Source organism: Eulemur rufifrons, chromosome 16 (genome assembly GCF_041146395.1).
Source record: "Eulemur rufifrons isolate Redbay chromosome 16, OSU_ERuf_1, whole genome shotgun sequence".
Taxonomy (NCBI): Eukaryota; Metazoa; Chordata; class Mammalia; order Primates; family Lemuridae; genus Eulemur; species Eulemur rufifrons.
Window position 1 is genome coordinate 3570106 of NC_090998.1, and position 70256 is coordinate 3640361.

At 47.9% G+C, this 70256-nt stretch overlaps 3 protein-coding genes across 4 annotated transcripts; 2 read left to right on the forward strand and 1 right to left on the reverse strand.

The window, feature by feature from the left end:
* Positions 1-24187: 24187 nt before the first annotated feature.
* FKBP4 (FKBP prolyl isomerase 4) lies at positions 24188-32439 on the forward strand. The gene is made up of 10 exons (XM_069490007.1): positions 24188-24442; positions 26517-26661; positions 27091-27233; positions 28065-28185; positions 28456-28612; positions 29248-29338; positions 29439-29522; positions 29797-29982; positions 30535-30774; positions 32107-32439. Exons 1-10 carry the CDS (start codon positions 24338-24340, stop codon positions 32212-32214), a joined length of 1380 nt encoding a protein of 459 aa, XP_069346108.1. The 5' UTR covers positions 24188-24337; the 3' UTR covers positions 32215-32439.
* Positions 32440-39261: 6822 nt separating this feature from the next.
* Positions 39262-50942, forward strand: ITFG2 (integrin alpha FG-GAP repeat containing 2). Of its 2 annotated transcripts, none has more exons than XM_069491849.1 (12): positions 39262-39457; positions 43961-44056; positions 44645-44686; positions 44859-45030; positions 46071-46210; positions 46658-46806; positions 47184-47281; positions 47468-47521; positions 47614-47705; positions 48494-48611; positions 49639-49812; positions 49888-50942. In XM_069491849.1, the coding sequence occupies exons 1-12, from the start codon at positions 39362-39364 to the stop codon at positions 49989-49991; spliced, it is 1335 nt and encodes a 444-aa protein (XP_069347950.1). In that variant the 5' UTR covers positions 39262-39361; the 3' UTR covers positions 49992-50942. The 2 variants fall into 2 exon arrangements, with proteins under 2 accessions (XP_069347950.1, XP_069347951.1); XM_069491850.1 differs by lacking the exon at positions 39262-39457 and adding an exon at positions 39592-39733.
* Positions 50943-52629: 1687 nt separating this feature from the next.
* Positions 52630-60319, reverse strand: NRIP2 (nuclear receptor interacting protein 2; the record flags this gene model as incomplete). Its single annotated transcript, XM_069490412.1, has 6 exons — positions 52630-52801; positions 53118-53170; positions 53428-53549; positions 53848-53930; positions 55553-55702; positions 59984-60319. Coding segments are annotated over 6 exons (837 nt in total), but the record flags the coding sequence as incomplete, so codon positions are not given.
* Between the last annotated feature and the right edge of the window lie 9937 nt (positions 60320-70256).

The following is a 70256-nucleotide window of genomic DNA, read 5'->3' on the forward strand; positions in this document are numbered from 1 at the left end:
ATGTGGTAGCAAGGCAAGGCATCTCTCTGGGTTCTCTTTTATAAGGGCAATAATCCCTTTCGTGAGGGCTCTGCCCTCACTACCTATGCTATCTCCAAAGGTCCCACCTCTTAATGCCATCTTAATGCCATCATCTTGGGGGTTAGGATTTTAACATGTGAACTTTGGGTGGTCACAAATATTCAATTTACTTTACTTTGTGTATTGGTCTGGGTTCTCCAAAGAAACAGAACCAATTGTGTGTGTGTGTGTGTGTGTGTAGTAAGATTTATTTTTTACAATTTACAAGAAATTGGTTCACACAATTATGGAGGCTGGCAAGTCCAAAATCTATAGGGTAGTCCATCAGACCTGGGGAAGAGGTGGTATGTTAGTTCAAGCCTGAAGGCCTTCTACAGGCAAAATTCTTTCTTGCTCAGGGAAGGTCAGTTTTGTTCTTTTTAGGCCTTCAGCTGATTGGATGAAACCCACCCACAAGCTGCTTTACTTACGGTCCACAGATTTAAATGTCCATCTCATCTAATACCACCTTCAGAGAAACATCCAGAATAATGTGGAGCAAATATCTCAACACCATGGTCCAGCCAAGTTGACACATAAAATTAACCACCACACCTGGGTAATAACTACAGCCATTTATTAAGCACTTTTTATATTCCAAGTATTCAGCACTAGTTCATTTAATTCTGCAAAGCCTATAAAGTAAGTTTTGTTTGTTTGTTTTAAATAAAGAGACGGAGTCTCGCTCTTGCTCAGGCTGGTCTCAAACTCCTGAGCTCAAAGGATCCACCTGCCTTGGCCTCCCAGAGTGCTAGGATTACAGGCGTGAACCAACACGCCCGGCCTAAAGTAAGTTTAAATATTCTCATTTAGGCCGGGCGCGGTGGCTGGCGCCTGTAATCCTAGCACTCTGGGAGGCCGAGGTGGGCGGATTGTTTGAGCTCAGGAGTTCGAGACCAGCCTGAGCAAGAGCGAGACCCCATCTCTACTAAAAATAGAAAGAAATTATATGGACAGCTAAAAATATATATAGAAAAAATTAGCCAAGCATGGTGGTGCATGCCTGTAGTCCCAGCTACTCGGGAGGCTGAGACAGGAGGATCGCTTGAGCTCAGGAGTTTGAGGTTGCTGTGAGCTAGGCTGACGCCACGGCACTCACTCTAGCCTGGGCAACAGAATGAGACTCTGTCTCAAAAAAAAAATAAATAAATAAATAAATAAATATTCTCATTTATAAGGAAACCAAGTCTCGGAAAGCTCTTATCCATAAGTGCATGAAATTTAGAAGCATTAGTTATCTCACTTGATTGTTCACAGTCACAGATTGAACTCCTTGTTCTACTCTTTCCCCCTTCTCACAACTACACTTGAATAATAAAAAATTTTTAAGAAAATTTAGAAGCAGTCAAAACCATTCTGATCATTGCCAACTTCAAAGATGTGAAATCGGTCCATTCTGGCCAAAGTGGAAAGTAGTTCTTTAGTCTTTCCACATCTTTCAAAGTTTTCAGAGCCAAGTCCCAATAGCCTAAATGTTCCATACTTTTGAAAAACAATCGTTGCCTTCTGACTTCCTGTGAGACAAACTGCTAAGCACTTTATATTCATTATCTCCTTTAATCCTTGCAGCAATGTTGAAAGGTTAAGCAAATCCCTGAGGATTTGGTTTGCCTGTGACAGAAACCTCAAGTAAACTCCCATCTCATGCGAACAAAGTCTGAAAGTAAGCTGACCATATTGGTAAGCAGCTCTACCAACATAAGTGATCTAGGTTCCTTCTTTCTTTTGGCTGTACCATCTTTAATATATCACTTCCTCCTGATGGTCCAAGATAGAGGTTTAGCTCCAGCCATCATGTTCACATTCTAACTGGGAAGACAAGACAAAAATGAATGAGCCCTTGCTCTTTAAGGATAATTCTTGGGGATGGGCACGGTTGTTCACACCTATAATCCCAGCAATTTGGGAGGCCAAGGTGGGAGGATCGCTTCAACACAGGAGTTTGAGACCAGCCTGAGCAAAAGAGCAAGACTCCATCTCTTATTTTTTAAAAAATAAATAAAAATAGAGGGGAAAAGTACTTCATAGAAGACATACATGCTACTTAAACTTATACTGCGTGGTCAGAACTTAGTTACATGGCCACACCTAACTTTAAGCAAGGATGGGAAAAATATTCTTTATTTTAGGCACCTGAATGCATGCTTTAGGAAAAAGGAAGAAGGATATTGGGGAACAATAAACACAGGAGGTATTATAAATATCTTTTTTTTTAAGAGACAAGATCCCACTCTATCAACCACACTGGAGTAATTTGGCATGATCATAGCTCACTATAAGCTCAAATTCCTGGGCTCAAGTGATCCTCCTGCTTCAGCCTCCCAAGAACCTGGGAATACAGGTGCACACCACACTTGGATAATTTTTTTTTAGAGATGAAGTCTCGACATGTTGCCCAGGATGGTCTTGAACTCCAGGTCTCAAGCAATTTTCCGGCCTCAGCCTCCCAAAGTGCTGGGATTACAGGCATGAGCCACTGCACCCAGCATAAATACCATTTTTTAGAAGAAATGTCAGGCACAAGAAAGTTAAGCACAGTGCTCTGAAGTAGCACAAAAGAACTAGTCGATAATAATTGTGTTGTGGCTGGCCAAAACAGCGGCTGAAGTCATCACAAAATGTTGGCAGAGTTCCTGCAAGTGTGTTTCCAAAACCATCCAGAAATGAGGCCGGTTGGGATTCCAAAGAAGAAGCACTAGACACCAGGGGACAAGTCCAGGGTATTTATTAGGGGAACTTACATAAAGAGTGGGCTGCAGCCCTCCCTGAAGTAGACAGGAGAGAGAGAGGTGTTCTACTATATGTCCACTGCCACGGGCTCCTGGTATGGAGTCTACAGGTGGCTTTAAGGAATTGGGCTCAGGGCCAGGGGCCAGTTTCTTTCAGTGTTTTGGGCAACAAACTCAACACCTTTATCCATGTCTGGGAATGTTCAAGGCCCTGGCTTGGGTTCAAGCCTGCTGGGAGAGCGTGCAGCCGGTCAGGTCACAGAGCGGTGAGGCACTCCATGATTCTCGGTCAGGATAGAGAAAAAGAGACACTGGGAGACCCTACAACTCTATGTGGTGGAGGGAACACCGATTCAAACCACGGTTTCAGGATGATTTTTGACTATAAATTAGAATGGACGCCAGCTATCCCAACAATAATGTCACTTGCTCTATGGCAAACTGATGTGCTTTCTCGTGTAAGAGAGAGAGGGCTGGAGTTCTGGGCACTCCACTGTGTATAACCCACAGCCCACCTTCTTATGCTCTCCCCTGCAACCTGAATATACCCACGGACGTGCGTCGAGCACATCAATGTCATCCAACACAAGTGGAGGTGGAAAAGGGGATTGAAAACTAAGTACCATGCTGTCCTGCTGCCCTACTCCTCCCTTGCGTCAGGTGAAAGCTTTCCTGAAAGTTGAAGGAGATGCATCCAGAGCTGTTCCTGTCACTCGGTCTTATCCCCAATCCCCAAGAACTGGGATGGAAACCATCTTGTTGTAGAATGAGAAAGTAAATTTTATTGATAAATATCCATGCTGATAGCCAACAGTCTCCTAGAACAATAGAGAACAAGAAACATAATGCATCTCCCAAGATCAAATCTGTCTTTTTAGGTTTAACTCCAAGCAACCCATCCCATTCGACCACGGGTGGGAGAGTCTACTATGGAGCAGTCTCACTGACTTCTGGACAAACAACTGGAAAAAGCTTTAGTCCCCAGCTCTAAATATTTACAATGACTCACAGCTTTTAGTCAGACCCACCTTATTTAAGTGGATTTTTAGATGTTGGTGCTTGTGCCTCAGTTGTATAAGTTGCCTATTATTAGTGGAGCACTTTTCACCTTCCTATTGAGCCACTTGTGCGACGCATTTAGAAGGCTTTGGAAACACTTGCCAATTTTCTTTTTCCAATTTCATTATCTCCTTCCTGTTTTATAAACTTGAAAAAGTGCTTCTGTCTTTCCTGGGCTTTCATGCCAGAGACTTTGACAAACTTGCTGCTCATTCTGCTCATGTTGGAAGTAGGGAAAGGGAGTTAGCATCCGTGTCAACTTCCTGGAGGACTGCACCGACCAAAGGCCGCGCAGGTTGCTCCGGGTCATTTGCCACACTTTCAAGAGCTGAAACCAGAAGCAGGTCAACTGAGACTGCGGATCCCTAAGGACTGTCTGTCAGCCCAAATCCCATTCTTTTCCACCCCATGTGCCAGGTCATTGTCATGTGATTCCACTTAGAATAATTTTTGTCACTATCAAAGCAATACTTGTTTCATTGTAGAAATATTTAAAATATTAATGAAAATTATTTTTTAAAAAAGGAAAAGAGGCCGGGCGCAGTGGCTCACACCTGTAATCCTAACACTCTGGGAGGCCGAGGCAGGCGGATCGTTTGAGCTCAGGAGTTCGAGACCAGCCTGAGCAAGAGCGAGATCCTGTCTCTACTAAAAAAATAGAAAGAAATTATCTGGATAACTAAAATATATACAGAAAAAATTAGCCGGGCATGGTGGCGCATGCCTGTAGTCCCAGCTACTCCGGAGGCTGAGGCAGAAGGATTGCTTGAGTCCAGGAGTTTGAGGTTGCTGTGAGCAAGGCTGATGCCACAGCACTCTAGCCCGGGCAACAGAGTGAGACTCTGTCTCAAAAAAAAAAAAGGAAAAGAAAAATCACTCAGCCCCAGAGACAACACTGCGAACACTTTGGCACCTATAATCGTAGTACTTTTTTAAACACCTTATATAGACAGAAGTTCTATTTACAAAAATAGCATTAACATTTTTTCTTCCCATAAAATATTCCTCTAGACAGCATAATATACAATCACATGATTCTATCATATCTTTTTTGATGAACCGCCATTAGCGAATAGATTGTTTATAATTTTTCACTGTTATAAATAATCATGAATTCAGTCAGCAACTACTTACTGAGAACTTCCTATCACCAGGCACTGTGCTAGGTGCTGGGGACACAGTGATGACCAAGAGAGACAGAGTCCCCACCCTCAAGAGGTTAACATTCTGGTAGGGGAAAGATAAGTCAACACAAATTCAGCCCAGAGAAGGAAGCTGAATGGACTAATGGGAGAGAATAACTGGGAAGGACCCCTCAGACAGGCCAGTCAGGAAACTCTCTCTGAGAAGGGGACATTTGAGATAAGACCCAATGCCTGAGAGTCAGCTGTGTGTGGCCCTGTGTAGGGCGACAGCAGAAGCGTTCCCAGTGGGGGAGGAGTCTCCTCATGCTGTAGAAAGTTGCAGTGTCGCTGCAGCTTCTGGGGAGGGGGCAGTGAGGCAGGCTGAGGGGGGAGAGGCAGGCAGAGGCCAGACCCCCCAGGGCCAGCCTGTGACCCTCAGAGCAGTGGGAAGCTACTGAAGGGTTTAAAGCAAAGGGGGCCATGATCAAGTGTCCATGTTTTAAAGACAGTCAGGCTGCTACGTGGAGAATACCACAGAGAAGAGGAAGAGGGTGCTGGGAGGTTGTTAAAGTGGTGAGGGTTACATTCGGATGGGAACACAGGGGATGGAGACAGAAAATTCCATAGCATGAAGAGGATAAAGACAACAGGAAGAATCTTGGCTCAACCAAACTTTTTACTTGTAGGCTTCAAACCCATCAGTCTACAGCATCATATTGATTTAATTTATACTTAGATCAGTAAAAAAGAGTTGGGCTTCAGCTCTAACAGAAAAGATGTAAGACATTTGAAAAAGCATTTCTTGATCACAGGGTTTCTTGGGTACTGTATATAGGTATAAGTGTAACTAGAATTACCTTCCTTGGAAAAAACTTTCCCTTGTCCAGGTGATTTAGGAAGTCTATATTGGAGGCAGGGTAGGAAGGGAAGGCAAGGTGAAATCTCTGGTGGACTGAGGAGTCTGGGACATGCAGCAGAAAGCTCAGTTGTGAAAACAAGGACAAAGGGCACAGAGGTACAAAATGTAAAGGGTCAGAAATGAAGTCAGCCTTAGAGCCCAAAGGGAACAGATACTGCTGTCTAGCTACTGGTGTTCTAGGGGTAGCATGGCTACTGTCTGAGAAGCAACTAATGAACTCATTTTTCCTTGACCACAGCTATAAGGATGCTCCCTATCAGCTGCTCTCAATACCATCCCCTGCCTTAGCCCAGAAGCCTGAATCAATGCAACAAAAATGTACTGTGAGACATCTATGTGCTGAGCAAAGCTCAGTGCTTCATGCACATTTTTATTCGATACTTGAAATGATGTTTAAGATCAGTGCTGTTATCCTTGCTATACAGATAAAGAAACAGAGGCATAGACGGAAGTTACTGAGAGAGCTAGTATTTGAAACTCATATGGCTGGTGCTGGAGCTCATGTTTTTTCATTATGGCACTGGCTTTGAGGAAAGAAAGGATCCTTCCAAATCATTTAGTTCAATATTTGATTCTCTAAGTAAAGAGCTGTGAACCAACCACAAAGGAAGTAAAGACTTGTCCATCTCCAGTTATCTGCTAGGCAGACCTTTAAAATATATATAAAGAGGCATATGTAAGAACCTTTGTGGTAGCATTGTTTGAATAACGAAAAATTGGGAGCAACTTAAAGGTTCATCTATATGGAAAATAATGAATAAACTATTGTATATCAACACTATGTGATAGTATGCAGTATTTAAGGGAATGCAGTAGATCTGTATGTACATTTTAGTAGGGGAAAAAAGCAATTTGCAGACACTGTTCATATTTATACATAATGTAGGCACAGATAAAGAACAGAGGATTCTACAGAAAACAAGTGGAAGGAAGGGAGAAAGGTGAGATGGGGCAGGGGATGTACATTGGACTTTACCCTTATTGGTAATGAGTCTATTTTTTTTTTTTTTGCAAAGAGACTATATTTGTGTGTTGCTTCTATAAATATAAATTAATGTTCAAAATAGTTTAATGCAATAAAGTAGAAGAAAAAAACTGCAAGATTTTTAGAGGCAGGGACTGTGTCTGTCTTGAACACCATTGCAATGTAAGCACCTACAGTACATAATAAGTGTTCATTCACTGGAAGGATAGGTCCCCAAAATATTAGCAGTGTTTTATCTAACAGGTAGGGCAACAGAAAATGTGTTTCTTCTTACTTTTATCCATTTTTCTACTTTTCTATATTACATTGATAATGTCAGGTCAAGTCTGGGACAGAAGGTGACCTGCTTCATCATGCCATGGGCCTGCTTGGCCTTTAGCAGAAGGTCAAGGAGGGCTCCCCTGCTGATCAGAGGAGGAATGACCACTTTACCTATAAAATTGACTGCAGCTGCCCTCAGGAAGGTCTGAGGGCTCCTTAGGAAGTCAAAGCTCTGGACAGTAACTCCCACAAGAGCTTGTTTTTGCCAGTGTGAATCTATGGAGCCAAAGAGAGTGGTGCTGACCAGGAGAGGGGGCCACTGCGGACTCTACTGAAGACCTTCTAGCAGGCACACCCAGCCACCCTGTGCACAGCAGCAGCAGTCCGTGTCCATGCAGCTTTGACTGCTCCACCCTGCACACTCAGATCCCCCAATGCCTCCCAGCCCAGCAACAGCACACACTCAGCAGCAAGTTCATAAAGAGAATTTTGCTCCTGGCTACCAACAGGGGAGGGGAGAACACAGCTGATGTGGAGCCAGGAGACCCGGGTTTGAATATCGGCCCTGACCCTTCCTGGCCTCACTGTTCTCTCTGTAGAATGGAGGGAAAACCTGCCCAGCCTCCCTCACATAATTGTAAGGCGTCAGTGGGGTAATGGCTGTAAAAGCACTTGGTAAAGTGCTCTGCCTATGTAAGGGATTCCTAATATCAGCATTACTCGTGTCACTTCCTAACCTACTTTCTCAGTCCTTAAAACGTTTACTTTTCACCCAGGATTCCTGTTTTTTACTGGAGGAACTACAGACCCTTAAGACCACAACTACTGACCTAAAGTCCTGATAACTTCTACCTACAGGCTTCCTGCCAATCCTACTGGAAGACCTCGTCCTCTGGCCATCCAGTAACCCAGCATGATGTCCCTAGCCTCTGAGGCAAGGATCGGGACGCCAGGAGGATCAAATACAGAGACCCAGGGCCTGGCCTCCCAGGTAAGGGTTCTCAGAGTTTGCTGATGGTAAAGAATGAGAATCAGGGAACTGAAGGAACATACCTGTCACCTGTCCCCTCTGCCACTGAGCCCACTGTTATGTCCCCAGGATGAACATTGAGACCTAGCTTCCTCAGAGACTCTCACTCACCAGGTACTTACATGTTTCCTCCAATACCTGGAGGTGTGGTGTGAGGGTGTGAGGGTGGTGTGTGGTGTGTGTTGTGTAGTGTGGTGTGAGGTGTGAGGGTGTTGTGTGGTGTGTGGTGTGGTGTGAGGTGTGAGGGTGGTGTGTAGTGTGGTGTGAGGTGTGAGGGTGGTGTGTGGTGTGTAGTATGGTGTGAGGTGTGAGGGTGGTGTGTGGTGTGTGGTGTGGTGTGAGGGTGTGAGGGCGGTGTGTGGTGTGGTGTGTGGTGTGGTGTGAGGGTGTGAGGGTGGTGTGTGGTGTGTGTTCTGTGGTGTGGTGTGAGGTGTGAGGGTGGTGCGTGGTGTGGTGTGAGGTGTGAGGGTGGTGTATGGTGTGGTGTGGTGTGAGGTGTGAGAGTGGTGTGTGGTGTGGTGTGAGGTGTGAGGGTGGTGTGTGGTGTGGTGTGGTGTGAGGTGTGAGGGTGGTGTGTGGTGTGGTGTGGTGTGAGGTGTGAGGGTGGTGTGTGGTGTGGTGTGAGGTGTGAGGGTGGTGTGGTGTGAGGTGTGAGGGTGGTGTGTGGTGTGTGGTGTGGTGTGAGGTGTGAGGGTGGTGTGTGGTGTGGCGTGGTGTGAGGTGTGAGGGCGGTGTGAGGTGTGGCGTGGTGTGAGGTGTGAGGGCGGTGTGTGGTGTGGCGTGGTGTGAGGTGTGAGGGTGGTGTGTGGTGTGGTGTGGTGTGAGGTGTGAGGGTGGTGTGTGGTGTGGTGTGGTGTGAGGTGTGAGGGTGGTGTGTGTTGTGTGGTGTGGTGTGAGGTGTGAGGGTGGTGTGTGGTGTGTGGTGTGGTGTGAGGTGTGAGGGTGGTGTGTGGTGTGTGGTGTGGTGTGAGGTGTGAGGGTGGTGTGTGGTGTGGTGTGATGTGAGGTGTCAGGGTGGTGTGTGGTGTGGTGTGAGGTATGAGGGTGGTGTGTGGTGTGTGGTGTAGTGTGAGGTGTGAGGGTGGTGTGGTGTGAGGTGTGAGGGTGGTGTGTGGTGTGGTGTGAGGTATGAGGATGGTGTGTGGTGTGTGGTGTAGTGTGAGGTGTGAGGGTGGTGTGTGGTGTGGCATGGTGTGAGGGTGGTGTGTGGTGTGTGGTGTGGTGTGAGGTGTGAAGATGGTGTGTGGTGTGGTGTGGTGTGAGGTGTGAGGGCAGTGTGTGGTGTGGCGTGGTGTGAGGTGTGAGGGCGGTGTGTGGTGTGGCGTGGTGTGAGGTGTGAGGGCGGTGTGTGGTGTGGCGTGGTGTGAGGTGTGAGGGCGGTGTGTGGTGTGGCGTGGTGTGAGGTCTGAGGGCGGTGTGTGGTGTGACGTGGTGTGAGGTCTGAGGGCGGTGTGAGGTGTGGCGTGATGTGAGGTGTGAGGGCGGTGTGTGGTGTGGCGTGGTGTGAGGTGTGAGGGTGGTGTGAGGTGTGAGGGTGGTGTGAGGTGTGGCGTGGTGTGAGGTGTGAGGGTGGTGTGAGGTGTGGCGTGGTGTGAGGTGTGAGAGTGGTGTGTGGTGTGGCGTGGTGTGAGGTGTGAGGGTGGTGTGAGGTGTGGCGTGGTGTGAGGTGTGAGGGTGGTGTGAGGTGTGGCGTGGTGTGAGGTGTGAGGGTGGTGTGAGGTGTGGCGTGGTGTGAGGTGTGAGGGTGGTGTGAGGTGTGGCGTGGTGTGAGGTGTGAGGGTGGTGTGAGGTGTGGCGTGGTGTGAGGGTGGTGTGAGGTGTGGCGTGGTGTGAGGTGTGAGGGTGGTGTGTGGTGTGGCGTGGTGTGAGGTGTGAGGGTGGTGTGAGGTGTGGCGTGGTGTGAGGTGTGAGGGTGGTGTGCCGGAAGGCGTGGGTGAGGGATGACCAGTCAGCCAGTGACCTTGGCCTGCTGTCAGGGCCCCTCCACAGGCCTATGGGTGAAGAGAAGGGAATCCCTCAAACCCTACTCCTACGACTGTCCAGGCCAGGGCTGAGTGGCACAAAGAGAGGGTGAGAGTGCTCAGGGCCAGCCCAGAGGAGGATGCCAAAGAGGTGGCTGTAGAGTGTACAGCCACGGCTGGGCTCATCAAGAGAGAGCTGAAGGGAAGGGGCTCTGCTCTGGCACAAAGGGGGCATAAATCAGGCCTAGGGTTGGCAGGACGGAGACAACCAGCAGTGGTGACCACCGTGGTGACCACCTGAATGCTGAGCAGCAAAGGGACCAGAAAAGCATAGATCATGTCTTTTAGGGCCCCGGCTCTAGTCCTAAGGTGCTAAATTTGCTAACTTGACACAGCATGTGGCCCAGGGCAGAGGTGGCTGAGACCCTCTCCTGTGCCCTCTCCTGCCATGAAGCACAAAGTGCACATGAGGCAGTGGTTTCCTGGCCCTGCCAGGCCGGCTTCCTTCCACCCACATCTCGTTCCGCGTGTCCAGAGTGCACAGACTGCACTGTGCTTACTTAATGTAAAGACAACACGATTTGTGTCTCTGAGTACTTCTCTTTAGACCCCTAGAGCTAAAGAGTCAGTTCATGAAGGCACAGCCCTAGGGAAACCAAGTTCATAGCTTCAGGTCTACCCCAGGCCGTATCTACAGCTCACAGACCTCTGCCCTCATCCCACCCCGTCTCTTCAAAGACCAGACCTGTCATCTCGACTTCACATTCAACCCTCCTTTCCATTCCCACAGCTGCCACCTTAGTTCAGACCACCATCAGCTCTCCTGCTATCTGGTTCCGACACAGCTTACCTGGCCACCAACCTCAGGCCTGCCCTTCCTGCACCCCTACCGCACGGGTAGAACAGGGCACTTGTACAAGTCAGACCTGACTGTGGTATTCTCCTCAGTAAACACTTTCACGGCTCCCCACTTCCTTCCGGGTTCTAGTCCAGACTCCTCAGCATGGCAGTTGAGGACAGCCGCCCATGACCCTCCAACTCCGGAGACTCTCCTGCTGCCGCTCCCCAGCGCCCTGTGTTCCAGCCTGAGCCTGCTGTGCAGTGTCGCGCTCACCCTGCCTCCCCTGTCTGGGGTGCCCTGCCTGGCCTCCTACACTGGGGGAAGCCTATCAGCTTTCAAGACTCGGCTCAGGAATCTTCTCCTATGGGGCTTTTTTCGATGCCCCCTTCTCCCCAGCCCTCCTTGAGATACCACAGACCCTGAAGAGCCTCTGCCTCAGCACCTCACCCCACCATGTGGCACTTTTCCTGTTTCCATGGCTGTCTCACCCTTTTAGACCCAGGGCTCCTCCAGAGCAGGACACATATCTTAGTCAGCTTTGCATCCGCGTGCCTGGCACAGAGCCCGGCTCATAATGACCACCCAGTAACCACCAACACAGCACCTGGAACCCCAGACAGCTCTGAGGCCACCCCTGGGGTGGGGAAATGACGTGCTGCCCTCTCCTGGCCATACGAGGCATTTCGGAGTCCTCCCTTCCCCCACTGCAGAAACAAGTGGAGGAGGAAGGAGAAACAGGAGCTGATGGAGCATGGGGGAGGCTGACAAGCTGTGTAAGGAGAGAGATTGAAGCTGGATCAATACTTCAACAGGAGGGCATATCCTTAGACTGGCTCTGTTTTCCCCCACTAAACTCAAAGCTCTTCGGATTACGTCTTGTTTCTCGATATATCCTGCTGCCATTGTTGTTACTCTCACTGCTGCTTTTACTTATTTCAGTAGGCAATCACTAATTTTTTCCTCCATTGCTGTAAAGCATCTGTTTTGCTCTTGTGGGCAAAAAGACTTTGAATTTAACCACTAGCTTCTTCTGATTTTAACTCAGCTTGCTATTGGCAGGAGCTTTCTCTGACACTCTGGGTTTCTCAGCTTTCTGCCAAAATAGAAATACAGTTGTCCCTCAGTATCAGGGGGGATTGGTCCCAAGACCTTCCCCTGAGAGTGCCAAAATCCACGAATGCTCAATCTGTGATATAAAATTGCATAGTATTTGCATACAACCTATGCACTTCTTCCTGTACACTTTAAATCATCTTTAGATTACTTACAATACTTAATACAGTGTAAATGCTATGTAAATAGTTGTTATACTGTATTGTTTAGGGAATAATGACAAGAAAAAAGTGTGTACATGTTCAGTGCAGATGCAATTTTTTAAAAATATTTTTGATCCGCGGCTGGTTGAACCCACAGATGCAGAACCCATGTATAGGGAGAGAGCCTGGACCACTTAGGCTCGCCCCACCCCACTCCCGCCGCCTGCTTCCCCTGGGCATGTGGCATCGTGCGCCCCCTCCTGGCGACGAGAAGCATTACCCCAGGTCCTCTTGGAGATGCAGGTCTAATTGTCTCTTTGCTGATATCTGGAAAGTTGTCTAACACCTCACATAGGAAATGAACTTGGGGAAAGAGATTTGATCTATAGATAGAGACGTGTGAGTGAGGTTCACAGAGATAGTTAAAGACTTGGAGCAGCTACGACAGCCACCTGCAGAGAAAAATCACCTATTATTCACCTTTGGATCCTTAATCTCTATCACACGGGGCATCCAGTAAACGTCTGCTGAGCAAATGAACAGAGCAAAAGGGATTATCTTCCAATAGTGAAGAAAATTAGAGCCGCTTGAAGGTTGGGCCCCAAATTTAGGATTCCACCCCACTGGACAGGAAATACCTTTTCCAATTAATAAATGATGTCTCCTGAGTTTCCAAAGAAGCTCTACCTCCCTGTTTCTTAGTTCCAATCGTTTCATTCTTTTTCAGAACAATTTACTGAATAAGGATCAGAAATGCACCATAAACACTGTTGTCATTGTCAAACAATCGCTGTCTTCCAGTGGTTTATATTTGTTGACATATGGAACAAATGAAGAAAGATTGCATCCTGTCCTCAAGAAATCTGTAATCTCACTAGAATACAAGGCATCTGTCTTACACTTGCTTCTCTAGGTCCACTAAAGAACCACGTAAGACCATGTGTAATGATTTGCTGAATCGACAATCACTTAGCACTGAAAATGTGTAGCACAGAAGTATTTTCAGTTAGGTGGAGCTATCAGGGCAGGCTTCCTAAAGAAGGCTGGAAAGAGAAGGGGAAATTCATTCTCCTATGGTCTGGAGGCATCCTGGTTCCCCAGGCACAGAGTCTCAGTTGGATCCCCAGGTAGAGAGACAGGATGTGATGCCATCAGCCACCCAGCCCACATTTTCACTATTGAGAGCTGTGCCACCAGGGCAGGAGCCATACACCTTTCCAGCTCTCGGACAACAGGAGCTTTGGTTCTTACACAAAATGCCCCACTCCACCAAACTCCATGCATTTTCAGGGTTCAGAACACAGTAGCGAAGTGCTGGTAGCCCAGAGTAAAGTTCTGACCAGGCTGACAGCGCCGTCTCTGAATGTCATCTCAGATGAGGCCAGCACCAGTCTGAAGGAGGTTGAGGGATGGGACATGCTGGGCATTCCAACGAATCAGAAGGTGCCCTGGGGGCCTCCCAGATGCCCCGCCCTTCATTAATAGAATTGGCTTGGTCAATGGAACTGTGCAACATTGTTCTAGAATAACAATAAACAGCATGGCAGGTTTACCTTCCCATCAGAGCTGTGTGAGAGGGGCTGGGGACAGCTGTCTTCCCCAGGGCTTGCTTCTGCCCAGTCCAGCCGCCCCCATATTTTTGATGAACCACCCAAGCGCTCCAACAGCTAAGTGGTTTCTTACCTCATGATCAGATTTCTCTGCTTCTAAAATCGAGTAAACTCCACCTACTAAATCTCATCTCCTGCTCTTCCAACACACTCTATGTCATTTAAGACTCATCAGGCCAGGCGCGGTGGCTCACGCCTGTAATCCTAGCACTCTGGGAGGCCGAGGTGGGCGGATCGTTTGAGCTCAGGAGTTCGAGACCAGCCTGAGCAAGAGCGAGACCCCATCTCTACTAAAAATAGAAAGAAATTATATGGACAGCTAAAAATATATATAGAAAAAATTAGCCGGGCATGGTGGCGCATGCCTGTAGTCCCAGCTACTCGGGAGGCTGAGACAGGAGGATCGCTTGAGCTCAGGAGTTTGAGGTTGCTGTGAGCTAGGCTGACGCCACGGCACTCACTCTAGTCTGGGCAACAGAGTGAGACTCTGTCTCAAAAAAAAAAAAAAAAAAAAAAAAAAGACTCATCTACTCAGTGGGCTGCAGAGGTGCTTGTCCACTGTGGGGTGGCTTCCTCACTCTGTTCCCACCACCTGAAATACCCTGCTCCCTTCTACTCAGAATCATATGGGGTTTTTCTGAGGCTTTGGATTTAGAGATTAAAAAAAAAAACAAAACAAGAACCATATGGGAGAAACAAAAGCTAGCTCAAGTCACTCACTGAACAGTGAGTGCCAATGCTACAACAATTACTGCAAACACGTGAACACGAGTTGATTATGTTACACTTACGGAGGTGTGGAGTCCAAAATCAGCCTCAGTGGGCTAAAATCAAGGCATCAGCAGGGCCGCAATCCTTCTGGAAGCTCCAGGGAGACTTTGTTTTCTTACCTTTTCCAGCTTCTAGAGGCTGCTGGAAGTCCACTGACCTTGCTTCCACTGTCACATCTCTGACTCTGGTCCCCCTACTTGCCTCTCACAAGGACTCTTGTGATTATATAAGACCCACCCAGATCAACCAGAATAATCTCCCCAGCTCAAGATCCTTGGTTTAATCATATTTGCAAATTCCCTTTTGCCATGTAAGGTAAGACATCCACAGGGTCTGGGGATTAGGATGTGAACATCTTTGGGGGGCCATTATTCAGCCTGCCTCATACATATATATGATTTTTATATATATGAAAATTTGATTTTTATGGGTAAAAGTTTCAACCAGACATTTCACCAGAGAAGATACATAAAAATGGTAAAAAAAAAAAAAAATACATGAAGAAATGCTCAACATCATTACTCATTAGGAAAATGCAAATTGAAATCACAATGATATGATATTACATACCCCCTAGAGTGGTTAAAATCAAAAGACTAGTGAGTGTTGGCAAGGATGCAGAGCAAATGTAACTCTCATGTGTTGCTCGTGGAAATTCCAAACGGTGCAGCTACCCTGGAAAACAGTTTAGGAACTGCTTATAAGGTCAAACATGGACTTATCATGTGACTCAGCATCCTTGTCCTTGGTATTTATCCAAGTTAAATGAAAACATATTCCACAAAACAATCCGTACAAGAATATTCCAGCAGCTTCATTCTGCTTGCCACAAACTGGCAACAACTCAAATGTCCTCCAGTTGATAAATGGATAAACAAACTGCAGTATATCCATGCTGTGAAGTACTATTCAGCAAGAAAAAAGAACTTACTGATGCACATGACAACAACGGGGATGAATCTCAAAAGCACTATGCTAAGTGAAGTCAGACACAAAAGATACGTGCTGTATAATTCTTCAATGCGAAATTCCAGAAAAGGCAAAACTATAGATGAAAGAAAGCAAGTCTGTGGATGCAAGGGGCCAGGCAGGAATACTGGCATGGATTCACTGTAAAGGGGCATATGTGACCTTTTGGGGATGGTGGAAATGTTCTGTGTCTTGACATATTTATCAAAACTCATTGAACTGGCCAGGCATAGTGGCTCACACCTGTAATCCTAGCACTTTGGGAGGCCGAGGTGGGAGGGAGCTTAAGGGCAGGAGTTCAAGACTAGGCTGAGCAACATAGCAAGATCCTGTCTCTACAAAAAATTTTTAAAAATTAGCCAGGCGTGGTGGTGCACCTATAGTTCCAGCTACTTGGGAGGTTGAGGCAGGAGGATTGCTTGAGCCCAAGAGTTTGAGGTTGCAATGAGCTATGATGATGCCACTGTACTCTACCCTAGGTGACAGGGTGACACCTGTCTCAAAAAAAACTCCTTGAACTGTGCACCTAAAATTGGTAAATTTTAAACACGTGTGAATTACACCTCAATACAGTGGATACTAAAAATTAATTGTCCATGAATATATACAAATAAAAAATAAATGGAAAAAATTAATAGCATGGTTGCACAACAATGTGAATATACTCAATGCTACTGAACTAGCAGCCTAAAAATGGTTAAAATGATAAATTTTATGTTATGTATATTTTGTCACCATTAAAATAAATAACTCCCTCAAAATCAATTGCATTCTATATACTGGCAATAAATAATTAGAAAATAAACTTTTGGGTCAGGCACGGTGGCTCATACCTGTAATCCCAGAACTCTGGGAGGCTAAGACGGGAGGATCACTTGAGATCAGGAGTTGGAGACCAGCCTGAGCAAGAGGGAGACCCTGTCTCTACTAAAAATAGAAAAAATTGGCCAGGCAACTAAAAATAGAAGCCAGGCGTGGTGGCATGCACCTGTAGTCCCAGCTACTTGGGAGGCTGAGGCAGGAGGATCACTTGAGCCCAGGAGTTTGAGGCTGCTGTGAGCTAGGCTGATGCTATGGCACTCTAGCCCGGGGGACAGAGAGAGACTCTGTCTCAAAAAAAAAAAAAAAAAAAAGAAAGAAAGAAAATAAACTTTTGAAAGGAGCACTTATAATAGTACCAAAGCCAAAAAATACCTAGGAATAAATCTAATAAAAGATGTGCAAGGCCTCCACACTACACACTACTCCACCATACACCATTGCTGAGAAAAAAATTACAGAATACCAAAATAAATGGAGGAATATATCACATTTATAGATCAGAAGATTCAGTATTTCAAGATGTTAAACCTCCCTAATTCAATGGAATCCCAATCAAAATCCCAGCTTTTTTTATATACATTGTCAAGATTACTCTACAGTATATATGGAAAAACAAAGAACATAGAACAGCCAAGGAAATCTTGAAAAACAACAACACTAGAAGATTCAACCACCAGATACCAAACTTATTTTAAAACCACAGCAACTAAGATATTGAAGTATTTTTCACAAGGACAGATTACGACCAATGGAACAAAGTAGAGTCCAAAAGAGACATAAATATATGGTCACACCTGGTAGATTACAAAATAGCCACTACAGTTCAGAGGGGAAATGTGGTCTTTCCATAAATGGTGCTGGATCAACTGTACATCCAACTGTAACTCCCTACCTCCATTGTAAAATGAATTTGAGATGGATCATATACGTAAATGCAAAAGATGAAACAAAAAAAATTTTTTAATAATTTAAAAAAAGGCCAGGTACAGTGGCTCACACCTGTAATCCCAGCACTCTGGGAGGCCAAGGCAGGAGAATCACTCGAGGCCCAGAGTACAAGACCAGCCTGAGCAACATAATGATACCTTATCTCTACAAAAACTTTATTTAAATTAGCCAGGCATGATGGTATGCACCTGTAGTCCTAGTTATGCAGGAGGCTGAGGCAGGAGGATCACTTGAGCCCAGGAGTTTGGGGTTGCAGTGTGCTATGATGATACCACTGCACTCCAGCCTGGGTGACAGAGCAAGACCCTGTCTCAAGAAAAAAAAAAAAAAAAAAGGAGATTACCTTCATGACAAGGGGATAGGCAAACATTTTTAAGACAGGACACACATAAAAAAAATCACCAACCATAGAAATAAATAAATATAATAAAAATTTGATGAATTGGACTTCTTTAAAATTAAAAATATCTGTCCATCAAAAATACTGTTATGTGAGTGAAAAGGCATGCCACAGATCAGAATAAGATTATTACTCTATTAATTTATATTATTAATATATAACTGTCAAAGCAAACCTTATCTATAATATATAAAGAAATTGAGGCTGGGCGAGGTGGCTCACGCCTGTAATCCTAGCACTCCGGGAGGCCGAGGCGAGTGGATTGCTCAAGGTCAGGAGTTCGAGACCAGCCTGACCAACAGCGAGACCCTGTCTCTACTAAAAATAGAAAGAAATTATCTGGCCAACTAAAATACATATAGAAAAAATTAGCCAGGCATGGTGGCACATGCCTGTAGTCCCAGCTACCCGGGAGGCTGAGGCAGTAGGATCGCTTAAGCCCACTCTAGCACTCACTCTAGCCTAGGCAACAAAGCGAGACTCTGTCTCAAAAAAAAAAAAAAAAAGAAAAAGAAATCGACAGATTAATAACAAAAGATAGACAGTAAAATATTTTCAAATGGCCCAAAGATTTTCATTAACTATGAAGAAAATACAAATTACATAGCACTACATTCCCAGATGGGCTAAAATTACAAGGACTGACAATAACCACAGTTTGGCAAGAATGTGGAGCAATTGGCACTCTCACACACACTTGGTGGGAGTATAACTTGATAACCACAACTTTGGGAAATTGGCAGTATCTACTAAAGCTAAATGTAAGAAAAACCTATGACCCAGCAAGTCCATTTCTTAGGTATATATCAAACTTAAACAAGCATTTATGTTTATCAAAAGTCTTGTACAAGAATGTTCATAGAAGCTTTATTCATAACAGCCAAAAACTGGAAACCACCCCAATAACATCAACAATAGAATGGATAATGTGTGGTATATTCAGGCTGTGGAACATTATAAAGCAGTTAAAGGTAATGAACTACTCCTATATACAACAAAATGGATGAGTTTCACAGACATAACATGGAATGAAAGAAACCAGTCACAAAGGGGTATACATTGTATGATTCCTCTTGAATGATGTTGAAAACAGACAAAACTAATCTATTATGATAGAGGTCGGAACAGTTACTCCCGGAAATAATCATTGACTGGGAGGGGATGTGAGGAAGACTGTCAGGTGCTGGAATTTTCTGTATCTTGATCAGGGTGGTTCAAATTATTATTGCCAGAATAACCCTCTATGCCACACTGGTCAGCCTGGGTATGTGCAAGCTCCTTAAGGGAAGGTTACTTCTGTCACAGACTGTGCACCCAACAGCCTCTAGTGCTGACCCAGGAACCTAGTGGGTTCTCACTAAATCTACACCAACTGGCCATTTATAGGAAGTGAAAATTAGTGGGGGCAAGCCTTGAGGACAGGGGCTGAGGGATGTTCTCCAATGTTCTCTCTTTCCCTTCCCGTAAGAAAGAAAGACAGGATGGTTTGGGTGCCAAGGAATTGATCGACGGAGCCTCTGGCAAACCACGAGCCCCTTCCAAAAAAAAAAAAAAGATACCCCACTTCCCCAAAAGTGTATGAGTCTATCCAGGAATAGATCTGTTCTATCCAAAAATCTATGCGAGAATCCCCACCTCTGGCAGGGTTTCCAGCAACCTTTCTCCCCATGGGGAGGTGAACCCAAGGAAATACCAGAATAGTTCCCCAGAGCAGGCAACTTGTAGAAAGAAGGGCTACGTAACCCATCTATGCCGCCCATGTGAAGGGTTAAACTCAGAGATGCTCTGAGTACATATTTTGGCTAAATGCTGAAGGGATAAATATTAAAGTCAATATTTGATTAGAGTAAAGCTGACTATTACCAACATAGAATGAACTTCTAGGATATGACAAATCCAAACTCTCATAAATTTTTATTATTAATACTATTATAACTAAAATGTTTTAAAGTGTTAGTAGATCGATCATAGAAGTTTGACATTACACTGAAGGAACAATAATTTCTTAATTTCTCAGAAATGACAACTGCTGGGCAGCTCCTATGGTCACTACAGCACACATTTACGATATTAAATGCATGTTTAGCCAGGTGCAGTGGCTCAAGCCTGTAATCCCAGCTACGTGAGGTAGGGAGGCAGGGGCTGAGGCCAAAGGATCACTCAAGCCCAGGAGTTTGAGACCTGCCTGGGCAACATAGCAAGACCCTGTCTAAAAACAATAAAGTAAATAAATAAATACATACATGTTTACATTCAGCTGAGGACAATGAAAGGGAACACTTTATTTTTCCCAAATGACAATCCATGTCCTAGTTATGCTAATTATTAATAGATACGATGATAACCTAGACAAACACATGATTCTTGATCACACACGTTCGAAGAAGGTATAAATAATGCTGAAATAGAAATTTGGCTATTTGACTCTCTGAAGAATGAGGCCAAAGCCAAATTTCAGTGCACCCATAGATACAATAGGATGAAGACTGGCTGCTTTTTATCTCCCCTAAGAGCAAAACAAAAATACATATATATGTCTGAAGCAAGAAATCAGATTTTATAAAACAGAAGGAAAAAAACCTTTCTTTCATCAGGACAATCAACAAATATCCCATCCCCCTCCCCTCAAGGAACTCAGATAATGGAAGGGGCCAAGGAAGTGTTAAAACCAAGTCTTTACCTTCAAGGGGCTCCCAGTCTTCTTGGAATGACAGAATATCATCATGCAAAGCTACTGTTTAAACAGTCAAGTTCATAATCAAGCGTTAAAGAGCAAAAGGCACAGATGTGATTTAACATCAGAAAAGAGGCACTCCTCTGGAATTGGTGGAGCAAAGCCCTCTCTAGCACAGTGGTGCTCGATCTCAAGGCTCCAGGTCTTCAACTGCGCATTCCAGTAATAAACAGGTTGATGAAGAGATGTTGCACACACACTAACATATACCTACTTCCTATCTGTCATGCACTGCTCTAAGTACTTCACACATTGTAACTACTTAATCCTCAAAGAAAACCCTTATGCATTAGGTACTATCATGACTGCCATTTTAGAGATGAAGAAACCTTGCCCAAAGACTGACAATGACCTCAGCTGACCTACGAGCTGAGATTTGAACCTACATAAACCCAATCAACAGCCTGTGCTGGCATTTGAACCCAAGTGAATCCAATCCAGAGCCTGTGAGCTTAAACTTTACACTATCCAGGTCTCCACCATGTACAGACTTCACATAGAGGCCTACTATTTTAAAATTGTATGAAAATGGAGCTGTCATCACTAAAATAAATAAATGTTTTATTAAATGTGGAGTAGCTCTTTTGGTCAGCATTATTTGTGTTTTCTCAATCAATAGACACCAGAAGTACCAGGAAATTATGTAACATTTTCTGGCATTACATTTTCAACACAAATTATATTGGTAATGTTCTAACTCTTAGGTTGGGTGGTAGGTTCTCAAATTTCATTGTGTTGGTATGCTGTATAACATGTGTATGCATACATGTATTTACACATATTTATACATACACACTTATCTCACATTCTTTTGAATTATATAATTTTTAAATGTTAAGTGCACTGGTAGCCTAAGAAACTCAAAACATAAACTGTAAAAACAAAAGGTTTTCATGTGCAAAGGATGGGCCCAGAGTTGGGGAGATAAGCCAGGTAAACTCAGAGAGGCTCATTCTGGCAATAACAAAGCTTCTAGACCCAGCATGAGTCACCTCCAGAGTAAGGTGGATGATAAAAAGTGGGCTCTCTTCCTCTTACAAAAAGGGGAAATTTGGGAAGAATTTTTGAGTGACACCTGTTAGATATGTTTAATAACAATACTAATTTAGGCCAGGTTCAGTGGTTCATTTCTGTAATCCCAGCATTTTGAGAGGCCAAGAAGAGAGAATCTCTTGAGGCCAGGAGTTCAAGACCAGCCTGGAGAACATAGCAAGACACTGTCTCTACAAAAAAAAAAATTTTTTTTTTTTTTTAATTAGATGGGCGTGGAGGTATGTGCCTATGGTCCTAGCTACGCTGGAGGCTAAGGTGGGAGGATCACTTGAGCCCAGGAGTTCAAGGTTGCGGTGAGCTATGAGTTATGATCATGCATGCCACTGTACTCCAGCCTGGGTGACAGAGCGAGACCCTGTCTCAAAAAAAAAAAAAAAAAAAAAACCAATTTAAATGGGTTGGGGAAGGGGTGAGAAGATGGAGGAATGAGAATAAAACACCTGTGCACTTTCTACAGTGAGTATGTGTGAGTTTTACCATCAGAAAAATATAATGTAAACAACCAGGAAAAATTCTAGAAACAATAAGGTCCTCCTCCAGCATTCAAGACCCCAATGCCTGTGGCCCCGTCATTTACTGCTTCACTGAGGAGAGAGAGAGCTTTCTCTCTGGGAACCTTAGCTTCAGGCTCTTCCACCGTATTGCCCTCTCTCACAGACCTGTTGCTCTTAGCACTTTGTCCCCATCTCCACCACAGTGCTTATCACATCAGAATGACCATTATTTACTAACCACTGGCTTAGAGGCTAGCATGGTGCTTGATACCATACATTCATGCCCTCTCTTTTAACCATCAAATCACCCTCACTTTCACATATTACTAGCCCCATTTTATAGACAACAAATTGAGACTTAAACATTAAGTAACCTGCCCCAAATTAAACAGCTAGCACATGGGCAACCCAACCCTTTCCTTACACCAAAGCTCATGCTCTTTCCACTACGTGCTTATGTATTTATACAATGGCAGGCACATCTTAAAGTGCTCAATCAGTATGCGCTGAACATAATTAAAGGAGTTGGACCAACACTGTCTACTTCCAATGAAGAAAAAGACGCAGAAGAGCATTACTCTAAAGGTGAACTCTTTTATCCCGACTTGTTTTGCCAAACACGTGGCCCTAGTATTAAAAGAAACTACTACACATGGAGAATCAGTAGGTGCATAAGCCAACCACAGGAGAAAACTGCCATTCCGCAAGCCAGCACCCCCCACCCTGGTTTCTTGGACTTTGGGTGACCCTCGGCACTATCACTTCTGTAAAAAAGTAGATTTAACCCTACAGAAGCAAACCCCCTCCCCTACATCCTCTGACGGTATCTCCAGCCACCTAATGAGACATTTCTTAGTTGTGGCTAAACTCATTTAGACTGCAAATTGCTGGAGAGAACGGTTTTATTTCTTCCACATCACCTTCTAGTCAAGTTTCCTCAGAAGGAACGACAATAAATAATCCCGTTGTGATACTGAAATTTCATCTCCAGTAGCTCTTTCAATTACCTACCTAGATGAGGTCGTTTGCGTCCAACAGCACAGTGCCCGGCACTTAGTGAGAGCTCCCAAGAAAATGTTATTACGGGAATAAAAATTCATTCAGCCGATAACTATTTGAGACCAAACTGGTGGTAAGCGCCGAACAAATCAGACCCAGCCTAGAAGGCTCTTTTGGTCAACCAGCCATTGTTAAGGAAACTGGCCACAAACTGGGACCCACCACATACGCTCCCTACTCGCCGGCGGTCCAATAAACACTTGGGAACCAAAGACTGAGAAGAAAATATTCCTTCTTGTGGACCTTTAATAAAACGGAACGCTTTACTTCGTGAGTTGAAACCATTATTGTCTGTCAGCATTAACCGAAACAGCAGTTTTATTATCGACGGGGAAGGTCCCCTTAATATGTACCCCTTTTAAAGAGTCCTTAGTTCGGCGGGTCATTTCTTGCAAATCGGCTGCTCCGAGCATTTTAAGGAGCTGAAGGCGGAACATCTGGCCGTAGCTGGGTCTCCCCGGCTCCGGGGAAACTGAAGTTGCTTCGCCCTACTCTGTGCACCGGGTAGCCGCTGTCCACTCTCTCCCGCGCCTGAATTCCCTTGTCCTCTTGCTCCCAGGTCGCGAGGGCAGCACGCGAGCGCAGCCGGGAGGCCGCGCCGCCACAGCTCACGGCCGGTCCCGCGCCGCGCACATCCGGCAGCCCGCTCCCGGGAACCCGCCGCGGGCCGCAACCGACGCGGCCGGTGTGAGCGGCCGGCAGGCCCGCTTCGGGAGTGATGTCGTGTACCCAGAAGTATCTGGAAGAATCCAGGCGGAGCGGGAAACGGGCGGGGGAGCGCCCGGGCAGTGCGCTGGGGGGATCCCCAGAGGCTGAGGGTCCCGGGAGAAGGGGGAGGGGGCAGGCAGCCAGCCGGAGGAATGAACCGGGGGGGGGGGCGGGAATCGTAAAAGCGCCTTTAGCACTAACAGCCCGAACCGGCTTTGCAGCCGCAGTCCTCTAGAAACTTCTCCACCCCCCCTCCCCCTGTCCCCGCTCCTGCTCCAGCTCCTGCTGGCCCCGCCCTCGCGGCGGGTGGGACCAATCGCTCCCCCTCGCAGCGCATTCCCCACCCACTCCCGCGCCCGCGCCTACCCCGCCGCGGCTGCGAGTGCCGGTAGGAGAGGCGGTCGAGCCTTCGCCCGCCCCGCAGTCGGCGGTCGCTGCGCCAGCGCCCGCTCGCCCGGCAAGCAGGCAGGCAGGCCCGGCGACCGACAGCGCTTGGCTCGCGCCCGGTGTCCAGCTCCCGCAGTAAACGGCGCGCCGAGCGGCGATGACCGCTGAGGAGATGAAGGCGGCCGAGAGTGGGGCGCAGTCGGCGCCGCTGCCCCTCGAGGGAGTGGACCTCAGCCCCAAGCAAGATGAAGGCGTGCTAAAGGTGAGGGACGGCGGCGGGGCGCGGCCGAGCCCCGGGCGCCCAGCGCGACCGTCCTTACGCCGAGCTTGGGAGCCCCCAGCCCGGGCACGCGTCGGGACCGCCGGCTCTGCAGCCTCTGGACCACTCCCCGGGTGGGCCGTGCACCGGCGGCTGGTGCATCGCCTTCCTGGACCAGGCTGCGCTTTTGGGGGTGAGGAGGGGGCGCCCTCGATGCGCAGGCCGCGGCTGGGCCCTCTCCCGGCCCCTCAGAAGCCTGTTTTCCGGGCGCCGGCCCGCAGCTCCTGGGTGCGGGCGGGGGGCCGAGACTGCGGCGCCAACTCCAGCGTGCGCGGTGCTGCGGAGAGGGGCGGGGCGGCCATCGCGGCGCACGCGAGCCCGCGAGCCGCGGCTGGGTACGGGCTGGCGGTCCGGGTGTGAGGGCCTGCTCCGACGTCGCCCCGCTCACCTCCACCGACCTCGCGACCCGGGCCGAGCTGCCGGCTCCTTCCCTGCCAGCAGGAGCCGGGAAGTCCCCGGGCCACCTTGTTGGCGGTGGCGCGAGATCTCGCCCACCCTGGCAGTTAAATATTAGCCAGGGGGTGGAGCGGCTCCCAAGAGTGATTTCCTGGCCCAGAGGGCTTTGTGCGGCTCGGCGCCTGGGCCTGGCCGCGAGGAGGGTTCTGGCGTGCCCCGCTCTCTCGGCGCCCCGTTTCGGACGCCAGAACCCCGCCGGGCCGCCGGTTCGGCCGGGCCCATTCCTTCTGCTCGGGAAGAACCGGGGAGTGGTGCATGCTGGGACCTGTAGTTCCCCTCCGCCTCGCCCCCACTTCGCCCTCCAGAGTTGGGGCTTGGGGTGTGGGGCGAGGAGGAGGTGCTTTGCTTTGGAGCCTGCTGCTGAGTAACTGCTTGACTGCAAATAGTCCGAGGAGCGAGGGGGAGGGCATCTTGACCTGGGTCAGGACTACCAGCCACAGGTCAGAGCAGGTTCTGCCGAGAGTCCAGGATGGCGAAATCCTTAGCCCGCATTTCATGCCCTCACCCCATCCATTGTTTCTTCTCATCCTGGCTTCCCACTGCTCAACTCCACGCGTGTGCCACCGACCTCAGGAAGCCTTTATCTGGTCTAGAAGTGCATCTGGCTTTGCCCCAGATACTTGGGACCTCGTGCGCCTGCTGTAGCAGCTCTCCTGTAGGCATGTGGCTTCCCCCCTCTCTCCATCATCCTGCTGCTTTTATATTACACAAGGTTGTTATTGCAGGAAGAGTCCTTTCCTCTTATATTCTTCACCCCTTCCCTTTGACTTTTCTACTTCTTAAGATCCCTTTCCACTCTTTCGTGGAAGTTTTCCCTCAAGTTAACCACAAACTTACCAGGTAGCCCGTGGTGTCACCTTTTGTAAATGCTAAAGAAGAGAAGCCTGAAAGTTCCTGGAAAATACTCTAGCCTTGAACTTCATTATCCTACCAGTAAGGACTACTCATGTCCCAAGTCAGAGTTCAGGGGCCGATGGAGAGCCTCTGGGCTTATCTAGAACATGATTTTTTCTTATACCTGTTTGAACTGTTCTATTCTCTTCGTTACTCATATTCCTCTCGTTCTCCTTTCTCCAAACCATACCCGGATCAGATGACCACCGGCATTTACGAAAAACAAGGAAATGCAGCATAAATACTTCCCCCTTTGCTGATGATAATAATAACCTTTTATTCGGCCTTTTAGCGGTTTAATCTTCCAACAACTTTAGGAGATAGGAATTATCATCGCTGCTTTACAGTTAAGATCCAGAGAGTTTTAAAAAGCATCTCCATACAGTAAAAACTTTTTAACTCGGGTCTCTCAGGTCTTTTGTCTCATTTTTCATACCAAGTCTTGCTGCACCTCAAGGGTGCAGGGCGGTTAGTCCACTCCTAGCCAAGCTACTAGTAACAGAATCATTTGAGGGTTGGTACCTTGAATCTGCTTAAAAGTAGGCAGGGGCAGGGAAGGGTGGAAGCGGAAGAGCCCTTTATGTTCCCTTCAGAGGCTTGTGGGCAGTTTTGGTGCCCCTTTCTGCCCTCATCCCTGGGGTACTCACTCTCTCCCGCTTCATCCCAGGTCATCAAGCGAGAGGGCACAGGCACAGAGACGCCCATGATTGGGGACCGAGTCTTTGTCCACTACACTGGCTGGCTGTTAGATGGCACAAAGTTTGACTCCAGTCTGGATCGCAAGGACAAATTCTCCTTTGACCTGGGAAAAGGTAGGCATGGTTAGTGGGCTGGTAGGATAGGCTTCAAGCTGTCACAAGCAGAAACCGTATTCTCAGAACCAAGCTCAGTGACGAGTGGTTTATCATAGTCTGTTACTCTTTCTGTTACTCTTTTTTTCTTCTACTACTCTGTAACTATATTGATTTCTATCTCCCTTTCTTACCACCTCTCAACACCTCACTCCTCCTTCAGGGGTGGGCTGCATTGCTTCTTAAACTCCTTTGTAGGGTCAAATGATCTGTTAGAGTTCTGAGACCAGACAGGACTTAATGCAACCAGACTTCTTACCTCCTGGTTCCCTTTCTAATGGGTGTCCAGCTTCCCCATGGTGTGGTACAGTAACACTCTCTGGGGACACTGTTTGAGCCCAGAGTCAGGCCGTTGATAAGGGGGTCCTGTTTGCCTCTCTGTACCTGCAGGTGAGGTCATCAAGGCTTGGGACATTGCCATAGCAACCATGAAGGTGGGGGAAGTGTGCCACATCACCTGCAAACCAGAATACGCCTACGGTTCAGCAGGCAGCCCTCCAAAGATCCCCCCCAATGCCACGCTTATGTTTGAGGTGAGTGTCCGGCCACAGAGATCCAGGCAAAGAGCCAGGCTTTATCTCAGCCTGGTGTCTGGCTGCCCTCCAGCCTCTCCCGCCTCTTGGAGACAATGTAGCCAAGGCTGAGGGCCTGGCCTTAGGGGAGGAGGAGAAGTGGAGAGGACAGCTAGCCATGCTGCTGCCAGATAGGAGCGGGTAGCCATGAACCCCTCTCCAGACTCAAAGTGGAGAGTAAAGAGTTGAGGCATCTTTATCTTGAGAGCAGAACCTGGAGGAGATGAGTTTGTCATTTTAACTGAAAGAGGTCAGAAACTATGTACAGTTATAAATGACAGTACAGAATATTGGTGGTCCAAAGATGAGAGGAGAGAGAGATGCCTCCCCTGGGGGTCAAGGGGTGAGGAAGGGCCTCACTGAGGAGGTGGAACTTGATACTGTTCAGTCCGAAGATGGCTGAGCCCATCAGTGGACATTTGAAGAATGTCCAGAAGACTACTGAGAGATGGTAGTCATTTCTAATGCCCACCATATTGGGCTTCTAAAGTAGGCTGAATTAGGATTATTTGGAACATGTTTTTATTAAGTGGTGCAGGTAGCAAATATTTGCTTTCCTGAGATTAACTTAAATTCACATGACCTGCCCACCTCTACTGAAGCTGGGACTAGCACAGCTCGCAAGAACTTAGCATAAGTGCCACTCTGTCCAACTCTTCATGTGACTGCCCTCGAAGTCAGATCTAGTCTGGCAGTTACTAAGGACTCTCTGGACAAGTTACTAGGTTTGTATTTCACTATTGATGAGTTAGTATGGGAAGAAATTGTGTTGTTTTACCTCTTGTCCCACAGGTGGAGTTGTTTGAGTTCAAGGGAGAGGACCTGACAGAAGATGAAGATGGTGGAATCATCCGCAGAATACAGACTCGGGGTGAAGGCTATGCCAGGCCCAACGAGGGTGCTGTCGTGGAGGGTGAGACAGTGTAGACTGGGGTTTCATCTTGATTCTGCTATTTAGGCCCTGGGGGACTTTGGGCAAGTCACTTCCCTTCTCTGAGCCTGTGTTCTCATCCATAAAATGAAGGGTTGGACTATACCCTGTTTACATCTCTCCAGGTCTGAGAATAAGATAGCGGCATCTTGGGGGCAAGAAGTGATGGGGGAATAGAGGGAGGCTGATGGCATCCTTCCTCAGTCACCTGCCCTCTCATGCCCCTGGTACCTTGCCTCTCTTTAATGCCAGTTGCACTGGAAGGGTACTACAAGGACCAGCTCTTTGACCAGCGTGAACTCCACTTTGAGGTCGGCGAGGGGGAGAGTCTGGATCTGCCTTGTGGGCTGGAGAGGGTCATTCAGCGCATGGAGAAAGGAGAACATTCCATTGTGTACCTCAAGCCCAGGTAAGGGCTGGGCACTTTGTAGAGCAGGCAAGCAAACCACGTTCAGAGATCTGAATGTCCACAGTAGGTTGTATAACTGGTTATTTGTATCCTTTCCCCTCCATGTGCTCACTGCGACTCTAGGCACACCAAACACACACCATTATGATCTCTTCAGTGTAATTAGAAATGTGACCACAGTCGTCTACATCTCCTTGGATCGAAGCCTCATCTTTTCAGTCATAGTTGCTACAGATTCCCTTCTCTGCCAACATCAAGATTTTCATCTCCCATAACTCATTCAGTCATTGCCATCATTTATTAGAACACATCCACTATATGCCAGACAAGCTGCTGAAAATTCCTAGGGATTCAGAGACATTGTTCCTGCCTTCTAGTTCAGTTCATTGTTCAGTGAGGTCCCATTTAAATCAGTAATCATACCACTGCATAGCTATGAGTTATTGGAAGGATATAGAAGAGGTTAAGGGACCGCCTAATTGTGTGAAGAAGTCAGGGAAAATTTTGCCAAACTGGAAACATTTGAATAAGGTCTAAAGGGAGGAAGGTACTTTCCAGGAAGTGGACAGGAAGCCTTTTCAGCCTGGAACAGGGTAAGGGCTGTTGAGATGACCCAAAGTTTTTTACCCCTTTAGCTATGCTTTTGGCAGTGTTGGGAAGGAAAAGTTCCAAATCCCACCATTTGCTGAGCTGAAATACAAATTACACCTCAAGAATTTTGAGAAGGTGAGTTTATTCGAGGTCTTCCCTATCCTGAAGTCAGATTCCACCCTATAGGTGACTCTGGGGTAGCTGACAACTTTGTTTCTCCCCTGGGGTGTGGCAGGCCAAGGAGTCTTGGGAGATGAGTTCAGAGGAGAAGCTGGAACAGAGCACCATAGTGAAAGAGCGGGGCACTGTGTACTTCAAGGTGAGCCAACAGTCATTGTCCTAAGGACACAGACACTCCCAGGGAGGGCTGCTCTGAGCCCACCCTTCCCTCTGATGACTGAGATTATTTTCTGCCAAGAAGTGGACAGGTTGGCACCTGCAGTCTTCACCTAGTGTATCTGAGCTCACTGGTCTTGCCAGTGAGGGTTGTGGAGGCTGGAATCTGGTGCCCATAGGTCACTGATGTCTGCAGGCTATGATAGCCTGTTGCCACTGAACCTGTGCTTGCTGCCTGAGCCTCCCTCCTATTCTAGGAAGGCAAGTACAAGCAAGCTTTGCTACAGTACAAGAAGATTGTGTCCTGGCTGGAATACGAGTCAAGTTTTTCCACTGAGGAGGCACAGAAGGCACAAGCCCTCCGACTGGCCTCCCACCTCAACCTGGCCATGTGTCATCTGAAACTGCAGGCCTTCTCGGCTGCCATTGAAAGCTGTAACAAGGTGAGGCCCCCCATAGAGGGCATGGAGGCAACATTTCCAGGCAAGGTTGGGTGAGTTGCCAGCATGTCTGAAACTTACCCTTGGTGACTAGGGTAGGGAAGTAAGTGGATGGATGGGTGGAAGCCAAGGTTATGGGCCCAGAGGCACAGATGTGAGTAGCAAGCACCTTGGCTTGAGTGGTGGAAGGCAGTTAGCACAGAATTGGAGGAAGCACTGAGTGGGAAGAACTACTTAAGAGTTTTCTCCCACTGTGGTTCTTAGCCTGTCTGTCTTACCTGCCTGCTTTATTCTAAAGAGAACAGAAATGTCAGAGGTCCTTTTCTTTCATCCAAAGACCTGCTGTCCTCCCTCTTTGCCTCTTGAACTAAATGAGCTTCCTTTATAGACCTTGGTCCTTTCCATTTAATGCCCTGGGCCATGTTTTTTCCGGATTGGAGCTAGCCATTTCTGTTCCTCCTCCTCCTGCTGAGGGGCACCTTTGGAAATCGGCCTTATCCAGATGAACTGCAGGACCTGAGCTCTCAGTGTGTTGTCTCCTCTCTGCGTCCGTAGGCGTTGGAACTGGACAGCAACAATGAAAAGGGCCTCTTCCGCCGGGGAGAGGCCCACCTGGCCGTGAATGACTATGACCTGGCACGGGCTGACTTCCAGAAGGTCCTGCAGCTCTACCCCAGCAACAAAGCCGCCAAAGCCCAGCTGGCAGTGTGCCAGCAGCGGATCCGCAAGCAGCTTGCCCGGGAGAAGAAGCTCTACGCCAACATGTTTGAGAGGCTGGCTGAGGAGGAGAGCAAGGTGAGGATCAGGATTGGGAACAGTTGGAATGGCATCCCACTGCTCAGCCCAGCTGGTGTGGGCTCTTTGTGGCTACGGTTGTCTGTGCCAACCCTAGAAACCGGAAGTTGCCCTCTTGTCTGGAGCAATAAGGAAGCATGTATGTTCTCTAAGTAATAACCTCTGCTGATAGGGCCAGGGTTCTTGTGTGATCAGGACTGGGAACCCCTCCATAAGTGTTTAAATCAGTAATATTAAATTCAAATTGCACAAAGGATAGGTAGTAAAAAGTCTGCCTCCCCCTGGAAGCAACTGATCCTTCCAGTTCTTGTATTATTTGGTATGTTACATGCACAAGCAGACACATTCATGTTGCTTTCTCCCTTTCCCCTAACAAGAAGCAATATACTCAATTACTTCCCATATTGTATCTTTTTCAAATAATACTAGTTGGAAGCTCATTTTACATCAGTTTCAAAGAGCTTTCACATTCTCTCTTAGGCTTACATGGTATTCCATTGTGTGGATATAGTGTGTCTTATTTAACCATTCCCCTATTCTGAGTCTTTCAGTGTTCTAACACAGCACTGTCCAGTAGAAACATAATGCAAACCACATGTGTAATTATAATTTTTAGTAGCTATGTTTTAAAAAGGCTAAAGTAAACAGAATTAGTTTTTAATATTATTTTGGTTAGGCCAGGCAAGATGTCTTACGCCTGTAATCCTAACACTCTGGGAGGCCGAGGCGGGCAGATCGTTCGAGCTCAGGAGTTTGAGACCAGCCTGAGAAGGAGCGAGACCCCATCTCTACTAAAAAAAAATACAAAGAAATTAGCTGGACAACTAAAAATACATATATAAAAAATTAGCCAGGCATGGTGGCACATGCCTGTAGTCCCAGCTACTCGGGAGGCTGAGGCAGGAGGATCGCTTGAGCCCAGGAATTTGAGGTTGCTGTGAGCTAGGCGGATGCCACGGCACTCTAGCCCGGGCAACAGAGTGAGACTCTGTCTCAAAAAAAAAAAAGAAAAAAATAAATATATATTATTACATCATATAATTTTTTAAAATTGCATTTTATGTATTTTTTAGACTAAGTCTTCAAAATCCAATTGTGTATTTTACACTTAAAACACATCTATTTGAACTAGTCACATATAGTAGTGGCTACCATACCACATAACCGTAGTTCTAAATAATATTTTAGTGAATGACCTTGTAAATTCATAATTTGAAAATATACAGGTATATCTTTTAGGACAAATCCAGGAGAATTGGTGTGTCCGTGTAATTCAGGTAGAAATTGTGTGCTTTTTTACTCGGGAATTCAGCTCCTCCTCCTCCCTTGCAGGCCAAGGCAGAAATAGCTGCAGGAGACCATCCCACTGACACAGAGATGAAGGACGTGCAGAAGAACAACATGGCAGGGAGCCAGTCTCAGGTGGAGACAGAAGCATAGCCTCTCCCCAGCCCTTCTGTGGCTGCCTGCCTCCCCTGCTGCCTCCCCTGCTCCACCCTGTTAGTTTTGTAAAAACTGAAGAATTTTGAGTGAATTAGACCTTTATTTTTCTATCTGGATGGTGGTTTTGAGGGGAAGGGGGAAAAGGAGTGGGCTGGGGGGATTGAGGTAGGGGATAATTTTAGGGTGTCACCCCCTCTTCCCCACCCATTACACATGAACATACATACATCCACACATACTCATCAGAACGTTAATTTATTTTGCTCCCTCTGTTAGGTCCATTTTTCCAATGGTAGAAGGGGGCGAGTGGTAGGGATGGGGTCTGATGTGAAACCAGGGTGGAGAGGGAGACTCCTGGGCAGCTGTTCCCTCATCCTTTTCCCCTTCTAGTCCAGTTCCAAACATGTGGCCTCCCATGTGGGTGCTAGGGGCATGGGATAAACCACTGCTATGCCCATTACTTCTCTCTGTCCCTTTCCTCACCCCAGATGGTATGGCCAATGGTATCTTCTGGTGTCATGGTGACCACCCCCTTTACCCGCTTCCAGTATTTCCCCTGCCTTCTCAGCCAGGTTGTGTCCCCACCTCCCTCAGCTTCTCTGCACGTTGCTGAAGGTCCAGGCTCACCTCAAGTTCTGTGCTTGAGCAATAAAGTGGAAACAATAAAACCTGGGTGTCAGGCAGCCCTTTCTGTTCAGCTTTGGTGGGTAGGTGTGGCTGGGTACATTATAGGTATTAGCAAAAATTAAGTGGTCACTCACTGTCCCCAGTTTAACTTAAATACAGTATGTCATGTAGACACCATGGTTGGGCAGAAAGCAGCCCACTACACAGGGCCTCTGGAGCTGGGACTTGTGCTTGTGGCCTCATTGTAGGTTTCCAGCACTCTCTTGCCCTACCAGCCTGGTGGTTTCTAGTATCTCTGGTTTTCTTCCCTAACACTTAGGAAGAGAAAAGTATCAACATCTAGAAGAGTGGGATTGTGTGTTTGTTTTTAAGTTAGATTTGTCTCCTTGTGCCTACGTCTGATCCACAGAGGCTTCTTTGTGCATTCTTAGTTTCTTAACAAGGTAAAACTCCCCAAGTCACTGACCACCTCCTATCAGATACCATTTACATTGATTAAAGGTAAGAGTGAAGCACTAGGCTGGGCATGGTGGCTCACGCCTGTAACCCTAGCACTCTGGGAGGCCGAGGCGGAAGGATCACTTGAGGTCAGGAGTTTGAGACCAGCCTGAGCAAAAGCAAGATCCCTGTCTCTACTAAAATAGAAAAAATGAGCCAGGCATCGTGACACATGCCTGTAGTCCCAGCTACTCGGGAGGCTGAGGCAGAAGGATCACTGAAGCCCAGGAGTTCGAGGTTGCAATGAGCTACAGTGATCCCACTGCACTCTATCTTGGGCGACAGAGCAAGACTGTGTCTGAAAAAAAAGTGAAGCACAGTGGTCACGCCCAGCTTCCTTTTTACCCTTAACAGGAAAAAGCTTGTGCTTTTTTCTAAATGTGCTTTGACCCTTGACTCCTTCATCATTCCGGGACCCTAGGGGAAGCCAGGTGGCCCAAGTCAGTCATGCCCAGCCTCCACCAGGTCCTGGCTGCTGGCTAGAACCCATGTTTATGCCCTTACCCCTCTTCTACTGTCTGGGTTCTCCAGACCTTTCTGAACAGTGATGGGGTAGTCTGCCTACCCACATACTTGTACAGTCCTTCCAGAAGAAATTCCTCTATAACTTTTTTGTGCGAAAAAGTTTCACCAAGTCATATAGCATTAGCTGGTGCCGGAGCCAGGACTAAAATGTGGGTATTCAGGTCTCCCAACATCACTGCTTGCTCTCGTGCTGTTCTTGCCTCACAGTCCTGTGTCTGGAGTTTGTGTCTGGGTCCTTTTGGTATTTTGAAATTTGACTGTTGCCCCTCCAGCCAACAATAACAGCTAACCCTCATTAAACACTTACCATGTGAGCCTAGCACTATACCAGGAGCCTCATGAGTTAATCCTCACAGCCATCCTACAAAGGAGGTATTAACCCCATTTTACAGATGTGGAAACCAAGGTTCAGAAGTTAAATGGAAAGGTCTACTGAAGGTGAGTTCTCTGAACTAATCCAAACTCTGCCATGAGGTTCATGTGACTGTGTGCAAGCCTTGAGCCTCTTTACTCATCTGCAGAAATAGTGAGATGAACAAATAGTGGCTCATGCCTGTAATCACAGCACTTCGGGTGGCTGAGGCAGGAAGGTGGCTTGAAGCCAAGAGTGAGACCAGCCTGAGCAATATAGCAAGACCCAATCTCTACAAAATATTTTTAAAAATTAGCCAAGTGTGGTGGTGTACACACGTAATCCTAGCTACTCAAGAGGCTGAAGCAGGTGGATCATTTGAACCCAGGAGTTCAAGGCTGTAGTGTGCCATGATCATACCACTGCACTCCAGCCTAGGTGACAGAGCAAGACCCTGTCTCTTGATATATATATAATTAAAAAAAAAAAAAAAAAGGCACTCTGAAGGTCTCCTCCAGATCTGAATGCTTCTGTAGGATTCCAAGAATTTAAAACTTAACTGTACTTCTGTAGAACATTAGAGATGGATAAATCTTGGTTCATGTAACTCCAAAACTATCTTGTAGGATGTTTTGTTAAAATGGCTAAAAACAATCCTATCACATACTTAAGTTTGCTGTGGGTCAGTGCTCAAGTTCATTTCCCAATCAGTTGCACCTTCCACACCAACACTTAAATCTTTATATGCAGAGAATGTGCTTGAATAAGGAAAATTAGTAGCAACCAGTGCTGTTAGCTGTTAACTGCAGATTTGCAAGTGGTCTCTCTGGGGGAAAAAAATGGAGTTTATCTTGTCCTAGTGCTGGTCCAACATTATGTTCTATAAATTTTTATATCCTAAGTTCTCTCCATCCTACCAACACCCCCTCCCCAACATCACCTTGCACTCCACCCTGCTGTCCTGCAAAAGACTCCTATCTTGCATCCTCTCCTGCCCCACCTGCAGTTCATTCTGCACTGCATTCAAATCTTGTCCATCCAACTACTTAAATCACTTTCAGTGGCTTCTCATGTCATTTAGGCTAAAGATCAGAATCCATGGACAAAACTCTGCAAGGCTTGACCAGGCCTGCCCCAAAAACTCCAATGCACTTGGTATTCACCTTCACCAGCTACACCTCCCTGAGAGTAAAAGCTGGAGGAGAATTGTGTATCCCATTTCAATTGGACAAGAAATATGTGAAAGACACTCCAGGCAGGACTAGCAAAAAGTAGTGCCTTTTTAGAAAATTCTTACTGGAAAATAAACAGTGGAACGTTTCATGCCTTATTCCTCTTACGTCTTGATGGCTAATTTCCCTTTCGAAATGCAGAACACCTCAGACTGTTATAACTCAAGTTGCAATGACAATGAACTAAGGGCAGTACTGAATGAAGCCAACGTAAGAGTCAACATTCTAAGAAAAAAGAAAACTCATCTTTCTGGAAGTTGTCATTGCTGACTTAAGGCTATACTTCCCCAGTTGCTTGCCAACCCCCGATAAAGTGGATGTACCAACTATCCCCACTTATGAAATCAACATTAATTTGGCTTGTATTAAACATCATTATACCAGTTTGAGAGGCAAAGAAAGAATGAAAGGTTGTTAGGAGGGATGATCAAGAAAGCAATGTCTTCATGCACTTCTTGGGTCCTTTGGCTAGAGCAGAGTATTGGCCATACCCCATCCCTCACCCCCATTCATTCCTTGGAATCTTCACTATTCCACTCTTAGATGTGCATCAGATATAAAATGGTTCTTTTTGTATTTTTTTAGTGAAATTCCCATTTAATATTGTTTTAGAGGTGGGGTCTTGCTCTGTCCCCAAGTGTCTGGCAACCCCAGGCTGAAGTGCTGTGGCCCAGTCATAGCTCACTGCAGCCTCAAACTCCTAGGCTGAAGCAGTTCTGCCTCAACCTCCCAAGTAGCTGGGATTACAGGTACCCAGCTTAAAATTCACATTTTTAAGTAAAACAAAACCAGGCCGGGCATGGTGGTTGACACCCTGTAATCCCAGCACTTTGGGAGGCTGAGGCAGGAGTATCACTTGAGGCCAGCAGTTCAAGACCAGCCTGGGCAACACAGTGAGACCCCATCTGTAGAAAAGAATTCTAAAAGATTAACCAATTTAAAGCAAATAATTCAGTATCGTTTAGTCCACTCACAATGTTGTACCACCACCATTTCTATCTAGTTCCAAAACACCTTCCTCATCCTTTGTGTTTCCAGCCCACTTCCTCACATTTAAGCTTGAGTGACAGAACTTCTCGTCCTTCAGTAGAGTCTTGAACAGACAACCCTGGCAGGTTCTAGGATCAAAGCTTTCCGGAGTTGGAGGTCCTTTCTGATCAGGCCAAACTTGTGGACAGGGATGAGACTCAAAGTGGAGCTCTGAATAACAGCATTTCACTCAGAGCAGAGCTGTCCACACTTGTTCTGCCCAATTTCTAGGTCAAGTAAGTTTGAGAAACAGCTTTCTGTACTTCATGACTTTTAATAAACTAATATGCTAAGATGTACTGGGAATGACAGAGGGAAGGGGAATGGTGATATAAGTCAAACTGAGCCCATTAGGAAGGCCTGGGCCCTGCCCCCGAGTGATGATACTCTAGGCTTCATGTGCTTAAAGAGTTTTGAAGGCCCTGTATCTTACCTGGCCACTGTGGGTAGACACAACTAAGGTAGGGGTACTCTGTCCACTGTTGCAGGATAAAGTGGAAAGAATCTCCCTAGAAATGCTTCTCAGTTTAACCACCCCCCATGCTCCGCCAATCCCCCGTCATAGAAGCTTCTACTGGAGCTATTGTTTGTCTGGTTTGTAAATAATACGCCACCCACACAACCATAGTCATGTCACCTAACCAGGAACGTGGCCTGGTTGGGCAGTTCTGGGGCATAAGCCAAAAACCAGCTGAAAGAGTGCTCAGCTTAGCCAAGATGGAGTCTAGACGGTGCCAGTAGAGACCTACCAGCCATCCCACTAGAAAGGGCCAAGAGCAGGAGTGCTCTTTGTGGAGCCAGGAATCTGTCCACATGGCTCTGTAATGCCTGGTCATGCCTTTTACTTACCGTGAATGTCAGGCATAGGCATGGAAAGATATGATTTGTGTGCTGTTTCTTAGAGACCTATCTCCCTCCCTTTCTAACTTTATTTAGATTCTGTTGACAAAAGCCCAAAGGAATAGTATAGAAGTTGTGATCATGATGACATGACGTCCACGCAAACATACTCTTACAAACACCCTCTGGCACAGAAAGATCCAGAACAAGAAGCCCAAACAATGAGAAAGGTAAAACTAAGGCGTTGTGGAGTACTGGGTCTGGGTATGATTTTAGAGAACTGGGTCAGGCCAGGGCACTTGGTGATAAAAGCAGGGGGATCCTCATCTATTTTGTCCTGAGTTATTTATTTCTCTTACAATTTCACTCAGATAGCTGAAAAAAGAGAAAGCGAAGAAATAAAAACATAATTCAAAACTACTTAACTTTAGAGGTAAACATTTTAAAATTGGTTTTTGTTTTTCTACACTTTAAAACCTAATATGAAGCTTAGGATTTGAGCTAGGCTGAGAGAATATTTAATAGACTTGTGGCAGAACACAGGGTGAGGTAGCATGCAGCCCCTCAATAAATGAGATAATGTATTCAAAGGGTGACCCAGTGCCTTTGAACGGACCTGGCCATGCCCACAGCACACCACTAGAAACAGGAACTTGTAAGCAGTTCAGCCTCAGGCCTCAGTATTTGTTTAGACTGAACTGAGCTGTTCATCTTCTCACCATCTCTGGCTGTCAGATCCACTGGGACCTCTGCAACAAAATCTGCCATTTCCCCTCCCCCAAGCAAACAGTTCTTGCCCTTCAGTCTTCTCCCACTATTTGAGACATAGAAAGTAGGACCAACAACCCCAGATAGATAACCTTTTTTTTTTTTTTTTGAAAGATCATGTGTAAATCAGCCTTGCCTTGCAGAGTTAAACCTAAAAAACAACGAGCACCTACAGTATTTCAAAACTAATACTCATATTGCCCTGACTCATGAGGAACCACAAAGAAAGGCAGGAGTGGATTCAACATGGAAAGTATCCCCAAGAAACCAGGCATGAGAGTAATGGTCCCATCTATGCTACACAGTAAGGTGAGAGAGAGGGGCAAGAACTTTGAACTGGGGGGGCGCCACAAGGCAGAGCTGATTCAGATCTTGGCAGCCCTCACTTCCAGCTTGAGGGCTTTCCTAGGAATTAAAACTATGGCAGTAAATGACAGAAAGGCCCTGGGGTTTGGGATCAAACAATTCTGGTTTGAGCAGCCTCCTTACCCAAACTTTCTGCCATTTTACTTAATCTTGCTGAACCTGTTTTCCCCATCCAAAAAAAAAAAAAAGGGATAAGAATACAAGCTCACATGGTAGTCATGCTAATTACGTGAAATAATATGTGAAGTGTGCTTTGTAGAAGGTGATTTTCAAACTACTGACCACAAGGCATATACACCATAAAATTTTTTTTTTAACATTATAAGCCAGTATACACATATAAACAATTGAAGCAAGGGTTTCACAAAAACAATACTTCCCTTACTACTCAGAAGCCACTTGGTATTTTCTATTTAATTTTTTTTTTTAATGCTGGTTGCAATTCACATTATTCTCACGACTCCTAATACGTAGTTTAAAAAAAAAAAAAAACACTGTTGGAAACCATACAATTGTCAGTTATTGCGATTATTAATATGACTCTCATGGACAGTCTGAAGGCGAGGAAATCTTCATCGCCAGGGCAACAAAGGAACGGGTCAAGGTTATCAGGTCGAGCCCTAGAGAGCCCTGTTGCCAAGGCTCACGGTCACGTCAGGGTTGGTCAACCCTTGAGCTTCATCCCTCTAGCGAAAAGGACTGGCCCGTGGCGCTGTCAGTCACATCAGTCCTGGGGTAAGCCCGCCTCTAGCCTCGGAAGACCCGCCTCCTCTCTAAGGTTACGCGAGGAAGGTTCAGGCGGTGACGTAACTTTCCGTTTTAGGTGGCCTTCCGCTCCGGTGGCTGTCAGGAGGGGGCTCGGGGAACATTAAGTAGCGTCCCCGATCCCTCGGCCTTTGGAAGAGCCATGAGATCAGTTAGCTACGTGCAGCGCGTGGCACTGGAGTTTAGCGGGAGCCTCTTCCCGCATGCAATCTGCCTCGGGGACGTCGACAACGACAGGGTGAGTGCATGCGCACTAAGAGAGACGCAGGCTCGACCTGCGCAGGGCCGGGCCGGGCCGGAAGCCGCCCGAGCGTGCCGCGTAAGCAGGCGCATGCGCGCTAGCGCTAGTGTGGCAGGCTGGGAGAAAAACTGCAGATGGCTTCAGTGTCTGCTCATCGTCACCGGATTGGTTGGTCTGGTGTCCTGGAAGTATTTTTTTTTTTTTTTTTTTTTTAGCGTTACAGATAGTTGATCCCTCTGTCTAATTCAGTAACTTGTTCACTGTGGGAACCTGGTAAGCTCTAAGCCGCCTTCAGTGGCTTCGCTTCTTAAATCACTTTACGTTTCAAAGACAATATTTTTTTCAGTCGTAAATTGGAAATAATAACACCGCTGTGCCTATGGCTCCGCCTCTCGGAAGACTTCTCTGACCCTTTTTCTACCCTCACAGAATTAGACAGCCTCCGTGCTTAACACAGGCTGAAAACGCACCTCTGCTGCGGGTAAACTTGGCTCGGTGCGCGGTAGTAGGTTGATGTATTTCTCTGACTCGCCTCCCGTCTTGGGGCGCCTCGGGCCGAGGCCACACTCGACCCCACCATCCCTGTCTTAACAATGTAAGGTTTCTACAGTGCCTGCTCCATAGTAGATATCTGGCAACTTTAAAGTGCTACACCTTTGTTGAATTACAAAAACAATGTCCACCAACCTTTTCTTTCCTTAGAAGTCGTTCCTTTTCTCGTTGTTTAAATAAGTTAATGCAGATCAACGAGGTAAAACAATGCCTGGCACACACTTAATGCTCAGTAACTGTTAGCATTGTAGTTGTTAGTGTTTGCTTCCATTTTTAGAATCTTTATTGAACTGCTCGTTATGTGCCCAGGACTCTTGCTACATTCTGGGAATTAAAAAATGGTCAGGTGGGTGATAGTCACAAGAATGACAAAATATAATGAGGCGCGTTGATTAAAATATGTAGAGGATTCTCTGGTGGACCATTAAAGGAGATGGTGTCAAATGCTCTTTTTTCCAGACTTTATCTTTCATTCATTATCCATTTCCTAATTTTTAATGCAAAGCACTGTATTGCTCTCCTCGCCTCTGCACTATTTCTCTACTCTGCCTCCCTACTTTTCATCCTCTCCTCCTGGACTGTTCTGTGCTCTTTTCCCCCCACAAAATATAAGGACTAAAGCATCCTCATTTCCCACTCTCCCTAATGCTGTGATGGAGAGGTATTTTATGAGGCCTCTTTTGGGTCTACCTCCTCTAGGGAGGTAAGAGTTATTCTCATAAATTTGTATTATGCTTTCTGGGCTTTCATATTTCTTCATATGCCAAGCAGTACAATTTTATTAGAAAACCAAGGAGGCATTTTTTTGTTTGTTTTTGAGACAGAGTCTCACTCTGTTGCCCAGGCTAGAGTGAGTGCCGTGGCATCAGCCTAGCTCACAGCAACCTCAAACTCCTGAGCTCAAGCGATCCTCCTGTCTCAGCCTCCCAAGTAGCTGGGACTACAGGCATGCACCACCATGCCCGGCTAATTTTTTCTATATATATTTTTAGCTGTCCATATAATTTCTTTCTATTTTTAGTAGAGATGGGGTCTCACTCTTGCTCAGGCTGGTCTCGAACTCCTGAGCTCAAACGATCCGCCCACCTCGGCCTCCCAGAGTGCTAGGATTACAGGCGTGAGCCACCGCGCCCGGCCACAAGGAGGCATTTTTAAACAGTAAATTAACAAAGTGACTTTAGATGTACATTATTTTCTATTTTATGTGATTGCCCTCTTCAATTAAAAGAGAAAAATACAGCTGGGTGTGGTGGCTCATCTCTGTAATCCTAGCACTTTGGGAGGTTAAGGCAGGAGGATCGTTTGAGTCCGGAAATTTAGATCAGCCTGGGCAACATACGAGACGACATCTCTACAAAAAAATTAAAAATTGGCCAGGTGGGTGGCACGTCCCTGTAGTCCCAGCTACTAGAGAGGCTGAGGCAGGAGGATGCTTGAGCCCAGGAGTTTGAAGTTTTAGTGAGCTATGATGATGCCACTGTACTCTAGCCCAGACAGGAAAGTGAGCGATGTCTCCAAAAAAAAGAGAAAATACTTTTTTTCATAGCTTTATAGACTAGCTTTTTTGAATTTGTACTTCTCTAAGTGAATTGCACAGTTACACACCCAGTTCTGCAATATTAGGTATATTATACTACTTTTTTTTTTCACCTAAGTTGTAAGCTCCATTATTTTAAATTCCATAAAGATTGGAATTTTTTTAATCTGTTTTTTCACTGCTATATTCCCAATACTTAGTACAGTGCCTGGCACATAGCAAGCACTCAATAAATGGTTTTTGAATAAATGAGGACTATTATAAAAAGCAAATGTGTTTCAAAGCTTTGCCTGTTATTAGTAAATATAATTGAAGATGGGCAAGTAAGTGTGATAGTTGGTGAGTGATCAGGTGTGGTACACTTGGCCCACATGAGCATGGGTAGGAATTTTGTTAGTAGTTCCCTAGGCCAACATTTGGAGATTTGGGAACAGGAAAAACACTGATTTCAGCCTAATAAACCCTTGGCTTAAAGTTCTTTGAAACCGATTTATTAAGATTTCCCATTAAGAGAAGAAGTTAGAAATAAGTTCAGCTGAACTAAGCACAAGAGGAAAAAAAAAAACCCAAAATGAAGCTAGAAATAAGACATATACGCTCTAGGACTGCCTACTGAGACCTGGCTGCACCTGGGAAGAGAAAGCCTGTGGAAGGCTGAAGCAGATCATGGAAACATCTCGCCTCCTTTCTCCTGTAGCATTTCTCACTGATGGTGTACTCTTCAGCTGGGGTTCTTTAGTGTCGCCGAATGACTTCCACAGGCCAAGGCCATGCTCAGCCACAGACAGTTAGAACTGGTAGCAAGCAAATGGGCTGCCCTGGAAATGTCCTCCAGGAGGCCTGCTGCCACCTTACCTTCCGCCTGGCTGTGCCGATCTACCTGCTCACTGTACTTATACACTGTTTTATGGCTTTATTCCTGTGTCTGTGCACCTGTTAAAGTGTGAGGTTCTTCTCAGCAGGGAGCCTGTGGCATTTATCTTTATACTAACTGATTGTCCAGTTTTACCTGAAAACTCCTGGGCTGGCTGGACATTCTCTTTCATTCTGACTTTTGTTTCTTAGAAAAATCTTTTTTGTTATTTGTTCATTAACCAAACATTTATCTTGGGCCTACTATGTACTATGGCATTCATTGAATGAATGTATTAAAAAAAAATTGAATTGAATGAAAGATGCTAAGTTCCCCAGCCTTGGAGGAGTTTAACTAGAAGCTAAAAAATCAGCTGGTATTAGTCCTATATGCCAATTACCGCCCTAAATGCTTTCCTCCGTCAGCTTGATTTTTACAACCACCTTCTGAGGCAGATGCTCTCATCATTCTCATTTTATAGATGAAAAAATTTAGGCAGAGAGAGCTGAATTCAAATCCAGGCAGTTGCATTCTGAACCTCTACACCATGCAGCCTCTCCCCTGGGTGTCTGCAGAGTTCTTTCGGGTGCCACAATTGAAACGTCAGGTGTAGAGGGTTTGATGTGAATAAACTTGTTCTATGCTTCTATAATCTAATATTCTCACCAGAAACTCCCCTATTAAAAAAGAAATCAAAGATTCAAATAAATCATTATTAATAAATCCCAATTTGTTTCTGATGTTTCTTTACTATTGATCTGTTATCTGTTTCCTTTAGAATTAAATCTCTTGAGAGTCTAATATTAGTTCAGTCTATTTGGGGGGGCAGGAAGGGGAGGTGCCTGGCTGTACCTCCAAGAGGAAATCAGGAAGCTGTTTGCAGAAATAGGGTTTGAAGCCACCTGGTTATCATCTTTGGCCCCTGAAAAGAGTAGCTGCCCAAACACAAATGGTGGAGAAAGGGCTCTATGCAGGGAGCATCCCTCCTGAGACGCTAGCCACCGCCTGGGGGCACTAGAGGCCCGGAGTGTGGGGCAACCCCTTCTCAGGCCCTACCATTCCCTGTGTGTTCCCATGTGCACCCACATGCACACGACATCCAAAGTCCTGGCTAGAGGAAGGAGGGCCCCCAGAGCTGGCATCGTCTTTTTATTTGGACCCTAATTAAATACAAAGTCTGAAGTTAAAGTCTCCAAAAGTCCACTGTCTTGGGCTGTTTTCAAAACATGTCCATTTGTAATGATCAAATTAGCAGAGCTGAAGTCAGGCGTGTGGGGCACAGAACCGCTCAGGTGTCACTTTCCTGAGATGTGTCATAGATTCTGTGTAGCCCCCATCCCTCCAACCTCTCCTGCCTCCGATGCACACACCCACCCCTAAATGGACATAAACAACTTCTGAGAAACTATGGCTATGTTGATCTCAAAAAATTTTTAATCAAGTTGGTGAAGATACAAGCTGAGGTCTTGTGATTTTTCCAGGTTAGGCCAAGTAGAGAAGAGCTGGCAGTGGTTCAGCAGGACCCCATCTTAATACTCTCTTCTCTCTTTGTTTGAAGTTAAATGAACTCGTGGTGGGAGACACCAGCGGGAAGCTGTCTGTGTATAAGAATGATGACAGCCGGCCATGGCTTACCTGTTCCTGCCAGGGAATGGTCAGTACTCACCTCCCCGGGCCTTGAGGGAAGAAGTCCCTTCTGTCCAGGTTCTGCCAAGGGTGAGCCCCAAACAGGAGCTCACTAGTGTGTCCTGACTCCCCAGCTACGCAACCAGCCACTGCTTCCTGGCTAATTTGATTTGGGGAGGGCAGCCCCCAGGCAGTACTCCATCTGCCTCCCCACATACACGTACACAAGCCTGGGTGTTTTCTCTGTTGTAAAATGCTCCTTGGTACTACTTATGGAAGTTGCCTGTGCTTGTCTGATCTTACAAAATATAGTCTTAAACGGGCGCAATAATTTGAATAAGCCTAGAAATATGATAGTCTATCTATATTAGATATTGGGGTTTTGTTTTGTTTTAAGCTCAAATTGTCTTAACTGCCCTGGGGCTTCATATTGCTGTCTGGGTAAACTGAACCTATAGCACAGTAATCAAATTAATAAAGATCATCAATGCAGGTCACATGCACAAGTTTTCAGTGAATGATGGTAATTAGAAAACCCACCCCTTGTCATGTTGCAGGGATCAGGGAGTACCAGTCTTCCTTGGTGTCTGCCTGAGCCTCACTTTCTCTGTTACAGCTGACTTGCGTTGGGGTTGGAGATTTATGTAATAAAGGAAAGGTAAGAACTCTAGGGGACCTTGGGACTTCGGTAGAACTCCGAGGCCTTACCGTGGTCCCCACCTCCACGTGGAAGTCATTTGAGGGTTAAAGGCTTCAGCCCTGACCTCTGTGATGTAATTATCAAGATTATACCCAAACCTCCCTCCCCAGTCCACCTCTGTCTCTCCCAGAACCTGTTGGTGGCAGTGAGTGCTGAAGGCTGGTTTCACTTGTTTGACCTGACACCTGCCAAGGTCCTGGATGCTTCTGGACACCATGAGACACTAATGGGAGAGGAGCAGCGTCCAGTCTTCAAGCAGCACATCCCTGCCAACACCAAGGTCATGCTGATCAGCGACATCGGTGGGCATGGCTACCTTTGCAGGCGACCGGGATAGTCGGAGTCAGCAGGCACTAGGGCACATCCCGAGGGTTGGGGTGAGAGGGAGAGCTCACGTGCACTTGTGCACTTGTCATGTATTTCACGTAGAGTTACCAAGCTCCCATCATAAGCCAGGCATCACTCTAGGGACTGGGATTGCTATAGTGAATAAAACAGACAAGGCCGGGCGCGGTGGCTCACGCCTGTAATCCTAGCACTCTGGGAGGCCGAGGCGGGTGGATCGCTCAAGGTCAGGAGTTCGAGACCAGCCTGAGCAAGAGCGAGACCCCGTCTCTACTAAAAATAGAAAGAAATTATATGGACAGCTAAAAATATATATAGAAAAAATTAGCCGGGCATGGTGGTGCATGCCTGTAGTCCCAGCTACTTGGGAGGCTGAGACAGGAGGATCCCTTGAGCCCAGGAGTTTGAGGTTGCTGTGAGCTAGGCTGACGTCATGGCACTCACTCTAGCCTGGGCAACAGAGTGAGACTCTGTCTCAAAAAAAAAAAAAAAAAAAAAACAGACAAAAATCGCTGCCCTTGGACCTTACTAAGAAGAGAAACGAAAGAAACAATATCAATTTCCAAGAAAATTAAATAGTATGTCAGAAGGTAATAAGTGCTGTGGAGAAAATAAATCATGGAAAAGACTAGAGAGTGCTGAGGCAGAGGTAGTAATTTCAAATGGAGTTGTCAGGGAAGTCCTTGCTGAGCAGGTGCTATTTGGTAAAAAAGGGAAGGTGGCAAGAGGATGAGCAAGGCAGATAGGGAGCTTGCAGGTGGCGGGAGGTATACAAGATGACTCAGCACAGTTGAGTTGCATGTCTGAGGGCAGAGGGCAGATGGAAGCCGCGGAATAGGTGAACGGTGGCATGTTCCATGCGCAAGGAGAGGCAGGGGCAGGTAGCTGACTCAGGCTGTGTGAGGTGAGTAGAGCATAGCACGTCGGGCATGAAGCTACATTGGCTAGAAAGTGTCAATGTGCGACTCCACAGCCGTCTCATTCTCTGTGCCCACAGATGGAGATGGGTTTTGCGAGCTGGTGGTGGGCTACACGGACCGTGTGGTGCGCGCTTTCCGCTGGGAGGAGCTAGGTGAGGGCCCTGAACACCTGACAGGGCAGCTGGTGTCCCTGAAGAAATGGATGCTGGAGGGTCAGGTGAGAGGCTGAGTGTGGGGTCCCAGGCGCCCAGGGAGCTGGGAGGAAGGCTTCCTGGAGGAGCCTGTGGGAGAACAGTCATGGGACGGGGCCAGGGTGGCAGGGAGGGAAAGTCACCTTGTTGAGAGAGATCCGAAGAGATCATTTCCAACCAGGGTCTTAGGAAATTGCTAGCAACAGGCAAAAAGGACGGACACTGGGCTAAGAATGAGGAGTGTGAAGGTGGGTGTGGACCTGGACCCTAGCTGGGCATGCACAGGGGAAAGCAGATGGTCGTGTGGAGAGGACGGCGCCAGCCAGGAGCTCTGAGAGCTCGAGAATGCTGCTGCTACCCTTGAAGCCTGGAGGGCTGTTCCCAGAACCCCTGCCCCACCTCTCCCCTGTTCTCTGCAGGGTCCTACTTCCTTGCCTCTCCATCCCCCTTTAAGCCCCGGTTTCCTGGTGCAGGTGGACAGTCTCTCGGTGACTCCAGGGCCTCTGGGTGTTCCTGAACTGATGGTATCTCAGCCAGGCTGTGCTTATGCAATTCTGCTGTGTACCTGGAACAAAGACACTAAGTCCCCTCCTTCCTCTGAGGAGGCCACAGAGGGCAGTAGGTAAGGACGTACAGGCCTCTAGGGTTACCTGGAAGCAAGATGGGCTCCCAGGTGGCACATGGTAGTGAGGTGGGTCTGCAGTTGACAGACTGCTGCATCTAGATCCCAGCCCAAGCACCTCTGCCCCATTAAAGAATATTATTCTGGGACCCAGGGATTCCTGGCCTTTAACCTTACAGCACCTGAAAGGTTCTGAGATTCCAGCCTGGCAGCCCCATCCCTCTCTGTTCTATTTGCCCATGAGCCAGAGGGGGTCAGCAGTAGGTTCCAAGCTGATTCAAATCCTGAAAGCTCTTGCAGGGACAGCAGCCACAAAGAGCCTGGAGAACTCAGCTCACTGGGCCTCAAGCTTGGCCCACCTACCCTCTTGCCCACAGGGAGACCCCAGCTGCCCGAGATGTGGTGCTGCACCAGACATCTGGCCGTATCCACAACAAGAATGTCTCCACTCACCTGATTGGCAACATCAAACAAGGTGAAGGTGGGGTGGGAATGAGGGAGGGAGCTGGGGGGCACCATCAGCTCTGGGGGAGAGGAGAGCCAGGCCCTTCCCTCATGTCTGTCCCACCCTTCCCACCCTGCTGTTGGCTACCCCTCTTCCCATCACTCTGATCTTGCCCTGCCCTTCACATTCTCTCTGGGCCTTCCATCCTACCCACAGGCCACGGCCCTGAGAGTGGTGGCTCTGGCCTCTTTGCCCTGTGCACCCTGGATGGTGAGTAATGCTGGGATCGCGTGGGGGGTTTTATGCCCATGGGGTCTGCTTGGGCCTGTGCCGCCCAGCCCCAGCCTGCGTCTGCCCTGCAGGGACACTGAAGCTTATGGAGGAGGCAGACAAGCTGCTGTGGTCAGTGCAAGTGGATCACCAGCTTTTTGCCCTGGAGAAATTAGATGTCACGGTGAGTGGAAAACCTGGTAGACCAGAGCATTCTTGCCTTCTTCGCATGACGAGATGAGATTTAAAATAATCAGGCCATTCTTTATCTTACGTCTCTTTAGAGATGCAGAATAAGAGGAAACAAATTCAGATGGTCTAAATCCATCTGACATGAATTTGTTTCCTCTTTACTTTGCAGTATGTAACACTATACTGTGCCGATGGAAAATCTATCATTTCTATACCTTTTGGTAGAACTAACAGCCCCAAAGAAAAACGCATTACTATTAGAGTCTAAAAGTGAGTTACTAGTCCCAACTCCAGATGTATATTTCAAAGTTTTTCCTTTTCCATATGTAAAAAAGAGAACGATGCGCCTGTTTAATCGCACTGTGCCCCATGAATCAGCAGGTGGGCGCCACACTTTCTATTGCCACAATGCATGCTTGATGCTTTAGGAGAAGCGGCATGAGGTTTTGAAGGCAGGTAGAACCGGCTGGGTTTGAGTCCTTACTCTGCTGCCTCCTGGCTGAGGGTCCTTGGGTGAATGACTTTATGTCTGTACACTGGATGAAATTGGGAATGATAATGCCAACTCCCTGGGGTCGTTGTGAGCATTATGCACAGTGCCTCATTTGACAGCCCCCTTTCGTGCCTACCACGTGGGGAAAGTTCTTCCCCAGCTCGCAGTTTGTCAGTCAGAGTCAAGTACATAGCTCCTTTATATCCATCCAGCTTCTGTCATCAAATCTCCGTCCACAGCAACTCCTTGCCACTCCTACAGCCTTGTCTCTGGCCTTTCTTTTTCAGGGCAATGGGCACGAGGAGGTAGTTGCCTGTGCCTGGGATGGACAGACGTATATTATCGATCACAACCGCACTGTTGTCCGCTTCCAGGTGGATGAAAATATCCGTGCCTTTTGTGCAGGTGGGACCCCTGCCCCAGGCCCCCTCTCCCACACGCTTAAGTTGGATAAGTGTGTTAGCATGTTAGATAAATGTTTGCCTCTCCGTTCCACTCGACAGATCCCCAGTACAAGTCTTCATGAACTCATGGGTTCTCTTTCTTTTGAGGGTGATGGGTGGGTGCTACATTGCCATCTTGACAGTTATAAATAAGAAATAAGAGCAGTGAGTTCTCCATCTCTGAATATTTTAAAGGATAGAATGAGGTCTTCTCATCTATGTCTGGGATGTGTGAAGACATCAGGAAGTTGTTTTCCATCTGAGCATGCCAGAACTCTCTGAAGAAAATTCTCCCGGAGCATTTTCATTAGTTCTAAATCAGGGACCTTGGAAGGCAGCACAGACTCCTTAGGTGACTAGGGGATGTGTTTGGTTACTAAAAATGAGAAGAACCGAGTGGTGCTCTGGAGTGCACACTCCGGTGACCTGAAAGGTTAATCTACATCCTTGGAAGAAGAGAGCGACACCTCGGAGAACCTTACTTTCCGATCACCCGTGTTACTGTCCCCCGTGGACTAGCAAGTCTGTCCCTCATTACTTCAGGGATATCACCAAGATGGAAAAATCAACAAATATCACCATTTTGGATGCTGTTCTGCCTAGTTTTTTTTTGCCATTTTTAAAAAAATTTCAGCGTATTATGGGGGTACAAATGTTTAGGTTACATATATTGCCTTTGCCCCACCCAAGTCAGAGCTTCAAGCGTGTCCATCCCCCAGGCGGTGTGCACCGCACCCACTAGGTGTGTCTATACCCATCCCCTCCTCCCTGCCTGGTTTTTGTTTCTGTGCTTTTTGCATATCTGGAATGGGACAGATATTTTCACATCTTACGTATTTTACTGGGTTCCCAACAAAGGAAGAAATAGAAAGAGGGCCTGTGGTTCTTTGACGGCAGTTGGGGGATCAAAAGTGCTGACTCTGAGGTCTGTGTCTTGCTCTCTGATTGCTCACAACTGGAACTGGAACTTCTTGGCCTTTGTCCTCTAGGCCTCTATGCCTGCAAAGAGGGCCGCAACAGCCCCTGCCTCGTGTACGTCACGTTCAACCAGAAGATCTACGTGTACTGGGAGGTGCGGCTGGAGCGGATGGAGTCCACCAACCTGCTGAAACTGCTGGAGGCTGAGCCGGAGTACCGCAGCCTGCTGCAGGAGCTGGGCGTGGGTGAGTACCAGGAAAGCCAGGGCCTGGGTGCCCAGGAGACCCGCAACCTCTTACCCGCCCTTTTCTGCCCTGCAGATCCTGAGGACCTCCCTGCAACCCGTGCCCTACTTCACCAAACCCTCTACCGCCCGGCCCAGCCAGCACAGCGCGCCCCCTCAAGCCTCCAGGATCCCACCTAGCTGCACCTGCCCTCACCTCTGGTGAAGCACCCCTCTGAGCCCCGCCCCGCCTCAAAGGTGTCCCTGGTATTGGCAGGATAGGGAATATATAGTGTAGAGGGGCAGGATTTCACTCTGGGCATGAAAGATGGTGGCAACCCTAAGGTGACTGCAAACTATAGATTCCGCAGTCTTTTTGGTGAAAAAAGAGACAAATTGGAGGGGCAAGGGCAATATACGTAACCTAAACTTTTGTACCCCCGTAATATGCTGAAATAAAAAAAAAAAGAGAGAGAGAGACAACTTGACTCTCTGTCCATTTCCTCATAGAGCTTACCTAGCACATCAGCAGGGTCATGGGACCCTGGCCTTGTTCCAAATCATCTGGAATGTGCCACCTCCTCCCCCAAGCTCCCTACTCTCACTGTGTAGAAAAACAGAGACTTGCTTGTGAGGAGGGAGCTCAAATCTTTTGCATGGCCCCAGCGCTACGGAAAGCAGGCTTCGGGCCCAGGGGAGCAGTGGCGGTAAGAGCTCCAGCCCACCCTCAGTTCTGTCTGTCCTGGCACAACTCGAAGCTGTTTACATTGGTGATCATTGCAGGAATGGCAAACTGTTTGTTTTGAGGGGTCTTTCAGGATATTTGACAGTCTGGTCTGTCTTACGTTCCTAGCAACGCTGAGATGATTTTCCTCCATTACTGAAGCAGCTGGGGCAGAGTTTTGTCATGTTGCTGTGTTCTTCACGTATCCTGCAGCTTCACAGGCCTTGCTCCCATTCCCCCACCCCAAACGAATTATTGTCTGTGAGACAGTAGACATTTAAAATCGGATGCAGGTTCAGAATTACATCTTGGGCCATTTATGTTCCATCTGCTCGTGGTTCTCTGTGCTCTAAATCAGTGTTTTGCAAATTGTAGGTTGCAATCCTTTGGTGGGTTGTGGCTGGCGTTTTTGAAAGAAGTAGGATAGAATAAAGTAAAATAGAAAATAACGAAGTCCATGTCTCACAGTGTAGGTATTATTTTGTTATAATTGTGTGCATGTGTGTGTGCCGAGTGTACTATAAAGTGTATTTCCCACTGCGAGCTGTGGGCACAGGAGTTTGAAGGCCATTGTCCCAATTATACTGACCCCAGTCAGATGAGTCCACCTAGGGAGGGGCTCACGTTCCCGTTTCCTCTCTGTATGGGAATAAGGGCAGAGATATCAGTCAGCTCCTGATGGGCAGGGAGGAAGACTAGAGACGAGTGCCAGCATGGAGAAATAAGGGTTTATTCCAATGGCGAAGCAGCTGAGTGGAGGGCCGGCCACGGGGCCTGGGGTCTGCAGTCAGAGAAGCAGCAGGAGGCAGACGGGGAGAAGGGCACAGTGAGACCCAGGCAAGCGGAGCTTGTGGAGCAAGGCAGTGAGAGACAGGGAATGAACCCTTTGGGATTTGAGACCAGGTGCCATGACACGTGATGAGTGAGCCCCTCCCTTTCCTTGTGCGAGCAGGGGAGTCTGCTGAGGAAAGGTAAGGCCAGGTGTGACAGGGCAGCATCCTGCTTCTTCTCTAATCCAGTCTACCCCAGGCTCAAGATTCTGTTCCCAGCCCAAGGGCCCTAGTTCCCTGGTTCAGGTCAGTTACACCATTGTCTTTCTCTACCCCAACTCAGACCAGCCAGCAAGACACTCGGGGGTCTGGCTTCTTAAGGTTTGGATTCTTCTCGAAGTCAAAAGAGCCTCAGTCTTCTTGCTTTGGCTCAGAGCCTGGCAGAGGGATGGAAAGCCACTGATTCCAGGACCAGGCAAGCTTAAGCCCAGGAGACTAGAGATATGGGGCAGGAAGAAAGCTTAATGAGGTGGCTAGTTGTAGAAATAAGAAAGAATACTGGATAGGTTAAGTTCAAGTGCTGACAAGCCCACATCCTTTCCACCACGCAGCGGTGGTTCTCTACAGGGCTCTTCCACACACTGCTCCAAAGGTCAGGGGTGCAGTGGGTACAAAAAGCGAGTGGAGAAGGATTAATACCTGGAGTCAGTATCAGAGGTATAGCCAAGGTTTCACACAGGGTAATCAAACAAAAGCTGGCATCAGGCATTTGCAACCTCCAAAACGGTAACTAATAAAGGCTGTCAGCCTTCTGAGCGGGACATTCCCGCACTAGCTCACCGTCTCTGCTGTATTGAATTATTCTGTTTAATGTTACATTCCCCTGCTGTGAGCAGACATGCACAGAATCAGAGAGGTGGCACCAGAAGGGGCAGGGACCTGGCTGGTGAGGTGTGGCAGTCTAGTTGCGAGATATGATGGACCCCAGAAGGTGAGGAGAGATGTGGGGTGCAGGCAGTTGAGTAGAGTTTGGGGGGGCAGGTGAGAATAGCAGTCGGTGCAGCTTTTGGCTCAGGCAGGTTCCTGCCATGCTGAGGGCCAAGAGGGTACCCCATTTTGCTTAGGACAGTTTCTGCAGTCCTGGTCTGACTGTGCTCCCCTTGGGAGGAGAATGAGAACAGGGGCACCAGCACCCTGGAAGCAGGGGCCCTCTGTGAAAACTCCCAGGGACAGGACAGCTGCTTAGAAGCAGAAGAGTGTGGCCAGCTGAGGGAAATGGGGTGGGACGGGGTGGGGGTGGGGTCAGGGTGGTAATAAAAGGGACAGATACAGTAGTCCCCAGGCACCTGGCTCTAGCAGCCCCTTCCCCACGCGGCTCTTTCCCTAAGGCACGGTCTTTCCCTGGGGACTGACTGGGGCAGTGGTCACTGGCCAGGCTCTTGGTAGGAAGGCAGGAAGGGCAGCTCCGAGCACGGGGCCCTCAGCCGCAGCACTCCACGTTCCAGGTCGATGCAGCACTGTGGGGTGTGGGGCAGGTAACATGAGGTCACCTCAGCAGGTCGCCTGTCTCCCTGCCCACTCTTTTTTGTCACCCCCACTAACCACAGCTTCCACCTGCTCTTTGCTCCGCCCCCATTCCCATTTACCTGGACCCCGGGGGTGGGGGACTCGGTTCTCTGGATTTTTCTCTTACAGGTAACTAAGGAACCTCTAAGGAAGCCAAGAGACTTGCACATCTCCAAGTCTCTCAGAACCTGGTCCGTGCTTCCACACCTGCGCCTTCTCCCTCTTTTCCCAGCACTTTGGGTCAGGCCCCGAGTGTGGGTGCCTTACCTTGAGAGAGAGCAGGGTCTGCAGCCCCAGACAGAATTCAGGACTCTCAACATCTGCAGGAACCATTGCAAACAGAAGAGGCTGAAGGTGCCCAGTGATCACTGCTGCCCTCCTCTCAGCCCTCACCCCTTCTCTGCCCCCACATCCCCCATGGCCCAGCTCTGAGGATGTTGGCACAGAGCTGGGGATAACCAGAGCGTCTCTAGGGCACCTTGTGCTGGCAAGGGCTGAAAGTCTCCGCCTCTGCCCCACCCAGAAGAGAAAGGTAGAAGAGGTGAGAAGCTGGGCCATGGAGGAGGGGGGGACTTACCCACCACCTGCGCCGAGCATGCCACGGTCTCCTGCCCCAGCTGTAGCTCCAGCCGCTCCACCTGGGTTGGGGGCTCAGGTGCCAGGTCCCCAGCTGGGACTTCTAGGACCCTCTTCCCTAACCTGTGGTTGGGAAGCAAGGGTTATGGCCACCGGTGCCCCCACCAGCTCACCCAGTCCCATTAATCAGCTAATGTCCCAGTCTACTGTACTTTGGGTTCTCCTCCAATGCCTCCACGGGGCTCAGTCCTTATCTTCTCTGCCAGAGTCTCCTAGCTGCTCTTTTCTTAAATTACAGCTTTATTGAAATATATACCCTAAAATTCACTCTTTTAGAGTGTCCAATCGGTGGGTTTTAGTATATTCACAGAGTTGTGCACCCCTCCCCCACCCCATCCACATGTTTGGGCCACACTCTTACCCCAGGCGGCTGAGGCAGCCCGCGGAGATCTGATTGTGCTGGGTGCCTGTGTCCACGGCCACTCTGAGCAGCTGGTCCCCGCACTGAGGAAGAGGGATCGTGGTGGATCAGTGAGTGCCCAGGAGGAGGGACTGGGGTTGGGTCCTTCAACTTTCCCAGCCCTTCGATGGTTCCCTTCTAGGTATGAGTGGAGGAGATAAACCGAGTCTTTGCTTGTTTGTTTCCTTGTTCTTCATAAAGTGAAGTAAACTGGGTCTTTTTTTTTTTTTTTTAGACAGAGTCTCGCTTTATTGCCCGGGCTAGAGTGCCGTGGCGTCAGCCTAGCTCACAGCAACCTCAAACTCCTGGGCTCAAGCAATCCTCCTGCCTCAGCCTCCCGAGTAGCTGGGACTACAGGCATGCACCACCATGCCCGGCTAACTTTTTCTATATATATTTTTAGTTGTCCATATAATTTCTTTCTATTTTTAGTAGAGACGGGGTCTCGCTCTTGCTCAGGCTGGTCTCGAACTCCTGAGCTCAAATGATCCACCCACCTCGGCCTCCCAGAGTGCTAGGACTACAGGCATGAGCCATCGTGCCCGGCCTTAAACTGGGTCTTTAAAACTGATGTTTGTACAACTCTTACGAGTGAGGCAAAATTGACTCTCAGATAAAGGAATCAAACAAGGAAGTGGAACTATATATGGTGAGTCCATAAGTTTGGGAAAGATCTGGCCAGGAATGGAGATGCTTGTGTAGAGGAATCCTTGGGAGGCTGGGGCCTCCTGGCTAGAGAACTCCAGGTTGGGAATAGAGGAGGGATGAGAACACTGGGATCCCTTGTTGGGAAACTCAGACGTGAGTAACCAAGAGGTCCACCGCTGGAAACCAAGGAAGACAAGTTCACTTTCTTTGGGATATATAGGAGCATTTTGGTGTACACGTGAAGATACACACACTCCCCAAGTTTTCTCATTCCAAACATTTACTGGATACCTACTGTGCATGAGATATATTACTGGAAGGCACATCAATGAATGCCGTTCTTTAGGAGTCTAAAGGAGGTAAGATGTTACTACTATATGGTAGAAAGTTTTACGGTCTATAAGAAGATGTGAGCAAAGCGCCAAGAGGTTGAGAGGGAGGAAAGGCTGTTTCTGACTGGGGAAATCAAAAAAGGTTTCAAGGAGGAGGTAACATCTGAGCTGGGCCTTAAAAGATTATAGAAGAATGTGGATGTAGAATGATTGGAAAGCAAGAAGAGAGCCATCCAGACAGAAGAAATACTGAGCAAAGATGGCAGCAGAGGACCAGTGGGCATTTACTGGTAATGGTTCAGTAGGGACTGGCTAGTTAAATGGCTCCAGAGATGACAAGGCTGTCACCTTGGCACACATAAGCTTATTCCAGGAGAGTTGCATTATCCATACATGCACATGCTATTTGTGTATGTAGAGCACACTGAAGAGTATTTAGCTATTCACATTTAAATATTATATTTTGATCAAGGAAAGTGGGTAGAGTAATGATGGTGACAGATGGAATTACACAGATGGAAGATGGGATGAGGCAGGAAGGAAAGAAGATAGAGGTCCCCATGTTTAGGTCCAGGCTATGGGGACGGTGCCTTTTCTCCTTCCTCCCTCCTTTACCAGTCAGGACAGGAAGGAGCCAGCTGCAGGCAGGGTTGTTGAAGAAAGTTGCTGCCTAGGAGTCCTCTTACCTTGCAGTTGACCAGAAGAGCTGGGATCTCTGCCCTGCTGGTCTTCCTGCTCTCCTGGCCATGAGTCAGGGCCTGCACCAGGGGAGACTCCCCCTGAAGCCGACTCTGGTTTCCCTCCACCAGGCGTCTCTGGATCACGCTGTGTGGCTGCTGGCTCCATCACAAAACATGAAGGCAGGCAGGTCTAAACCCAAGTATCCAGGCCACTCGGTCCCCACCTTAGCTATCCCAGGATGCCCTCCCCAGCCCCACCCCAGACCTGAGTCTCAGTGAGAAAGTGGCAGAAGCTTAGCCAAGGATCCCAGCAGTCAGATAATTAAAGCAATCAGCCCCAATATCAGATCATGCCATTTTTCTGGGACTCCAATAGATTGCTCAGCAATAAAGAAAGGGGAGGGGCTCACACCTATAATCCTTGCACTCTGGGAGGCTGAGGTGGGAGGATCGCTTGAGCTCAGGAGTTTGAGACCAGCCTGAGCAGGCAAGAGCGAGACCCTGTCTCTACTAAAAATAGAAAAAATTAGCCAGGCATGGTGGTGCACACCTGTAGTCCCAGCTACTCAGGAGGCTGAGGCAGGACGATTGCTTGAGCCCAGGAGTTTGAGGTTGCTGTGAGCTAGGCTGATGCCACTGCACTCCAGCCTGGGCAACAGAGTGAGTCTCTGTCTCAAAAAAGAAAGAAGGAAAGAAAGAAATGGGAAGAGGAGAACAATCCATTCTATGTTAGACTGACCTATTGGCTGAACAGATATTTTTTTTTTTTTTTTTTTTTTTTTTTGAGACAGAGTCTCACTCTGTTGCCCAGGCTAGAGTGAGTGCCGTGGCGTCAGCCTAGCTCACAGCAACCTCAAACTCCTGGGCTCAAGCGATCCTCCTGTCTCAGCCTCCCGAGTAGCTGGGACTACAGGCATGCACCACCATGCCCGGCTAATTTTTTCTGTATATATTTTTAGCTGTCCATATAATTTCTTTCTATTTTTAGTAGAGATGGGGTCTCGCTCTTGCTCAGGCTGGTCTCGAACTCCTGAGCTCAAACGATCCGCCCACCTCGGCCTCCCAGAGAGCTAGGATTACAGGCGTGAGCCACCGCGCCCGGCCTTTAAGAACTAGTATTATGGTTGGGGGAAATTTTATCTCAAACCTATAATACTTTTTTTTTACTACGAGCCTTTTTTTTTTCTTCCCCTCTGACCTCATCCTTCAATGAGCTGCAGATCCCAAGGTTGACGGTATGAAAAGAAGCAAGAAAGTCTTCAGAAGTAGGGTGCTAGGAGTCATCCTTGACCTCTCCTTCATCCACAACCACCCCACCCTGTCCAGTCACTTCCCAGATTCTGCCAGTTTTGCCTCCTGTCTTTATGGAGTTCATCCCTCCTTTCTGTTACTGCCTGTACCCCAGCCTCCCTGCAGCTTCCTGGATCACTGGAACACCCTCCTAAGTTCTTCAGAACCTGCCTCCAGGCCTGTTGTTTTCCAAATACACCTGCTTGAAGCCTCAGACTAGCTTATCTAAAACCTTTGCTACTCGAAAGGGTGGTCCTCAGATCAGCAGCTTTAATATCACTTCGAAACCTGTTAAAAATGCAGAGTCTCAGACCTACTGAATCAGAAGTTTCATTCTGACAAGATCCCCAGGTAGTTTGAGTGCACATTAAAGTTTGAGAAGCACCAAAGTAAAACAAACTAACCGTGTTACTTCCCTGTTTTAAATGCATCAAGGACCCCCCCCCCCCAATTGCTTATAGGACAGAGCCCAAACTTTTGAAGATGGCCCATGGCCCAGGTGACCCAGCCGCTGCCTCCTGTCCCTCCACATTGGCCCCAGCAACACCACGCCTACCAGGCTGATTTTTGCCTATGTGCCTTTGCGCTGTCCCCACTCCTTCTGCAACTCTTCTCAAGGCCAGCTGGATGGCTGGCTTAACACGCTTCATTAGGGAGAGAGGTTTTTATTTTAAGTTTGGGATTCCATGTGCATCCTGTAATTAGTGCAGGATTTACCTCTTCCAGCCTCCTGTCTCGGACCTCTTCATGCTCCTCCCCCACACACCGGGCTGGGAGCTCTTCTAGTATCTCCCCTGGCCATGCTTCTCACAAATTTTGTTTTGTTTTGTTTTGTTTTGCTTTTGTTATTAGAGACACAGTCTCCTTCTGTCGCCTAGGCTGAAGTACAGTGGTGCAATCAAACTCCTGGGCTCAAGCGATTCTCCTGCCTCAGCCTTCCAAGTAGCCGGGACTACAGGCCTGCGCCACTGCACCTTGCTAATTCTTTGTAGAGACAGGGTTTTGATATGTTGCTGTGGCTGGTCTCAAACTCCTGGTTCTCCTACCTTGACCCCCTAAAGTGCTAGGATTACACGCGTGAGCTACCGGCCTGGCCTGTCACAAATGTTATTTGTGGATTTCACTCCTCCATCAGCCCGGAGAGCCCCTGAGGTCTGTATCTCATTCATCTCTACATCCCAGAGCATGGCTCAACATATAGTCGGCACTCAATAAATGTCCGCTGTGGAATGACTGTGTGTTCCAGGCTCCACCTGCCCTCCCTCCCTGGGAGCCTGGGATTATTTTTAGACCCTTGGCTCAATGAGGCCCTTGAGGTTGCTCGGCAGCAAGGCAGGAGACTGGCGCTGGGAAAGAGCAGAGCCCTGGGACTGGCCAGAAAGAAGGGCTCTGCAGTTCCCATCTCCTTCCACCTTTCCCACGGGGGATATGGGCTTCAGGGCTCTGCCACTGTCGTGCAGTTTGCTCCAGAGCTATCCTGGGGAAGGAGACAATGGGGTTCTCCCTAACAGTTGTATCTTTGCTCCGGAAGCCACAGTACAGGCCAGAGATCCACACGGGAGATCCCGAGGTAGAGGGGAGAGGTGGGAAGCCCAGGTCTTTCTCATCAGAAGGCTAGGCCTGCTGCTCTGGGAGGGCAGTGTTTATAGAGGATCTTCTGGGCCACACAGGCACAGGATGGTCCCCAGCAGATGTAGAGGCCACTGGGTTCTAGCCACTGGAGCCAAAGAACCTGCTTCCCTGTTCCGTCCCTGTTTGTCAGCATGCTTGCTGTGTCTGCAAGGAGGAACGAGCCCCTGGCAGTTCCCTGAACTGAAGTCCTCAGACCACTCACTTTTCCCCTTTGGGGGCTGCTGGGATGTGGCTTAGGGATTGCCCAGCCTCTTGGCTGGATTCCTAGAGGGGAAACCCAGGCTGGGCGGAGTCTGGAAAGGTAGGGCTAGGTCGGGAGAGGCAATGAGGGGCTGCCTTGGCCCTCAGGTTCCCGGGGCAGAAGCAGCTGCTGGGGTGGCCTCAGGCCAGCAGACGTGCCTCATACCTCTCAGGGCGCCCTGCCGAGTACCTCCTCTTAGAGCCTCCGACTAGAAGAGGAGCGAGGGACCAGGGTGCTCCCAAGCCCTTCTACAAAGGCCTTCCTCTCTTCTCCGGCTCAGAGGCCCGATGTAATTCCATATTCTCTGAATCCTGCAGAGCTTACTTCATCTCTCAGGCTACATGGAATACTAGCTGGAGGGATAACAATGGCATTTAGATGGTGCTATCTGTGAGCCAGGCACTGTTCTAAGTGCTTTGTATGTATTAGCTCGTGTAAACTCTCCTGACAACCCTACAAGGTAGATACTCTTAATTTTATCCTCAGTTAACAGATGAAGAAACTGAGGCACAGAGACATAAAATAACTTGCCCAAGTTAGCAAGTGGCGGAGCCAGGACCTCATCCCAAGCCAAGTGGTTCCAAAGGCCCTGCTCTTAACCACTGCCTCTCAGAGGGGACGAAGGCCTATATATGCAGGTATGCCCTGGCCCACCCAGCTCTGGAGGCAAAGCTGCTGCCCAGTGGGGGGAAGGAAAGGAGCCTGGCAGGGCCATTCCGCCCAGGAAGGAGGGCAGGCACACTCAAGGAGATGGGGGGCGCGGAGAGAGCCATGTGGAGCCCTGATGCCCTGAAAAGAATGGAGACCCTCGATGCTTTGACTCTGAGGGGAAGGGCGAATGCATGAACAGGCCTGGTGTGAGGGAATCAGAGAGAGCAGGGAAGTCACAACCCGAACTGGCCAGGCCCTCCCGGTCTTAATCGACTGCTCCAGAGGGTCCCTGGGTCCCCGTAAGCCCCTATGCCTACGCAGCATAGCTCCTCACCACCCCCAGGCCGTGGGCTATCAGGGGAAAAGGTGGGGGAAGCTGAGCAGTGAGAATAGGGTCCCTCAGAGCTACCAAGCCATGGGGACATCCCCAGTGAGGCGCCTGACAATGGCCAGGGTTAAGCCCCTCAAGTTGGCAGGACCATCTCCCCCATCCCAGCAAGGGAGGGGGATCCCAAGGCTGAGGGTCCGCACTCCATGGCCCTCCCTCCCTGACCTCAGGATTTGGGAAGTGGAGGAAAAAGGCAGGGACTTCCCGGGGTTGACAGGGGAGAGGGCGGCCTCACCAAGTCCTTGGAGGTGCCGAGCCTCTTGAGGCTGTCCAGCGGGAGCAGGTCGGCCGAGTCCTTGTGCAGGAACTGGGTGGCCTGTTTGAGCCGGCGCTGCTGGCTCAGGTGGGCTCCGTCCCGAAGCTCTGCCTGCTGTCCCCTCCTCCTGGTGTCTCCCTCATCTCTCCTGGCCTCCTGCCTCGTGCTCATGGCCCCTGCAGGGATGAGTGGGCTGGGGGCTTTTGGGGGGGCTTCCCCTGCGTCCCCTCTGCTTCTTCCTGCCAGCCTCCGGTCAGGGCTGCAGCTCCCCTTCTGACGGGAGGGTCTCGGTGGGAGGAAAAGAGGAAAGAAGTAAATAAATAAGGTGCGGGAGCAGCCGCGTCAGGCGACAATTTCCCGAGGTTGCGGTAGAGGGAGTGAGGCTCCAGCTGGAAAAACCCAGCCCCAGAGCGGAGGGAGGGCAGGGAGGGCTTGCAGCTGCCAGGCTTGCGGCCGCGGCTCCAGTTCTGGGGTCCTGGTCAGAGCGGGCGGTGAAAGGGGTGTGTGTGCGTGTGTGTGTGTGTGTGTGTGTGTGTGTACGTGCGCGCGGGTGGGAGTGACAGTGCTGTAAACTGTCAGGGTGCCGTGCCAGGTTGCTTGCGAGGAAGTGCGTGCACTGTGGGGGCGGCAGCCTGCATGCTGTGAGTGTGGGATGCAGGCGGCACAGCCCTGTGCGTGTGGCCCCCGCCCTGCTCCGCACCCCAGGGCTGCCCAGCTGTGTCCTCCACCGGCATTCTCTGCAGCCCAGGGCTGGGGTGCAGGCCAATAACTGGGTTCAGAGCATAGCAGGGAAGCATGAAAGGGCCCGTCCCTCCTCTCCTCCCCCTGAACACAAGAGGCTTCACCCTTCCGGGTCTCTCCCTTTCAGTGTAGCAGATACCAGAGTCTTTAGCTAATTTACTCTGGCTTCCGGGTCCCAGGGGATGGCAAAGACAACCCTGAATCTCCCAAGTAGGGCCCCAGCTTCTCAGTCTCCTTTATGTGAGTGTTCTCAAGTCCTCTTTTTTTTTTTTTTTTTTTTTTTTGAGAGTGCCGTGGCATCAGCCTAGCTCACAGCAGCCTCAAACTCCTGGGCTCAAGCAATCCTACTGCCTCAGCCTCCTGAGTAGCTGGGACTACAGGCATGCACCACCATGCCCGGCTAATTTTTTCTACATATATTTTTTTAGTTGTCCAGCTAATTTCTTTGTATTTTTTTAGTAGAGACGGGGTCTTGCTCTTGCTCAGGCTGGTCTTGAACTCCTGAGCTCAAACGATCCACTTGCCTCGGCCTCCCAGCGTGCTAGGATTACAGATGTGAGGCACCACACCCGGCCAAGTCCTGCCTCTTTTAAAAAGTTATATTTCAAACATGCAGAAGTTATAAAGAATAATATAACTAATATTTTAATATTTCTTTATTTCTTTTTCCTTTTTTTTAGAGACAGGGTCTTGCTCTGTCACCCAGGCTAGAGTACAGTGGCCTGATCATAGATTACTGTACCCTTGAGTCCCTGGGCTCAAGTGATCCTCCTGTCTCAGCCTCCCGAGTAGCTGGGACTATAGGCACATGCCACCACATCCAGCAAACTTTTCTTTTTCTTTTCTTTTTTTTTTTTTTTTACAGATGGGGTCTTCCTATGTTGCTCAGGCTGGTCTTGAACTCCTGGCCTCAAGTGATCCACCCACCTCAGCCTCTCAAAGTGCTGGGATTACAGGCATGAGCCACCATGCCCAGCCACCAATACTTTTTATTTACCACCTAGTTTGTTACCAATATGATCAAAGCTTCCTGTGTTCCTCCCCTTCTCCCTCCTGAATTGGTGTTTATCATGACCATATTCTTTATACTCTTTATACATATACATGTATATGTATCCTAAGCAATATATCATGATTTTGCCCTACCCACTATATATATTCTTCTGCAATTTGCTCTTTTTTTTTTTAGAATTATTTTTTTTTTATTTCAGCATATTATGGGTGTACAAAAGTTTAGGTTACGTATATTGGCCTTCCCCACCCCCCCAATCAGAGCTTCAGGCATGCCCATCCCCCAGACAGTGCACATCACTCATTACGTATGTATACATACACCCATCCCCTTCGCACCCCACATCTGCCCGACACCTGATTAATGTCATTCCTAAACATGCTCTTAGGTGATGATCAGTGAAACCAATTTGATGGTGACTACATCTGGTGCTTATTTTTCCATTCTTGGGATACTTCACTTAATACATTGGGTTCCAGCTCTATCCAGGAAAATCCAAGAAGTGCTATATCACCATTGTTTCTTATAGCTGAGTAATACTCCATTGTATACATATACCACATTTTATTAATCCACTCATGTATTGATGGGCACTTGGGTTGTTTCCACATCTTCTGCAATTTGATCTTTTTTGCTCAGTGTTTATTAGTGAGAGTCATCCGTGAGATATGCATAGCTCTAGTTAATCCACTTTAACTGCCGTGTAATATGATATTCGAATATATAAATGCATTACGTTTAGGAAATTTAGGTTATTTTTTATTTTTTCCTCTTATAAACAATGCTTCTATAAATATTTTTGCAAACATCTCCTGGGGCACCTGTGCAAACTTTTCTCTATACCTAAGATGGAATTGCTGGGACATCAGATTATGTCTTTGCCTTTTTGGTATATTGCCAAATTGCCCTCCAAAGCATTTATACCAACATACACTCCAGACAGGTGTGTGGGGACTCCTCAGGTTCCACATCCTTGCCAGCACTTGGTGTCAGACTTTTGATAGCCCTGGCTCATCTGTCATCAGATTTTTCTCTCTAGCCTTTCATCTTTACCACCATAAAAATGCACTGGCTAAACACCTGTTTGTATGTGTGCACTGTCACACGATTGAGTACCCGACCCAAGCCCTGTTCCCTAGGGGTGCAGTCTGACCCAGACAGCTCCAAGGCACATGCACATCAGACAAACCAGATGTCCACTGAGCTTCTGTGGACCAAGCCTCTCTGAGGCACTTTCATGGCCACTGCAACTGTATGAGGAAGTTTTGTGTCATGAGCCCCATTTACAGGTAAGGAAGGTAAGTGTTGTGGGTTAAATTGTGCCCCCTCACAATTCTTATGTTAAAGTCTTAATCCCCAGTACCTGAGAATATGATCTTATTTGGAGATAGGATGTTTACAGATATAATCAAGTTAAGATGAGGTCATTAGTATGAGCCCTAATCCAACATGACCATGTTCTTATTAAAAGGAGAAATTCAGACACAGAGAGAAATGCACCCAGGGAGAACATCATGTGAATGTAAAGGCTGAGATTGAGGTGATGCATTTACAGGCCAAGGAACATCTAAGATTACCAGCAAACCACCAGCAGCGAGGAGAGGCATGACACGGATCGTTCCTCACAGCCCTCAGAAAGAACCAACACTGCCAACACATTGCCCTCGGACTTCCAGCGTCTAGAACTGTGCGACAATAAATTTCTATTGGTTTAGCCACCCAAGTTTGTGGTAATATTTTGTCATGGCGGCCCAGGAACCACTACAGTAAGTCTTAGGATACTTCCCCAAAATTCAGTTATTGTGTAGCTGAGCCAGAGATCAAACCCTTGTGTTCTGTCTCCCAAGTCCTGCTCAATTTCCACTGTGCCAAAAGGAGAATACTGACAGGAATGACACACATGGAAAGAAACCAAACCATACTATGATTCCATTTATCAAGATTTGTCCCACCCAGATCCAGGCTTCATCTAGGCTTGGCTTTTGTGGAATTTTCCAGCTCCCTCCCACGTCTTGACATCCATTCTACCACGTTTGCCTGGGATAGAGGTCAAAGAGGATCCACTGACATGCTGAGCAGGGGTCCTGCAGGTGTTCCAACAGGACTGCCCGTATGCATCAACAGGTCAGCGGTGCCACGCACAGTGTGATGCTGGGCAGGCCCCGGGGCTGAAAAGTATCCCCTCCAACTTACTTTATTCTTAGCAATTGATTTCTTAGGTTTGAAAATTCTCCAACATCTTCAAGAGTCCTTTATTAATTCACCCTTTGGAGGATTAAGGCTGCGTTATCAATTAGCGAGAGTAAGACAGCTCCAGGGCACTTGGCGAAGTTGCCTTGAGCCAGCCTGGCAACAGGGACAGGCTTGTCTCAGGACCTCCGGTGAGCTCAGGTCCACACCCCGCACCCCAGGGCAGAGTAAATGTGCCTGTGGAATAGAATGGAGACTTTGGAGTTGAGGGTTTGGATGGGGCAAGGTTGGGGACATCAGCTGCTCTTTTCTAGCTGGACAGATAAGGCCTTTGTTGCCTGGTCTTGGGAGCCACTCGTGCTCAGGAAATGCCATTCTCTGGAACGTAGCTGTGGAACAGGAGGAGAGCTGGTGTCTTTGTTCTGTGACGCTAACTAATACTGTCTCACTACCATCTTGGGGTGGGACTCAGGTGAAGAGAATCACTTTTGCCTTTTTGTGTTCCTTTGTTTCTTTGTAAACACATGTGTGGGGTCTGTCCTTCCTCCAAATTGCATGGAGAATGGGAATGTTCTGGCAACACAAAGCTCTGAGATCTTCTTTCTGAGGAGCTGAATAAATCCCTCTGATATGATGGTGAACGCCAGGGACTGTTCTGAGACCAGTTTGTGTCCTCCACTGGGTTGCTTGTACCATCCCAGTAGCTCACCCCAGTTTCCTCCCCTCATCATTTTTTTGACCTAATAGTTACAGAATTCAAAAACCCAATTTGTTAACAAGGAATAATTACACTGATTTCCAATGATGAGACATAGTGGGGAGAAACCTCCAGGAACACTATTCAGAAAGATTAAATTATACAGCACTCGTTCTCCTCTGAATGAAGTTTCCTTTTATTCAGAAAAAAAAAAATTACTGAGCCAGGCATGGTGGTGTGTGCCTGTGGTCCCAGCTGCTCAGGAGGCCAACAGGGGAGGATCACTTGAGCTCAGGATTTTGAGGTTGCAGTGAGCTATGATTGTGCCACTGCTTTCCAGCCTGGGCAACAAGAAAAAAAAATTAGTTTCAAAAAGCTTTTTAATTAGTATATATAGGTACATATATATATTTAAGGCTACTCAAGTAAAGCAGTGGGAGCGGAGAAGGAACAAAGGAATCTGTAACTGGTTGTGATCAGTTAGTTGCAAACACCCCTGCACTCAGACCAGCCAGGAAAAAGATTTATCGAGCACCTACCATGTGCCAAACACTGAGCTAGGCCCCGGGTACTCAGTGGTGAGCTGGATGACATCCCTTCCCTCATGGAGTGCACATTCTAATGGGGAGGGCAGACAGTGGACTAAATTAATAATGCCAGGTGGTGGTAAGTGCTGAAGAAAAATAAAGCAGGGGAGGAGGATAGACAGTGATGGAAGTGGGGCTGGGCGCGGTGGCTCACACCTGTAATCCTAGCACGCTGGGAGGCCGAGGCAGGAGTGCTTGAGGTCAGGAGTTTGAGTCCAGCCTGAGCAAGAACGAGACCCTGTCTCTACAAAAAATAGAATAATTAGCTGGGCACAGTGGGGTGCCCCTGTAGTCCCAGCTACTTGGGAGGCTGAGGCAGGAGGATGGCTTGAGCCCAGGAGTTTGAGGCTGCAGTGAGCCATGATGATGCCACTGCACTCCAGCCCAGGCAATAGAGCGAGACCCTGTCTCAAAAAAAAAAAAAAAAAAAAAGAGAGAGTGACAGAGGTGGGCTGGGGGAGTGGCTCGTTTAGAGAGGATGACATTGATGTAGAGGCCATTGTGGAGAAGGTGGTGCAGATCCCCAGGCAGAGGGGAGAGTGCAGGTGAGAGAGGCTCCGCTGGGCCAGCCCGTATGTCCCCACATCCCACCCTGGACATGCAGAGGGCCAGCTCCTCCTGTGGCTGGTCACTCACACCAGCAAGACTGGCTAGGGCACAGAGCATTCCGTCTTGCTATGGAAAGAACAGGGCTAGCCCGTCTACACCAGCATGGAACACATTTCCTCACTGCCCTTGGCCCAGCGCTCTCACTACTGAATCTGACAGACCTGCAGGAGGTTGGGTTTCGTCTGCAGAACAGAGAACCTGGAACACTGGAGAGTGTTCTAAGACTCACCAGAGGGCTACGGGTATGTGTTTCTAGCCATGAGAACGGCTCAAGAGTTAAGATTTCCTTGGCCTTGCAGTATCCTAGGCCCTCAGGGTTGAAGGGCTTCTAAAAAACGTTCTGCCTTTAGATAAAACCAGGCTACATCTTTTGTTTGCCATCGGGTCTCAGACCATTATCAGTGATTCTACACTTGTGCTGTTGGATGAAATAGCCACTAGCCACGTATGGTTATTGGGCGCTTGAGATGCGGCTAGTCTGAACTGAGATGTGCTGTGAGTAGGAAATACACATTGGATTTCGAAAACAACACGAAAATCAATATGAAACATCTAATTATTTCCAAATTGGATACATTGTTTTATATTGATAATATTTTGGATCTATTGGGTTAAATAAAATACATTATAAAAATTACAAAGCAGGGTGCAGCAGACAGAGCCAGGCGCCATGGCTCACATCTGGAATCCCAGAGACTCAGCAGGCTGAGGCAGGAGGATCACCTGAGGCCAGGAGTTCAAGGTTACAGTGAGCCATGATTGTGCCAACAGCACAATCTGGGAGACAGAGCAAGACCCTGTTTCTAAAAAATAAAAACAAAAATAAATTTAAAAAATACATTATAAAACCTAATTTCACCTGTTTCTTTTTACTGTTTTAATGTGACAACTAAAAAAAAAAAAAGAAATTACATATATGGCTCCGTTTTATTTCTATCGGAAACCGGGTCTCAATGGGTTTCACAGCTCCTTTCCCCAACCTGATATAATGTACGCTAGCATCTCTCAGCGCTATCAGCAAGTTCTTCCTTATGTCCGATCTAAATCCCTGCAGCTATATTCAAGCCCTTGCCTCTTGTCCAGGTCTCAGTAGAGATAGAGATTAATTGTATCCCACCATCCTTGCGAAAGCCTTTCGTGCCTTTAAATATCTTTACGTCTTTTCTTCTCAATGTTCATTCCTCAAGGCTGAATAGTGCCACTTCTTACCCCTGCTGGTAGGGATGGGGACAAGGGCTCATCCGGCCCAGTGAAATCACCCGGTCCAATGTTGTGCCACATAAGGAAATTCCCAGAATGTTCTTGATAGAATGGGTTATTCAGAGCTAGACAAACAGCTCCCTTGAGCCCACGGAGGGTTAAGGGCAGCCAGTTCTATTTCAGGCTTCCTCCTCTGGGCCTGTCAGATCTGCTGAAGATAGAAATGAAGTTGTTTTCCAGAATTCTCCTGTCCGGCAAGGGCCCCAGGAACCCTGTGCCAGTTTTGAAATTTATTACCAAAAGAGGACACTCCCTGACTGCCGCCCCAAAAGGTAGATCTTCTAAAGACTACCAGGCTAGGACATTTATATTTGTGACATTGGGATGATTCTCTTATTTTACGGATGGCAAAAACCAAGGCACAGAACGGTCAGGTGGTTTGTCTCTATTGATGACAGCAGCCTGAGCATGGGATATGGGACTCAGAAGCTTGATTAAGAATTCTGGCTGGGTATGGTGGCTGGGGCTGGGCTCACGCCTGTAATCCCAGCGCTTTGGGAGGCCGATGTGGGAGGATGGCTTGAGGCCAGGAGTATGAGACCAGCATGGGCAACATAGCAAGACCCCACCTCTACAAAAAATAAATAAAATTAGCCAGGCGTGGTGGTGCATGCCTGTAGTCCCAGCTACTCGGGAGGCTGAGGAAGGATCACTTGAGCACAGGAGTGTGAGGCTGTTGTGAGCTATGATTGTGCCACTGCATTCCAGGCTGGGTGGAAAAACCCAATTCTAATCCTGTCATTTACTAACTGGGTGACCTTGGATGAAGTGCTTAATCTTTTGGCATCTATTTCTTTTATCTGTAAAACTGAACACATAGAGTTGGCTTGAAGTGTTTGGGTTTTTTTTGTTTGTTTGTTTTTTGTTTTCGAGACAGGGTCTCACTCTGTTGCCCAGGCTGGTCTCGAACTCTTGGTCTCAAACGATCCTCCTGCCTCAGCCTCCCCAAGTGCTGGGATATTACAGGCATGAGCCACTACACCTGGCCAAGTTGATGTGAAGTTTAAACGAGAGGCAGAATAGCAAAGAATAGTAAATTCTATGCCTCAGTTTACCTTATCTCTAAAATAGAGGTCATAACAGGACCTACCTGATAAGTGTTGTAGAATTGAATGGGTTGATTCATGTAAACCTCTCACTGACACGCAGTCAGTGCTGAGCAAATGTGTGCTGTTATTTGGGAACTGTGTACATACACACATACATGCGCCCACACACCTGCCCACACATGTACATACACACTCAAACTTAGGTGCCGCTCCTCTTTGCTCTAGTAGTACAACAGGATTAGTTATCTATGACATTGTTTCTCACACTCTTTTATAATTGTTTACTTGTCCATCTTCCCACTGGCCCTTAAGCTTTATAAGGGCAGGGCCCTTTTTTTCTCTGCTCTCTCTGATTACACAAAGTTTGTTGAATGAATTTTCAGCAGGACACCCCAGGGGGAATGGGGTGAAACACCAGAACAGCCTGAGGCGCTCCCCACCTGATACTTGCAGTCGCAGAATCCGCCTGATGCCATGGGCCATGCTCAGGACGCCTTCCCGCTCTCCCTCCTTTTTCTTGCTGCCTGTGACTTATCTGCCAGGCCCTCTCCTGCCCTGGGCTCTGTACCCCACTCCTAACCGTGCAAGTGCCCTCAGAAGTCTGGCAAAATTGCCCAGGTCCTTCCAAACGTTCTGGGCCTCTGGGCTCCAGCAAAGACCCCCGCCTCGCCTTTGCTCCGGCCTCAGCATTTCTCTCCCTCCCTCTTCGGTGGATCGCCTTCCTTTCCTGCTTCCGTGCCCCTCTGTTTTCCCCTCCTTCCTGCCTAAGCTTTGCGCCTGCACTCGGCCCCCACAGCTTCCAGCACGCCCTGGCCCCGACCATCCCGCAGGCCCCTAGCAGGTCCGGAACCTGAACTTGCATCAGCAACCTCGTTCAGGAGACCTAGATCTGGCTTGGGGAAGGGGAGGCGGTAGAAGGGGAGGTGTTGGCCCAGAAGTGGCTCCCCAGCTCTCCACGGCCTGCCGGAGCCTGGGAACTTCAGGAGCCTTGCTTCTCATCTCTGGCTAGCTGATGGACAACAGGCTGCCCCAGAGAGCAGGGTTGGAAGGGGTTGGGTGGGGGTGGACGCCCTGACTTGAGGCTGGGAGCCCCGAGAGGGCTGGGGTCCGTGGAGGCAGGAGTCGGTGTGAGTGCAGCTCCCCCCAGCTAAGGCCAGAGAGCAGGCAGCTTGCTGTCAATACTTCCAGTGGCTTCCTTCCTCCCCCCACCCCAAATCTTCATGCCAGGGCCTCTCATGGTGAGGTGGCAAGTACCCTGGGAAGCAGGGTGACAACACAGGCCCTGGAGTCCCGGATCCCAACCTGCCGCCTGTTGTCCCACCAGGAGGGTGGGATGCCTGGCTTTGTGGTCAGAGCAGGTCGCTGTATCAGGGGACTTGACTTTGCCCATCTAAAACCTGAGCGCATTAGACTTGTTTTCTATTTTTTTCCCCACCTTGGAAGAACACACCGGCTAGACTTGTTTTCTAATAGTCTGCCCAGTTCTGACATTTTTGGGTCCTGCGTAAAGGGAACCCCTCTTTTCCACCGTCACTCCTAACCCAGAGTGGGGAGAGTGGCACGTTCCGCCCCGGCCCCCGGCCCCGCCACGCACGGGGCAGAGGCAGCGAGGACCGTGGGACACGGCTGTGGATTCGGAGCTGGAAGGAAAGCGGGAAACTCTCCACACAAGTTCTCGTATTCCTATGTCTGATACAATTATTCTTAATTTAGATGAAATGCACATAAAATTTACTGGGTTATATATATATTTTTGGTCTCACTATGTTGCCAGGCTGGTCTCCAGTTCCTGGGCTCAAGTGATGCCCCCTCCTCACAACACTGCTCCTGGGCCCAAATTTACCATCTTACAGTGTACAATTCAGTGACATTTAGTTCATTCATAATGTTGTGCAACCACTGGCCCATCTAGTTCTGAAATGTTTTTAATTCCCCCTCCTCCAGCTCCTGGTAACCACAGTTTACCTTCCAGCTCTGTGGGCTCGCCCAGTCTAGGTGTTTCATGTAAACGCAAGCATACAACACGCGGCCTTTTTGTCTCCCTTCTTTCACTCAGCACAATGTTTGCAAGGTTCACCTACGCCAAAGCGTGTGTCAGCACTTTATT

Bases quoted from the DNA above. Each gene is read 5' to 3' on its own strand.
- FKBP4 (XM_069490007.1), top strand. From the start codon at position 24,338: ATGACCGCTGAGGAGATGAAGGCGGCCGAGAGTGGGGCGCAGTCGGCG. The intron at 26,662-27,090 runs GTAGGCATGGTT...CTGTACCTGCAG, and splicing joins CTCCTTTGACCTGGGAAAAG to GTGAGGTCATCAAGGCTTGG. The intron at 29,983-30,534 runs GTGAGGCCCCCC...CTGCGTCCGTAG, and splicing joins CCATTGAAAGCTGTAACAAG to GCGTTGGAACTGGACAGCAA.
- ITFG2 (XM_069491849.1), top strand. From the start codon at position 39,362: ATGAGATCAGTTAGCTACGTGCAGCGCGTGGCACTGGAGTTTAGCGGG. The intron at 39,458-43,960 runs GTGAGTGCATGC...CTTTGTTTGAAG, and splicing joins GGGACGTCGACAACGACAGG to TTAAATGAACTCGTGGTGGG. The intron at 49,813-49,887 runs GTGAGTACCAGG...TCTGCCCTGCAG, and splicing joins GCTGCAGGAGCTGGGCGTGG to ATCCTGAGGACCTCCCTGCA.